This window comes from Nannobrachium achirus (genome assembly GCF_963921795.1).
Source record: "Nannobrachium achirus genome assembly, chromosome: 18".
Taxonomy (NCBI): domain Eukaryota; kingdom Metazoa; phylum Chordata; class Actinopteri; order Myctophiformes; family Myctophidae; genus Nannobrachium; species Nannobrachium achirus.
The window spans coordinates 35,204,143-35,276,231 of record NC_137825.1 but is presented as its reverse complement, the minus strand read 5'-3'; the positions used below and the strand labels follow the sequence as shown (position 1 = coordinate 35,276,231).

The following is a 72,089-nucleotide window of genomic DNA, read 5'->3' as shown; positions in this document are numbered from 1 at the left end:
ATGGAGGTCCCTGGCACAAAATCCATTTCAAGTAGGGGGTCCACAACCAATACGAATCAATATGGGCACTTGGGCACCCTTGACATGAAAATGTTTGAGAACCACCGACTTAAAGTTACCCTCGCTCGCGGTTCTTACCGGGTGCAAGATCGTTCCCAGTATGATTTCGTTTTTTATGATTTCGCCCTCGAAGATGATCTGGACATCTCTCTGCAGAAGATGGGACTCGGTGAAGAACTTGGCTTCTGCTGCGAACGGCTGCTTGAATATTGGACACTGGGAAAAAAGCAAGCCATGGTCAACAACAACCAGTGTAACCTGAACATTGCTACACAAAACATTAGATGCAATGGATCACTTGCTCATAATCAATATTTTTTTTCCCCAATATAACGAAAGGATGTGAAAGCGTTTAATACAGGGGTCTTCAACAGGGGGTCCGGGACCCCTAGGGGGTCCTCAGAGTTACTACAGGGGGTCCTCCAAATCCTTGTGATAGAAACCTTTTTTTCTCCTTTTTTATATTAACCTCTTGAACCCTTGTGTCCATATTCGGAGAAGTTTAGCCAAAAATAGACGCGTTGTGAGCATGTAGATCGGCCATTCCCACTATCAAAGTTATTTTTTAAGTAGTAAGTTGTCAAAAGTTTTCTTATGGAGGTCCCTGGCACAAAATCCATTTCAAGTAGGGGGTCCACAACCAATACGAATCAATATGGGCACTTGGGCACCCTAGACATGAAAATGTTTGAGAACCACCGACTTAAAGTTACCCTCGCTCGCGGTTCTTACCGGGTGCAAGATCGTTCCCAGTATGATTTCGTTTTTTATGATTTCGCCCTCCAAGATGATCTGGACATCTCTCTGCAGAAGATGGGACTCGGTGAAGAACTTGGCTTCTGCTGCGAACGGCTGCTTGAATATTGGACACTGGGAAAAAAGCAAGCCATGGTCAACAACAACCAGTGTAACCTGAACATTGCTACACAAAACATTAGATGCAATGGATCACTTGCTCATAATCAATATTTTTTTCCCCCAATATAACGAAAGGATGTGAAAGCGTTTAATACAGGGGTCTTCAACAGGGGGTCTGGGACCCCTAGGGGGTCCTCAGAGTTACTACAGGGGGTCCTCCAAATCCTTGTGATAGAAACCTTTTTTTCTCCTTTTTTATATTAACCTCTTGAACCCTTGTGTCCATATTCGGAGAGGTTTAGCCAAAAATAGACGCGTTGTGAGCTTGTAGATCGGCCATTCCCACTATCAAAGTTATTTTTTAAGTAGTAAGTTGTCAAAAGTTTTCTAATGGAGGTCCCTGGCACAAAATCCATTTCAAGTAGGGGGTCCACAACCAATACGAATCAATATGGGCACTTGGGCACCCTTGACATGAAAATGTTTGAGAACCACCGACTTAAAGTTACCCTCGCTCGCGGTTCTTACCGGGTGCAAGATCGTTCCCAGTATGATTTCCTTTTTTATGATTTCGCCCTCCAAGATGATATGGACATCTCTCTGCAGAAGATGGGACTCGGTGAAGAACTTGGCTTCTGCTGCGAACGGCTGTTTGAATATTGGACAGTGGGAAAAAAGCAAGCCATGGTCAACAACAACCAGTGTAACCTGAACATTGCTACACAAAACATTAGATGCAATGGATCACTTGTTCATAATCAATATTTTTTTCCCCCAATATAACGAAAGGATGTGAAAGCGTTTAATACAGGGGTCTTCAACAGGGGGTCCGGGACCCCTAGGGGGTCCTCAGAGTTACTACAGGGGGTCCTCCAAATCCTTGTGATAGAAACCTTTTTTTCTCCTTTTTTATATTAACCTCTTGAACCCTTGTGTCCATATTCGGAGAAGTTTAGCCAAAAATAGACCTACAAGATCTACAAGCTCACAACGCCGAGCTTGTAGATCGGCAGTTTTTGGCAAAGAGGTTTGGTGTAGAGGGGAAAACAGTCACTCTCCCTCGGGGAAAAAGAGCAGACTAAGTACCGAGTGAAGTTTATTAAGTATTGACGGTTCAAGTGGTTAAATATCTGAAATCACAAATTGACATAAATCCAAAATACATGAAAAGCTTGTGGGGGTCCCTGCTCACTTGAGCATTATTTCATACCTCTGCGTACGGAAGCAAGAACATTTGCGATCTACAAGCTCACAACGTGTGTCAGCTTTATTTAGTTAAGTTGCCGTCACTACAAGTATATTGCAGGAGAGGAAGGCACACATGGCCCCGTCTGGGTGTGTGTTAGCAGCGTGTCTTGCGGAGGGACATCGTTCGATATCATCCGTGTTCTCCCCGTCGTGCGTCCGTGCTCGCCTGCTAACCAATGTCAGCATTATGAACATATTTTCTTGTAAACAAGCATAACAATGCTCGACAGGAGAGAGAGAGAAAGGTAGAGAGAAAAGTGGAGAGAGAGAGAGAGAGAGAGAGAGAGAGAGAGAGAGAGAGAGAGGGAGGGAGAGAGCAGACCAGATAAGGCTTTAAACAGCCAAAGAAACTATGTTCTAGGCCAGTGGTCTTCAACGTTCTCAGGCCAGGGACCCCCAAACTGATGGGGAGATGGAGCAGGGACCCCCTACCTCGGGGGTCCCTGCTCCATCCAACATGCATGTACAAGTGGCTGTACCACTTCCATTTATAAACATACCTTAATAACTGAGAACCAATGTCAATACTATCAATCTATCACTAACAATTGCACAATACTCATGTATGCAAGCTATTCAAAAGAGACAGAATCATGTTTTTTGTTATATTTAAAGACAAATTATTATTTTTCTCTCTTTTTAAATAAAAAAAAAGAATATATATATATATATATATTTTTTTTTCGGGGACCCCCTGCAGTGTCCCCGCGGACCCCCTGTTGAAGACCCCTGTTCTAGGCCAATCAGAACACCGGCGTTTGTCCTCAAAATGGCAGGTGTAAAAATGCACCACTACAGCACTGCTGTGAACGTGCACGTGCTCGCAGTGGTGTAAAGTAACTGAGTACATGTAATAAAGTAATGTACTTCAGTACGATTTTGAGGTATTTGAACTTACTTGAGTATTTCCAATTTCCAGTAGCCTACTTTTACTTCTACTCCACTACATCTGAGACAAACACTGTAGGCCTACTTTTACGCCACTGCCACAAATGATACACATTTAAAAGAGTACTTTATACTTTTGGTAGTTTTAAGTACTTCTGCTTGTAGATTGGCCATTTTCAAAAAGACTTAAGTTAACATGGAGACATATAAATATAACATAAAACGTACCTATATTCCTTTTTTTCGATCTCCAAGACCCGTAATTGTGTCGGGTGGTCGACCGTGCCGACTGCGGGTTGAATTCATGTGCCCGCGCTCCCCTCGACGTTGTCGGTTGCTGGGGCATGGCGGCGGCGGACGCTGTGGTTCCACCTCTCACAGTCGGAAACCACCGTCTAAGCTCGGTTTCTTCGTCGAGAACTGCTTGGCTAGAATCTTCCACCGAGTGCGCCGACGACAGGCCAGACAATACGGCAGTTAACACTCGTGGGTTCGTTATAATTTGTCTTATTAAAGAAGACGCGGCCTCTGCACCCAGGTCTCCACCTGCCCGTGATTCCGCCATTGCGCTCTGCTGCAGGGTTCTTAGCAGTATATTGCAAACCACGCCCACCAAAGCTTCTGATTGGCTGAACTCTATTGGCTGAACTCTATTGGCTGAACTCTATTGGCACACTCCGCTCAGCAGTTGTAGGCCTGTTGCTTTTCCAAAAGCTTTTTATTTTTATTTTTATATATTTCTATTCGTTTTTTTTTTTTTACATAAAATACATAAAGACAAAGACATTCACATTCACACACATAGCCTACCACCTGCACATGCCTATTTAAAGTAATATTGATATATATATATGTCATAGTATATTAGAGAAACAGCACATTCGAGACGCGGAGCACTCGTGGTGCGGCACGGGGCGGAGCAAGCGGTCGCCACAACAACGTACTCCAGGCGGTGCGCCGCTCTATTGTCCACGACACTGCGAGCGGCTACCGAAGCCCCCCTGTATCCACGAAGCCCAAACGAGTTACGAGGCCCCCCTGGGTCCACGAAGCCCCAAGCGGCGCGAAGGCCAGCGGACCTTGGTCCTGCTCTTCGCCCCCGAGCGCCGCAGGCGCGAGTGGCCGCGAAGAGCGGGCCAGGGCCGCGCGGCGCTCCGCCGGCCGCGCGAGTTACGAAGCCGTGGTGAATGCAATCGTTATATTTATGCCCAGGCCGTAAGGCCTGGGCAAGCGCACGTTAAACGCCCTGTCCAAGTGACTACAATGGAGCTAATGGCTAGGCTAGGCTAGGCTAGGCTAGGCTAGTAAATAAAGAGTAAACACTTCCGGTCTGCGGCGAGTTCAAAGCGTGACGTAACTCTCTTATATACACTCTGGTGAATGGCAGAGCAGTGGCTGACGTCGCCATCTGGTGGTGATTAGTGTGTGGTGAACGTCAAAACGAGTGCTCCTTGACAACTTTTACTGGTTTCTTGAACATACTGTAACATATATATATATATATATATATATATATATATATATAGGGGGTATAGGGGTCAGCAACCTTTTTGAAATGAAGTGCCATGTTTTTATTTTCTAGATAGTCAGTGTGCCATGTTAATGTACATTTTAATTACAAATATTTGTTACATATTTTGATTGGCAGGACATTGTTATCATTAGACCCAGAGAAATAACGTAGAATGTAGATTGTGTGCAAGATGTAAGTTGCTTTAAAATAGCTAACTTACTTTAATTAACGTTTCAAAATAATAATTACAAACATTTTTGACATTTTGATTGGCAAGACATTGTTATAACGATCATAAGACCCAGAGCAATAACCCAGTAAACCCACCTATAACACAGACTCCCTCTCCAGTCAGAGTTCAGAGTTTTAATGAATGTAGAATTTTGTGCAAGATGTCATTTGCTATAAATGTCCTAACTTCATTTAATTTACCAAGTTTAAAAAAATATTTGTTTTTAAAATAAAAATCATCTCTGTCACACTTCTGCCAGTGATCACCCTCCCCTGTGCCAATGTTGGCACCCGTGCCTAAGGTTGCCTACCCCTGAGCTAAAAACCAGAGGCTGTGGCCGCCCTCAGACTATGAAACAGCCTGCCCTTTCACATTTGAGCTGCTGAGGACATACTACTCTCTGGCCTTTGACCCCTAGAATTAGGCCTATATTAGGCCCACTGTGGTTGAAAATGACACAGCAGTTAATTAATATCATAGCACAGGGGTCCTCAATAGGCGGACCGCGGTCCATGTCCGGACCGCGAGGCACCACCGACCGGACCCAGGACGAATTATAGTAAAAAAAATATATAGTATCGCCACGTTTCGTTTCACTTCATTGCATGCGCTGTGCGTGTGTGTGTGTGTGAGAGAGAGAGAGAGAGAGAGAGAGAACGATATACAGTATACATATATATATATATATATAGATATATATATATAGATATATAGATAGATATATAGATACATATATGTGGTGGAGAGAGTCGCAGCCCCAGCCTGTAGCCTCGAAAGTCTAGTATCTGCCCTCATTCCATAGGGATATCCCTTTGGAGTGATGGTTAAGATATTGGATTTTCACGTAGGAGACCCGGGTTCGAAGCCGGGTGGGGAGGTTCGGATCACCTCCGTTACATTGGTGCCGTGACCCGGATCCGGTAGATATTCCCCATGCAGATGGGTCAATCGGGACCCCTACCCACCAACGGGGTGGCAGGCTATCACCTCAGACTAGAACCCGTACGGTGAGGCCGACTCCAGCCCGTTGACAAGAGAGAGGCCTTGATGTCCCTTTAATCTTTGATGGGGTGGCCAGACGATTAAGGGTTTCCATTCGGGCCTTTTCGATATTGTACAGATTTCACGGGAAATCTGGGGGTGGCTGTTTAAAGACCCTCACTCACCTTCACGTCACATGGCTAGTCGTTAAATCTCCATAAATGGAGATAACCGACGCATCTCACTAAGTCTGACCTCACAAGCCCCATATTTGGGCACGGACAACCTATAACTCCATATATAGAGACATGGCTGCTGACATCAGTGTGATGTCAAACTGCTGACATCAGTGTGACGTCACGCTGCTGACATCAGTATGACATCACACAGACGAGCGCTATATAAAGGGTGATTATCTCTTCCCGGTTTTTATGCCAGCAGAGACACCAGCCAACACGACTCATTAGCCAGCCCAGCTCTCATGGAGAGCCCACAGCCTTCCGTACGAGTCGGGATACCTGGCCTTACAACCCAGATATCTCAAGCATGAGGGTTTTAGTGTGGGGCCTTAAGGGGAGCAAAAGCTAATTTCGTGTAAATGTGTCTTAAAGCGCCAAACTTTAGTGCAAATGTGTCTTAAAGCGCCAAATTTTGCACAGATGTAGCCCAGGGCATGCTCTAATGATTCAGCTAGGGCGCCCGAGTTTGCGACCTTCGGGGTCGCCAGAGTGGTCAAATCAAGTTGGGCTCCCATCGACTTTCTATACAGGAGGAAAATACCCAGAAAAACATTTTTTTTCTGGGTATTTAAGTAGGATGTGAGGGGTCTAACTAGGGATTGTCAATTGTCATGATGCTGAATCCATTGCAAGCATTTGTTTAAACATTCCTTGGGCTACAAATAGCCCTAGAATACGCCCACAAAACTGTGATAAACCATAGAGGAGGAAACGTTGAAAGGATCAGGAGGGTGGGGGCTAGCATGGATTTTCAATGCATGTAAGTCAATGAGGAGTCAGCACAGACTTTGTGGGTAGGGGAGGGGTGGGGAGAGGAGAGACGTACACACACACACACACACACACACACACACACACACACACACACACACACACACACACACACACACACACACACACACACACACACACACACACACACACACACACACACACACACACACACACACACACACACACACACACACACACACACAGTTTAAATGTTTTTAGGAAAATATACACAAAACTTACACACACAAACAGTAAGATCCTTACCTCATGTTGTAATTTTCCATAAATGGAAATGAGCAATACATTTCAAAAGCAAAAACAAGCAGACCGTCTGTCATCTGCTGTCTGCTATAAACTTTATTTGACCAAGTTCAAATACTTCTGAGAAATATACACCCCATGTACTTACTGTAAGAGGAACCAAATGCTGCTTTTCGTAAAACAAAAATAACCAGTACAAGAAAAAAATAAAAATGTGTTTTTATAGCAAGTTTTATTTGCTCATGTTCCAATTACATATTAATAGGTGCAGAGGAAACAGTCTAAAACAGTGGTTCCTAAAACCTTTAGCTCAAGACCCAAAAGACAAATTAGACGTTTGCCCGGGATCTAAACCAATAAAAAAACAGCAGATCTACAAGCTCACAACGCATCGCTTTGTGAGCTCAATATTCTACCTATGAGAGTGGATTCTGCCAATGTATTTCAATCGGAATGGAGCATTTTTTTCTCCAGAAATCCCCAAATGGCAACAAACCGCTCCAAGTCCATTCCCATTGAAAAGCATTGGCAGATTCCGCTCACATTAGGCCTGGGTAGAATAATACAAGTGCGGTGTGACTGTGACCTTACTCAAGTAAATTTCAAATTCCGGTCTTTTGCTTGCAACAGAGTTTTTCTACATTGCAGTATTGATACTTTTACTTAAGTGGTGCTCACTTGGTATCAAACATGACACGTGCATACAGTATCTCCTTGTATGGGCAGTTATGTCCACGACATCAGATGCAGTGATGTCAGTCTCTGTGTACTTTCTATGGCATTGGGACCTACACACAAAGCCAGTCGTAGGAACGGTTAGCCGCTCAAAAAATGTGAGTACTTTTTCCACCATTGCATCCTGAGCCGTGCTAACAGCAATACAAAAAATGGGAAAAGAAGTGTATTTGGCAATGACATAATGATACCAGTGCAACAACAACCAACTGGAGTAAGAAAAAATTGTGAGTGTGCATATACTGTATCTGTTTATAAAAATAAATAGAAAACCTAATGAATGACATTTCACTGTGTGATACAACTATTGGTTATTCTAAAGACAAAAGATTTTAAACAAAATGTAAAACAACCGTAAAATGGTGGTTATTCTGTGGCTCTAACAAGTTTAATAGCAGCCATATTGGATAGAAATTGGGCGTCTTCCTTTTCCTTCACAAGTATTAACAGTGATACTAATGTAATGAAGGCTCTGTTCCATTCTGGTCAAACAGAATCGAGGTGCTGATATTGACAAAATCAGTATTGTGCATGTTGGCTCACTGGAAACTCTGCAGTGGCAAAACAGGGCTCATGATTCTTCGAGGGGGTTCAAAATGGCCCCTTACAGGTGTGCAAACGGGAGTGTACAAATGGAACCAAATGGACCAGTACAATCTCAGAGTTATGAGGGTCATTCAAATTAAAATGTTTGAGAACTACCGTGCTACACTAAATGGAATAGACAAGAGAGCCTTCATTAGCATCATTGGTAACACATGTGAAGGAAGTAAGGAAGATGCCTAATTTCTTTCCTATCAGAAATCCCATCGGTCGGTCATCCTGACACAAACAGCCTTTTGAAACTCCTGTGAACAAAACAGAACAGGAGACATGGAAGAAAGAACTGCTCACCAATTAAAGGGGAATTTCAGACTAGCCGTCTTACAAAATCAATCAGATGTTATGATGTCCATGAACAATCTGTAAACTGTTCTCTTTTTTTCGCGTCTACCACTTGTTAATGGATGGAACAACATCGGATTATCACAAGAAAAGCACTCCTACGAAATTCCCCTTCAACAAAGCAAGAGGGAACTAAACATAATAATAATAATAAAAAAAACTGTACAAGAAACAAATAAAAGGTTTATTTATAAAAACGAAATGACTTCATAACATGTCACCTCCCTAAAATAATGGCTTATTTTTCAGAGAACTGAAACCGAACCAAATATATGTGTCTTAACCATTTCAAATAATACGTTTCTAATAATACTTAGGCCATTATACTACCGGGCTGGGAATAGAGTAGATTTTGACAGGAAAATTATTTAGTTTTAGTCATATTCTTTTGAATATACTTTAATTTCATTTTAGTCATATTTTAATCTTCGTTTTTAGTTCTAGTCTAGTTTTAATCGACTAAATCTACAGTTGATTTAGACTAAAATGTATTTTGGCGGTGCCTTGAGGACGTGATAATGGCTGACTTTACATTTGGTTGTGCTCTGAAAATGGCAGATCTACAAGCTCACTCTTTTTGGCCAAAAAAGAAAATATTTCACCAGAAGAAAACAAAATGTTTAAATTACTCCACTGCGCCCTCTACAGATTTTGTCAATAGAAAGATTCCATGGAATTTATTTTTCCTTCCGGTGAAATATTTTCTTTTCTGGCCAAAAAGTGTATTTTAGACATGTGGTGGGGGGCTCAGAGTGCTCCCACTAGGGAAAGTATGCTTTCAACTCCCTAAAACAATCTTTGTTTTGGTGAGTAGTGAAAGTGTATTTTTACTACAGACGAGAGGCTAGGGCTCAAAAGTCCCATAGCGTTCAGTGCGAGGCGTTGTGAGCTTGTAGATCTTTTTTTTTCTTTTTTGGAAACGTCTTTCTTATTATTTGACAATTTGGCCAATGTTTGACCTGTTTTTACAGTATAGTTTGTTGGTTACTTTAGATGCAGTAATGGTCTTTTTTTCGTAGGTATTAGGTATTAAAAGTCCTTAAATTGTCTCTTTGCTGTCATCTGGGGACCCAGATGACAGCCTTAGATGGAGTAAAGTTTGAGCTGCTGATCCATGTCTCCTTCGGACACCTCACCGAACGTCTCCTGGTTGTCCTTCAGCAGCTGGAAGATGGCCGCCAGCTGCTCCCGTTGAACTCTGGGAAGGAATGAAGCAAACGTCAAATCGATCACGTGTACATTTGATTGATGGTGGCTACATCACATAGGGCTGCAACTATCCATTAAGACCTTAGCATTTATGGTATTCCATCGATTACTTTTTCCAATTAACTCAAATAATCGAGCTGCGCATGTTTTCTTTTTTTATATAACAGTGAAGTGAATCGAAATGAAACAAAACCTTTTATTAATTGGCAAAAATGATTTCACAACGGTCACAACGTGTAGCAAGGTGACACGTTGTGACCTTACTGATTGGATATTGGGAACCTTGTAGATCGGCTATATTCTCTATTCATTGTACATTGAAGTACATAGGGCTTTAAAGGGTCCTTCTAATGCATCAGGGACCATGATTTTTCCATTACATTTTCATTTTATTTTTTACAATGTTTTTCAATGTTTATTTTTATTTGAAAGTGAAGTATCCCTTTAAAGTCACTCCAAGACTCCCAAAATATTGTTATTAAAGTTAATTTTTTCCAACTCAGAACTTACCTTATGTGACCCATGTGATTAAATCATATACTGCATGTAGACACTGCATTGGCCAAAGATGGTACATCAACGTTGCCGCCATATTGGTACAAGAAACCTACCATAACCTTTTCCCCCCTGTTCTAAATCATTAGTTACTAGGTAAGATATGATATTTTGATATGAAAACACATTTTTTTTATTTAAACAAGCATCCTGTATAACTGTCTGGCATTTGTAACAAACCAAACTGCAGTTGAAAATACTGTGAGAGATTGTAATTATGGAGACATCCTGCTTCAATAGACAGACATGCATTAGGAGGGCGGCCAACATGTTTATTATAATGCTGCCAAAATGTGCTGCACTGCACATTACTTTCACTATGGTAGCATTCTATTATACAGATTCATCTAAAGAAAATAGAATATTGTGTAAAAAGGCATTGCCGATGCCATAGCATCCCAAATCATAACTGACTACGGAAACTTTACGTTATAAATCCTTGTTTTGAGTGGTCTCGTGTAATATTGTAATATTTTGAAATATGGACATTTGATTTTCATGAGCTGTATGCCATAAAAAGTCAACATTCTAATAGAAAAAGGTTTGGAATAATTCACCGAATGTGCAATGTATCTAGAGAAGTTTCAAGAAATATATGAAAGTTTCAAGAACATTTACTTTTACACAATATTTGATGGATAGATGGATCTGTACAGTGCATGGATTTCCATTTCTTTTCTCTGTGCTCTCTTAGATTAGAATCACCATAGTTTGGTGGGCCCCCTAGTGGTGGAGTAGAGGAGAAGCCTTGGAGGATTAACAGATCACTACTTGTCTGACCTTCAGCCAGAGAGGTTAAGTACACATGCAGTCCTTGTTTTCAATCAACACCTCCACTCAGCAGGAGAAAACACCGCAATACACTTGAGAAATGGAAATCTAACTCAGAATAATGGCATATAGATAATTGGTTGGAAATGGAAAATCTAAACCAGAATAATGGTTTAGATAATTGGGGTGGGTGGGGAGGGGGTGTTAAAAGCTATATGTTTGGGAGGTGAAAAGCTAGCCTCGCGTAGCCAGACAAATATGCCATTGCAAAGAAATAGTGCACTATGCAAGGCTAGTAAAAATCCTCTCAGATTACTGCGATGGGACTGTATAGACCCATTTCTCAGAGCGGCAGTCATAGCTGCGGTGTCAAGCGGCACTGCAGACATCACACTGGAAAAAGGTCTATACAGTATATGCAGGTCGCTTCCTGGCCACTCTGTGGTGAACATTTACATCAGTGGTTCTCAACCTGGGGGTCCCCAAATTATTTTGGTGGGTCCGCAGATGATTTAGCTTAATGTGAGACATTGTTTTCTCACTCAACATAAACAAACCAACATACAGACTAGTATAAGTGTATGGAGGGTATCTGCACATTTCAAAAGTGAGAATTTAAGGACTTTTAAGACGCTTTTAATAACTCTAAATAACTTTGAAAATAGAAAAATAACTATTCTCCATATTGTAAAATATTAGAGGCAGAAATGGTGAAAATAACCACTGACATAATGGAACAGCTAAAATGCTGTCAGAGCTCATAGGATAAAGTTAGTTATTTTGTTACATAGGCTGGTCTTTCTTGACCACAATGTTAAAAATGTCATTTAGATAGCATGTTATTTCAACAAATGCTATAGGTTCCTGGTTTACCTGTGATCCTAGTTTACTGAGGCACTACAGTACACCGTCTCTCTGCATTTGATGTATGTGTTTGCCCTGATAAAGCCTAATAAATTATAAAGTGTAGTATTGAACAGGTACGCAAATTGGACAGATAAGATTGTCCTGGAATACTCTTTGTTCAGAGGCCAGAAAGTGACACACCCTGGGGGATGATGATGGGGGGGGGGGGGGACAATCGTGACTCATACTTTACCACACATGTGCTACGCTCTCTGCTAGCCAATCAAAAGGCTCACAGAGAGGTAAAGTCTTTGGTGAATTCTATTCTGCAAGGATAAGAGCAGGATATGATTACAATATAACATAATAATATATCAATCTACAGTATTATTAACCATTTTGATCCTGGCATCCCTATTTTGGGCATGTCTTTGTACTGAAATTTCACAAAATATCAGAAATAGCAGATCTACAAGCTTCTCACTTAACAAGCTGTAAGCTTGATTATTTTATTTTTTTGCTGCACAATGCCCTTGTACGACATGGTATAAAACAGGGCAATGGTTGTCAAAGTTGGGTCTGGGGCTGGGCACTCCTAGAGGTCCTTGAAGTAATTCATGGGGGTCCCCAGCTAAATTAGGTGTGAACAACACACCTTTAAGGGAGATTTCAATTCATTTTAGCTCAGACTTACCTTCGTTCCTCCTCCAACTCGTCTTTAGACATCATCGATTGCATCTGTTGGGTTCGCACCGCCCCCGGGGTGTACGGGAATTCTGTGTCTTCTGTGAAAAGATAAAAGCTTTTGATTATGAATCACTGGCTTAGGTTTCAGGACCATTACCCATTAAGACCTGAAGCAGATTCCAAATAGCAAGAATAAAGTAGCAATAAAGTCAAAACCACAAAGAGAAGGCCGCTTTGACATAAAAGTATGTTTTCAGAAGTGATTTTAAAGAAGACACTGATTTTGCATGCCTCAGATCCTAAGGCAGGGCATTCCAAATTCTGGGTGCCCGGACTGCAGAAGCCCGTTCACCCCGGTTAACGAGGCGAAAATTTTAGGAACTACCAGGAGTACTCACCTAGGATGCCCAGGCTCTCTGGGGGTCCGTCGGCCTGGGAGTGAGAGAAAGCACATTTTAGGAGCTCCGTATCAGACAGCCCAATGTATGACCTGTGACCCCTCCCTGACGAGGCCTCGGACTCCGGTGAGTCTACGTTTAAACTAGCTGCAGGCTCGTGGCCGGAGAGTGTAGTTGTGGACTGTTCAACGGTTGATGTGGACTGTTCAACTGTTGATGTGGACTGTTCAACTGTTGATGTGGACTGTTCAACGGTTGATGTGGACTGTTCAACTGTTGATGTGGACTGTTCAACTGTTGCTGTGGACTGTTCAACTGTTGCCGTTCCCAATTCTTCAGCGTGAGAGTCGGGATGTGACTCCTCCTGTCAGAGAATTAAGGGTGAGATAGGGAGGTGTAATGCCATAGTTCTAATTTGATGTCCCATAAACCTATAATGTTAAGTTTAGTTTCTTGTTTTTGCTTGTTATTGACTTCTGTTAGTGCCCCTGATGTCAAAAGCAGGGGTCTCGTGTGTAGCCAGACGCATCACATCTCTGCTTAGGCGCCTACCAATACTACGTCTGGTGACATTTAAATTCCATGTAGGGGCTAGAACAGAGCGAAAATGGCTGGGTTAATCTAGTCCCACTGCTTTGTTTGAGAACCAATCCTGATAACACCCCAATATGAAGGACTGTCCTTAAATCTATGCAGGGCTCCTGCAGCATTGTACTTATTTTTTCTAATATCTGAATTGCGTACACCCATTTCAAGTCCCTATACGTTCAATTTGGATGTGACTCACCAGACGTATTGGTAGGCTGGAGATCTCTGAATGCCTGGCAATGTGAGAGCAGTACCAACTAGAGTTGTTCTGAATACCAGTATTGGAGAAGCGATACTGCCCAAAATGCTGGTATCGGTGAGTATGTCAGTCAAAGTCAATGCCATTCTGATGCAATGTCATTTATCACACGATATGTTATTTACATTTATCAATTATTATTTAGATCACTACAGTTTTATACTCTTACGGAACTATTTACATTATTATTATTTGCGAGTGTACTCTTACAGTGTACAAATGGAACCAATTTGGATTGGATTGGAACCCCCTCAAGGAACCCAGATGGTCCCTGGACTCCATTTTGAGAGCCACTGTCCTAGATTATTTTTAGATTACATAGCGGTATTGGATCAGTACTCTGTATCGACCGATACACAAGTTATCTGTATCGGAATTGGTATCGGGAAGGGAAGAAATTATGTTGGTACATCCCTAGTACCAATCTCCCAAGGTTTCCGATTGCCAAGGTTTGAATGGTGTTTCAATTCAGCCCCTGACCACACGGGTTGCATCAATGCAGTGATTTGATGACAGGGAAAAGGTAAATCAATTTGGTAGCTCAGGTTACATTGTATCTCCTGATGCTGATGTGGCACACGGCAGTGTTGTGGACAGACCTAGGTCACCTCTCCCTGCCACCAGTGGTGGAAAGTAACTAAGTACATTTACTCAAGTACTGTACAATTTTTAGGCATTTTTACTTTCTTCAGTATTTACAATTTAATACTTTTACCCCGACGCCACTACATCTTTAGTTACCAGAGTAAATATTGATTATGATTACAAAACACATTAGCTTATTCAGCCCTATATTTCAGACATTTGAAAATAGTAGATTCATTGTGAGCTTGTAGATATTAAATAGGACATTCTGCACAATGAACTTTAATGCCGATACTTTTGAACTTTCACTCAAGTACATTTTGAATAAAGGACTTAACAGAGTATATCTACATTGCCGTATTGATACTATTACTTAAGTAAAACATGTGAGCACTTCTTGCATCACTGATGACTTGACTCCCCCTGCCCTGCACACCTTCATGGCCCATACTCTCTCATTGTCTTCTCTTGGAAATGGTAGCCAATACCATCTGTATGATGTACAACTAATTTGATTACTGAAATGGACATAAATTACATTGATTGAATGAAGACTTTATTAGAAGTTTGCATAGGAAAAGGTACAGTTTCATGACGGTACAGTTCACTGGTACAAGGTCTACTAAAAGGAGATCCATGAAAAGACTAAGCTTATTTCCACAGGAAACCATTTAAGTGTTGTGAGAAAGGGTAGTCATCATGTATGAGTTATTATCGTAGCATTACAACCTGTAATTCAGCAACTAAAGTAGATCAATGTTAGCCTGGTTAATAAACCAGACTGCATTACACTAGATCAATGTAATACATAGGAGCACAATGGAAACAAGTTCCCAGGACTTTCTTTGTGCCATCCTTTTAGCTCAAATGTATGACTGTAGCTCATCCTACCTCGTGCTGTTTACATTTCTGTAGAAAGCAGTGAATCAACCAAAACCTGGCAGTCAAACCTATATTAAGTAACTGAGTACATTTACTTAAGTAGGCTACTGTAGTCAAGTACAATTTTGAGGTATTTGTACTGTTTACTTCAGTATTTCCAATACTTCTACTCTACTCCATTTATATGTATAGGCTACATATTGTTTGATCCCAATACTTTTGTACTTTTTACTCAAGTAGGCTAGATTTTAAAAATTTGACTTTTACTTGTAACAGAGTATTTCTACATTGCAGTATCGATACTTTAACTTAAGTCAAAACAAAAATGTGAGTACGTTTCCCACCACTGCAGAGTACTTACAGACATTTTGGGATCATCTTTGGATCTAGCTGTGCAGTCTTCCACTGCCTGCTTCTTCTTGCCTGCTGCTGGCGAATGGACAGCAGGTCGATCTAATCCTTCTTTAGCTTTAGTTCCTCTCGTGGAAGAACCACCGATATAACTCTTTGCAAACAACGACGTTGCCACAACGATGGCGAGGAAAGTGAAGATGACGGCTGACAATATAAAAGTTAGATCCATTATTATTGTTTGTTTCGAGTCGACGCAGTGCGCTGTTGACTTCGATCACAGACACAGGGCCTGCAATACAATGCAGCCTTCAAATAACATTACATTACATTACAGTGGCGAGGCAATTAAAAGGTTTCTCCGCTATTCTTCCTGTCTGTTTATCATTCATTCAAACACAGTGCGGGCGGCATCATCATGGACTTTGTCCTCCTGCTGCTATAACAACATCAACACACACGGACAGAAGCAGCATAGCAGTATGCTGAGCATACTGCTGGAAGGCGTGTAGGTCCCATATGCCGGACGGACAGTTGCTCGCGCTGTGATTGGATAGTTGGTCGTCAAGACAAACACATCAATTTATTGTTGCTTTTATTTATTATACATTTTGGCCTCAAAGCGGAATAAAGTCCTGTTAAATGGTATTGTTTGGTTAAAATAAAAAAGCAAAGGTTATTCTGTTTGTTAAAAAGTGTTTGTTTGCCTACTCAGTAACTGGTCTCAGCGCGTTATTGGAAATCACACCACAGCTCCAGGCAAACCCCGCCCACGCTGCTACGCAGCCCTGGAAACCCCGCCCGGAGAATCTATGAGTTTCCATGACAACCAACAAACCAATCACAGCCCGATTGTCCCTTCAGGCCATGGCATCTTGGAATCGGATGGAGGGAGTCATATCCTTAAAGTGCAAGAACACTTTGTCTATGGAGGTTTGCATTGCCATGATGTGAACAAGAAATCAAAAATAATTGCTACATTGATTAGAAATATAATTCAGAATATGTTCATTGACATTGTACAGTGAGTGAACAGCTCTCAAGGATTATTATAGCCCATAAACATCTGTACCTTTTTCTTTTACGAAAAGAAAAATGAGGAAAAATCAACTACTTGATATTTGTATTAGGACTGGATCCAATCTTCAAATTTATAAAATCAACAGGAAGTTATCATTTTTAATTTAACAAACACGCTATCTGTATCTGAATCAGTCAATGGGGCAACTCATACCTCTACCAAAGTGTTCTTGCCCTTTAAGTTTAGACACACCCCTGCAGTCCACCTACTGTGATCCATCTTCACTTAAGTCCAGGGTTTACATGATGACCCACTGCTTTGCAAGGCAGATAATCTCATCAGTGGGCAATCTGCTGGATACTGGTGGGCAAGTGTGTGCACTCAAAAACAAAGATTTAAAGGGCCAGTGCTAGCAGCATATGTTCCTGTAATAAATTAAGACAATGCTTTGAGTCGCTGCATACATATTAGGGTTGGGAACTTTGGATCCTTTAGGTCAGGATGTTAACGAGTCCCTCTTGATGGTCTGATTCCTTAACAGTAGGGTGTCCAAATTACCTTTATAGGTCTGTAACTCTGAGTGTACAAATGAAACCAAATTGACACATACACTTCTAAACCCATGTCTACACCAGACAAAACAAATCAAATAACTGGACATGGCTCGGCAATAATCTAACATTTTTTAATTACCATGTATGAATGCACACATTTATAATGGCTTGCCCAAAATAAAGAAACTGGAATGAACTGGACCCAAAGTCAAACTTTATGTAGCAGAATTCCAAAAGTCATTAGTAAATCCACACAGGCCAAACCTTTACCATAAACAATATTTTATTGGCATTCACACAAAGCTATTAGAGGACATCTTAGGGGGCTCACAGGGGAATGCAATAGTAATACACAGCTTCACTCATTCATTAAGCAGCTGGAACTTGCCCTTTTTCCAACCCTTCACCGAACTAGACTCCACTTCCACAGTGGGCAGAAACCAGCTCAGCAGCGGACAAACCATAGGAAAGACAGTAATGCCTAATTTATGCTTGGTTGAGAGCCACATCGCGCACTGCAAATAGCATATCTACATGCTCACAACACGTCGCACTAGGACATGCTGTGAGCTTGTAGATAAGCTATTTTCTGTGCGCAACCAAGTATAAATCACCTGTGAGGAGGGGGGTTGGGGTGGGAGAGCATTTTGTATAGAACAGTGGTTCTCAAGGTGAGTCCAGGGACCCCTAGGGATCCTTAGAGGGGTTCCCCAGCTAAACGTGTTACCGTGGCTATTGAAAAGTAGCAGATTTACAAGCGCATCACGAAATGTCCAAAGTATTTGGAAAATGTTGAATAATTTAAAAAATGTAACATAAATCTTCTCTTCTAGGGGGGTTCCCTCAACTTCCCTGGCACAAAATCTTTACAGATTGTGGTCGGCGGCCAAATACACATCAATTCAGGGGTCCTTGACATGAAAACATTTGAGAACCACTGGTATAGAACATGGAGGGGGAGGGAGAAGTCACAACACATGAAAGGATGAATGATCTGCCACACCTGTGATTTCTCTTTTTTACAAACCGGCAAACGGCAGCGGAGGGTCGAGCCCCGGAACTGCACCGGGTACTCAGCACCACAACACGCCACACCATCTCACCACCGTACTGCACCGCATCTTAACAGCTAACCAGCATTACTCAACAGCTACACAACTGCGCCTAGTGCACAAAAGATAACAAGAAAGAGGGTTAGAGTCAAAGGGAAAGCAAATTTAACCAGACTTAAAAAGAAAATACAATTTTTTAACTTTAGATAGCTACAAAATAGCTACAATGCCAGATTAATACTCTTTAGAACATTTTGCATTTAGATCACTGTACATTATGCAATATTTATGCAAGGCTGTGTGCACTTCCAAACGTGACTATTTTCTACTATGATAACAATTTTATAAATTCTCATATAACCTTGATACATGAGTGTCAAAACAAGGGATTTAAATATACACAGGGAAAAACTAAATTCAACATGAATTTACTGAGCAGTACAAATGCATATGCAATCAACTGAAAGATGAACAAAAAGGTAGGTAAGCCTTACAAATCCCTTTCAACATGCTCACCCAAACTTACAATAATACCACAGATACAAGCAAGCATACAGAATTAGCTTGTGTACGCAAAATCAAGGAAGCATTTACGTTCTTTTGTTTTTACATTTTAGACCAATTCCAATAACCTTTTTGGTCTGTAATCAGTGGATTTTATGCGGTGTCCATTTTCCAAGTTAGACTCTTCATGACGACCTCTGCAAAGGCTCAAGCATCTGCGATCTGGAAGGAAAGACAAGACAACGAGTTAACTTAAAGCTCAACATCTAGCTGGCTAACCACCTCTTTAGCTGACCTGCATGGTTATATAGAATTACCTCGTTTCATTTGAATAACATACTGAGACTAAGGCCTTTATACGCATACAGGTGGCGGCACACACTGACAATAGCATTTCCACAAGCTCAAAACATGTTGTGCGACAACGTTCAGTTAACTTCTGTGAGCTTGTAGAGCTGCCATTTTCAGCATGTGCGACACTGCGCAATCAAGTATAAATCAGGATTATTAAAGGAACTATTTTTCAGATTGTTGGATTGTCCATCAACTGGAATTACCAACTTCCTAGCAGACGTGGTAATGTAGACTTCACAGTATTATACCTCCCAAACCCTAGCGCTAACAAACTGTACTTTTTTTGTTGTTGTTTAAACCCGGGCATTATTTGGAAAAACAAACCTTGGGTCCACTCCAATCCCCTTTGTGAGAGGCTGGGAGAAAAGCACAGACACAGGCGGGTACAGCGCTCTGTGCGTCTGTGGTCCTGTGGACGTACCTCTCCACACCACCTCATACACCAACTGACAGCCCCGCACCACCGCCATCATGACGACCTGCTTCCATTGCAAACACCGTTGCCTTGGTGACCTGCTCCTTAGCAACTGCCATCGCGCCCAGCAACAGGCAGGTCATCACACACTAACTGCTCTCATACTGCCACACCCCAAACTGCTCCTCTCTTTGCAAACAGGACTCCGCAGCTTGGAGGAAAAGATTCCACATTTAGGTGAACGTTTCGAGTCAAGCAGCCCTCCCCCCACCCCCATAAATGCAATCCCCAGTATGAATAAAAAAATATATATAATCCCTCCCCACCACCCATTCCTTATTTGATAAAGAAAGCAAAGCAATTTGAAAAAGATCCCCATCCGTGTGTGCTCTTAAAAAAAGAAAACAGAGGCTCTCAACTCTAGTCCTTGGGGGTCCCTAGCACTGCTGGTCTTCCAACCTACCAGGAGTTAAATGCATTGACGTGAATGGTGATGTTACTGACCGGGTACCAGATGGACCCGGGCAGCATAGTAAATGCAATTAACAACCTGGTAATAGAAAAAAGCAGTACTATGGCTGCTAGGACTTTAGTCAATAGCCAATGCTCACACTGCACGCATAGACCTTGGATTGTAGGCTACATCAAACCCATCCACAGGAACCCCCATTTGGTACATGTATTAACACAAACTAAACCTCCCTTCTTATCCAAAAGTTGCAGAGTCAGAATTCTGCAGCCTATGTTGCCATCAGTTGTTGAATTTAATGTATCAAGACAGCAGAATACGACTCACTAACTACCATAGAGTACCGAAGTCCTGACGTCACTCGTTCATTCATCCCCTGGGTCGCAGACATTTTTTCTTCTATGAAGAAACACTGGGCCATCTTAAAATCGTCTAATATGAGCATTGGGATCCAAAAATAAACAAACAGTCTCTCCGATATTGTCGGGAGGTGGCTCTGTAGAAGTCATTATAGTCAGTCACTCATATTTGATTAAAAAGTCTATGGGAAAATTGGGAATTCAGAATGGGGGTAAAAAACACGACCCAGGTAGGATGTGTAAATTACGGCAGACTGTCTTCGGTGCTCTATAACAAAACCTGTGTATCACCCGTCTTAAGAGCACTCAAGACCCCACGCTCCCCCTTATACCGTCTCAGCGTGTCCAGGTCAAGGCTCTGCTTCGTTGTCCATTGGGGATTTGGGCCGGCTCTTCGATCTGGACCTGGACTTGGACCCTCTGTTGGAAGGCGGCGTTTGACTCCGGGACTTGGACTTTGACCGGGACCTTGATCTGGAGGGGGACTTGGTTTTGCTCCTCCGGGGGCTCCTGGACTTGGACCTGGAATAGGACCGGGACCTGGAACGGCTGTAGCGGGAACGGCTTCGGGACCGGCTCCTGCTCCTGGAACGACTGCGCCTGCGTCGACGGGGACTTGTCGAACGACTAGTGGGAGAGAGGGGGGAGATAAACATGAACTCCACTACTCATATCAGTCATAAGGATGACGTGTACAATACACCAGACTGAAACAACCTTTCAATCGCTGTTCCTTTGCGTCGCATTTTCATGTCAAGACTCAAGAGCCCCCAATTAACAAATATTAGGTGCCCCTTTTGAAAGGAGTGTGCCAGGAACTACCATTAAGATCATACTTTTGTTGTCACATTAGATTTAAAGGACATCTTCTTAATTATAGATTGTATCGCTAATACCATGTACAGAAGGTATACAGGAGTAAACATCTTTTTATTTACACATTTTCTCATTGGGTTAGCTTCTAGCTCAGTGTGGTGTGAAATAAAGCCCCCGACTCTAGGGGGCTTCATTTCACAACACAAGGAACCCTGGGAGTCCCCAGGCCTCTCTCTCATCAAGATCAGACCCTTGACCATCCCCCACCTCCCCACGTGCAGAGGCATCTCGAGTACTGTACATGATGTTTCCAGTTTTGCAACGGGCACGTGATGCATGTCTCACCACGTGCCCGTACCATAAAACTACTGTACATTTTGCACAAGCCTCACACGCATAAAAAAAAACAAGTTTGAAGTGAGCGGTGGTGCCTGCACGTGTGTGGGGGTGGGGGTGTGTGTGCGTGCGTGCGTGCATGTGTGTGTGTGTGTGTGTGTGTGTGTGTGTGTGTGTGTGTGTTGCTCACAGAGGTGTGTGTGTGTGCGTGTGTGCGTTGCTCACCCAGCTGGAGTGTGTGTGTGTGTGTGTGTGGGGGGGGGGGGGGGGGGGGGGGGGGGTGTGCGTGTGCGTGAGAGAGAGAGAGAGTGTGAGCCATACTTGCTCACTCAGGCCCCAACTGGTTGCAGTTGATGCTCAGGGTAAGCTAGACTCAACAGCACCTCTCTGGTCACCCAGAGGTACTGAGGCTACATACACCTCAGGCTACAGACAGACAGACAGACAGACAGACACACACGGATACACACACGGCCACGCTATGGAGACGGTGTGACCACCGCTCAAAAATGCAGATATATTCAATTACATCTATACTATAATTTTGCGAATGTCTGTCTGTCTGTCTGTCTGTCACAGCGTTTCTCCTCAGTGGCTGGAGCAATTGATCTGAAATCGCATCACAATTAGCATATGAACACACCTAACATAACTGTGAAGCCCGTTTGTCACTTTCACAAATCGTATGCTGTATATTAGCATTTTTATGGTGTATCTGCTATCTATTCTGCATCTAGCTTGAGGCTCATCTATTCTGCATCTAGCATGAGGCAACATGTTTAACCAGCTCTCTCTGTCTGTCTGTCTGTGTGTGTGTGTGTGTGTGTGTGTGTGTGTGTGTGTGTGTGTGTGTGTGTGTGTGTGTGTGTGTGTGTGTGTGTGTGCAGGCAGGCGGGTGTGTGCGTGGGCGGGGGGGGGGGGGGTGTGGGGTAGCCATTAAACGAAACGGGTATTTCTTACATTGATGCTCCTACATATTATCATGCAAGCACCAGTTACAGTTACTTTCCATCCCTCATATACTGTATGCACAGTGCACATCCCATAACCCACACACTGCACATCATTTTGGAGCTCATATCTTTGAACGGGTAAGGGCTAGTTTCATTAAAGTGTCAAATCAAAAGATCCACATGCTTATCGCAGCGACCCCAACGTGGGGTCCAGGGACCAACAGGGGTACAAAAGCACCCGTATGGGTTGTGTAACTTAAGAGTGTTAAAATGGAACCATTCCATTTGTTCACTCTCAAGAGTTAAATATTAATCACTGAGGATTGTACACGATTAGGGGAAGATCAAAGACACTGCTTAAAATAAATGCTGGTTCGTGGCCTAAATGCATCGCGACGCATTGTGAGCTTGTAGATCGGCTATTTTCAAATGATTGTATATTGGGCTGAATGCTTAATGTATGTTTTGTAATATTAAAATACAACGTAAGCAGTAAAGTTATCAAATAAATTTAAGGGAGTAAAAGTAGCTCCTTTCGGAACCCCTCACTCCACTGCTACGCAGCTCCGAGCTGCGTAGCAGTAGAGTAAAAGTACAATATTTGGAATGGATCATCCAAGATATAGCGGAGTAGAAGTACTGGAGATTGCAAATACTCAAGTAAAGAGCAAATACCTAAAAACTGTACTTGATTAGGTACCGTACTCGAGTAAATGTACTTAGTTACTTTACACCACTGTTGCGTATACACAATAAAAACAGTTTGTAATTGATTATATCTGCATTTTTTCGTATTAATTCCTATTACTGTACCTTCTGCTCCTCCGTCCGTAGCCTCCGTACCTCCGTGGCGGCGGCCCGCCGCCCCCCCTGCGGCCCCCGCCGTAGTGGGAGTCCGGCGGGCGGCCGTAGCGCGCCATCTGCACGCGGAGCTCCCTGCCGTCCAGCAGCGCGCCGTCCATGGCGTCCATGGCGTCCTCGGCGTCGCGCTTGTCGTGGAAGCGCACGAAGGCGAAGCCGCGGCTCTCCTTGGTGTAGCGGTCCCGCGGGATGTACACGTCGCCCACCCGCCCGTACTTCTCGAAGACGCGGCGCAGGGTCTCCGGCGAGGTGCGGTACGTCAGGTTGTCCACTTTGAGCGAGGTCATCCCCTCCACGTCGGGCGGAGGCCTTCCGTAGCTCATGGTTTCTGTCCGGGTTCTTCTTCTATCCGACTGTAAACCCGAAATAAAAACAGAAATTCTCGCTCCCTGTTGAAAAAACTAAACTAAACTACGTCTGTGTTGACGTAGTTTTGTTGGTATATTTGCGTTTAATCGTAAGAATTCAGGTGGTTTCGGTGAGAACACGTCGCTTCATGTGATTGTGAAATGGCGGAATGCAGCAACTGCAACAACAACTGTTCCTTTTTGTTTTTCTCCTCCTCCTCCTTCCGCTCTGTTCGGTCGTCTGTCTGAGACCCAGCGCTCCAAGCCACACACTGCCCCGTGTGGCTTGGAGGAGCAAAGCGGACACATGCATTTCTCTCAGGAAAGCCTGGTGAGGCGAGGTTAGACACATGCAGACTCTATTCCAGGGGTCTTCATCAGGGGGTCCGGGACCCCTAGGGGGTCCTCAGAGTTACTACAAGGGGTCCTCCAAATCTTTGTGTGGTATGATCATGTTTTTTACATTAAGCATTTGAACCCTATAGCATCCCTATTCTGTGTGGAAAATAGCCGATCTACAAGCTTGTAGATCTGCTATTTTTGGCAAAGAGGTTTGTAGAGGGAAAGGAAAAGTGGTTAAATGTCTGAAAATACACATTACTCCAACATGATGACAGTGCTATCAAACAAATCTAAGCTGTTATGAACATAACACAATTTTATACAATAGGCCTATGTAGTGAGGGTCACACCAGCTCTCTCTCAGCTATTGGGGTCCTGAAAACGTTGAAGACCCCTGCTCTATTCTCAAACTTTTAAATTCCAAGGTCTTCCCTTGACTCTGACAGTGTACAAATGATTATGGAACCAAATGAACCCGTCAGGGTTTTGATTTATGTATTATTTAAGTGTTGCACAGGAAAAAATTCATGGCAGTACATTTCACTGATACTGATACAAGGTCAACTAAAATGAAACTCAGGTATTAAGGCAATTAGGAAAAGGGTTTATTTGGTTCCATTTGTAAAAAGAAATACAAAAATAAAATAGCAACTACTACAATCACAGTAAATTCACTTATCATCGCTGTCCCATTCAGCTCTGTATGCAAACCGACGTGAAGTCATTACAATGAGAAACTTTCTCCAAATAATAACTTTATTATTATGATCTAAAATAAAAGGTTCAAAATAATGTCTTCTTCAATGACTAACTGTTACATTGATTTGAGAGATGTATTTTGCTCTCCACACAGTGTGCATTCTGCTTTGCAGCCAGTGTGTGGCTCTCGCGCTGCACTGCAGTCGGCTCCGTTCAACAGTGTTGCCATGTCCACCTATTATAAGCAACGTTTGGCTTGTCTTTTCTGTAAAGTTGCCAGAAGGCCTAAAGTTGCGGGTTGCAGTTTTTTGGTCTTGTTTAGGTTAGTTGCTTATTTTGGCTTGCTGGCTACTAAAACAGTCGTTCTCAAACATGTCCATGTCAAGGGCTCCCCAAATTAATGTGTGTTTGTTAGCGGCGACCCCCTTATCTGATGGGGACTGAATATGTTACGAGCTTTTAGATCAGCTATTTTCAGGTGTGTTCTACCGTGATACACAATATACTGTGACCTGTAGCCAAGTGTAGCCATTCAAAAGCAGCCTGTGAGAAAGCATATCTCACAGGAAGAGGGGGCTGGGCTGCAAGAATGTAGACATCAGCCTAGTAGTCTGAGGTGAACTGAAGACTATTGTCTTTATTGAGGTGATAATGGCAGCTCCTGAAGGAATTCACACATTAAACAATAGACCTGCCATGTGCATGTCACTTGCCATGTTAGTGGGAGGGAGGGAATATACCATCGCAAAAAATCTAGAACACACACACACACACACACACACACACACACACACACACACACACACACACACACACACACACACACACACACACACACACACACACCACTGGTTTGAGTTCTCTTTGGTCTTCTTTAAGGCCGGGCTTGTCTTCATAAACCAGGTTGCTTATTCATTTCGCAAAATGTGGCAACACTGCGATTCACTTGTAGCAAGGTCACGTTCAGGAGTAGCATCGACCCCTTGGCCTAGAAGGTCATGTACATGGCGCCTACTCTAAATGCTCTTGTGTTGACGATTTATTGTACGTTATTGTCTTCAAATGCCTTGATGCATTGAAGCCCTCGGGGCTTTTTGTGTTATCCTTTCATAGTTGCATTGTATAATGAAATAGAAATACATTCCTGTATCCCGCACGGCGCACGCACACATACGCACACACACGAAAATTAAATCGTTCTGTTTTTGTGTTTATGAATTTAGCTATTACTATGTTTAGCCTACGTAATAGCTACATTCATAAAATAAATAATGAGCGGTTTCCCTGACAACAAGCAAGTATAGACCACCCAATCACAGCGAGGCAACGGTCAGATCATCCTTCTAGGCTATGGCATTGGCAGGTAAATTCCACCATCTCGTGAGAGCGTGATGGTACTACAACAACAACAACACCACAGATCTACACGATGGTAGCGCAGGGACCCAAGCGTCAGCTTGTAGATCTGCGCTTTTTGAGGGGACGAGCGACACCGTCGTACCGCGGAGCGTAAACGCGGCTTTAGAGGACCTTCCAGTGGTGTAAAGTAACTACATTTACTCAAGTACTGTAGCTTTTCTTTTTTTTCCCTTTTTTTTTTTTTTTTTTTACTTTACAGGAGTATTTACAGTGTCCTGTATTTTTACTTCTACTCCACTACATCTCTGAATCGGATCCAAATAGCCTATTGAATCCACTAGGCCTACATTTATTTTAAAACTTTAGCTAGGCCTACTAGTTAATTTGTAGTTTTAGATTATTATTACAAAACATATTCAACCATATAGGCTACATTTCGGCTATTTCGAAAATAGCCGATCTACTATTTCCAGATTATTTTTGATATAGGTCTAAATTTGAAAGTTATGAAATGGGACTGCATAATGAGTAGGCCTACTTTTGGTTAAGCACATTTTGATACCAATAGGCACATTTAGGCTATTCACTCAATTGAACTTGTACTTGTAACAGAGCACTTATAACATTGCAGTATGAGTATCGATACTTTAACTTGAGTATAAAGAAAATGAGAGTATATATATTTATTTATTTATTTATTTCCACCAATGGGAGCTTCGATGGGAGGACTCACTGCAGCAAAACCCTGCTCGGTCCATCAGGGATTTATGCCTGACGTCAGGACCAGGGGGGAGCGATAGAAACCAACTGACAGCAGCAGCATCCCCAAACTGGACGTTAAAGATGCCGCCGATCGGCGTATTATCCTTCTGTGTCACTTTACTAGATAACAGCAAAGCATAATAAATAATACATCATCTGATCTGTTCTATTTGTTGCATCGGCCGGGCTGGGCACCATCATCATCATCATCATCATCGGTCACGGAGAGAGAGGAGATCACTGTGGTTTCTTGCGTGCCAGACATGCAGGCAGTCGACGCATCATCATGAACGCGCGTCTCAGTAAATTAAACCAGAGACTTTTTCTTTTTGTATCTGCATCAGAACAAGGATCTTATCGATCTGACATGTAACACATTTTTTATATTGTTTTAGAGCAAATTAACGACAAGCTAAATCCGATCGCAATCACGTTCAACAAGAAGAAAAGGGCCTTCATGTGCAGCAACACGAATGGACGAAGTAGGATTATAAATGAAGAATGACATGAGCGACAACAACAGTACCGCCGCTGCGGCGATGAATGTACAGTGTTATGTTCTGTAGGGAATATTCTTCTTCTTGTGCTTTTCTATTGTCATCATTATTAGTGTTATTATTTTCTATTGTCGCTGGAGATGGGCGCTCTGACCAGCAGGCAGAATGTAGGCGTGGAAGAGGTGGATATCCCGTCCAATTCTGTGTACCGTTATCCACCAAAATCTGGTAAGTTAAGTGCACGTGCACGCTAGCGCCCGCGCACGCACGTACGCACGCATGCACACACACACACACACACACACACACACACACACACACACACACACACACACACACGCGCGCGGGCACGCACGCACGCACACACACACACACACACACACACACACACACACACACACACACACACACACACACTGTCACTCACTGAGCAGCATGCAGCAGGTCATGTACATGTTAGTCACTATACTAGTCACACCACCACCTCACACACTGGAGCTTTATTGCAATATACGTGTGCGTGTCAGTCTGCATGTCTAATGGGGAAAATGGCTTTTAAATGACTGGTTCTCAATGTCGTGGTCCGGGGAACCACCAGAGGTGGTAATGGTCCCTTTATATAAGGTCTGTGACTCTGACTCTGAGAGTGTACAGTACACAGATATAGCCTTTAGAAACACAAGAACACAGGAGTGTAAATTGGAGTATGATCACCATCATCATAGTCATCTTCTTCTTCTTCATCATCAGCATAGTGACATCATAGTGATGATGACAGGACATTGTCTGGTGGTGTTGAGGTCGGAGTATCCACCTACCTGTGGGCAGAGAGAGAGAGAGAGAGAGAGAGAGAGAGAGAGAGAGGGGAGAGGGGGGGGGGGCTCCACATTGGCACTGACACAAAAAATAAATAAAAAGATCCTCTTTGTTTATTTTAGCTCAGAGTGTACAAATGGGACCAAAATGGACCAATAAGGCTTTGGTTCTCAAAATGTTGGGTCCCCATCCCCAGCAAAACGTGTTAATAGCCTACACCATCACAATTTTAGACACTTCATGGTACATGCTTTATACATTGGCTATTCAAAATAGCAGATATACGATATACAAGCCGCACTGCGAGCTTGTACATCTGCAAATTTTGAACATTAAAAAACAATCTTCTTGAAAGTATTGGAATTTGCAACACGTTTTTTTCCCCCAATTTTGAGGGCCCCAGGCACAGGGGGTCCGTGACCAAATACACATCAATTTAGGGGTCTTTGACAGATATGAAAAGGTTTCAGATCCACTTTGGCATACTATAAGGCTCATTTGTTGTTCACTCAACACTAAGGGCTTTGACTGTACAGTGAAAGGATAGTTCATATTTACAAGTTACCAGTGGTTTTCAAAGTGGGGTCCAGGAACCCCCAGGCCAGGGGTCCTTGAGGGGGTTCCAGGGGTCCCCAGGAAAATGCGGAACAGTTAACCAGCAGAACCTGGTCTTTGACTCTTTACCATGCCGTACCATGCCATGCTATGCTGTGCCTTGCTCAAAAGCTTAGTGGAGTGAAGTCCTATTAAAGTCCTATTTAGTTTTTTTGAAATGTTGCAAAATCTTGACAAATCTTCTGTTATGGGGGTATATTTTCAGATGGGGGTCCACAGCCAAATACATCTCAATATGGGTGTCCTTGACATGAATATGTTAGAGAACCACTGCATCTTTGCTCCATCTCTGACATTATAGGGCAGTCCAGTGCAGTCCAGTCACTAGGACGATATACTGTGATAGACTGGGTAGAGTCTATACCCCATATAGACTGCCACAACAATACCTGATCATATGTTTCAGCTTGCGTATAGCCATATTAGAGGGCTGGAGGTGTGTTGATGATTTAGTAGGCTAGGTGCTAACAGGTTGATGGACTTTAAGGCTGAAAGCCTGAAACCTTCATTTCTTAGCAAATATTCTATTGATTACTTTATTGATTTATCAGATAGACCAGATGGACACAAACGTGTTGAGTGGTATGTTCAGGTAGAATGTCTATGGACGTTTTTAGAACTTTTTACACAACACACCATCAAGTGTCCGGAACATGTCTAGTTTGTCAACATGTGGATATTTCAAAATAACACATAGATTTCTAATATATCAATAGCAATATTATAAGGGTTCTGTTCTCCCAGAAATAAGGTTAATAATGAATCATATTGCAGAAATGTGATGCTGCTCGCCTTACCCAGAGCCTTGTATTAAAGAGTTCTGCCAATGCGGGGTCAGAAACAGCGCCGGTCACATGATTCATGTAACTCATAATGTCACTTTTCCCTCATAGACTCCAATGCATTCTGTAAACATCCGGTTCGCACTTTGTCACTATTCGCCAATAGATGTGTATGTAGAAGACCTGGCCCCATGAAGTGAACGGGAGTGACGCGACTCTCCATTAGAGGGCTCTGGCGTTGCCTAACCGGAAATACATTTTTGGTTGTGGTGATATCATGATGATTTGGTCTAGTTGAGAAGCGTTAAAAAGGAAGGAATCAATTACCCGTTTAGGTGTTATTTTATATTTTGCACGACACCAACAGTGTCGTGCAAAAACAGTGAAGATAGCAGAATTACTGATACGGACTCCCCTGTGTCAATAGCAATTAGGTTTGACTGGTAGCCTGTCATGCCCAGTGTTGCACTGTCGGTTGGCCCTAACTGCTCTGTCAGCACAGCCATCAATCTGTTTTATGTTTCTTCGAAGAGTGTGTCTGAGATGGGATGGGATGCGTCCTTAATGGACCTTTTCACGGATGAGTAAATGCAGCTGTAGGTAATAATAACATCATCTCTGGGTGTGTTTCATTCGGATGTTTTTGTGTGGTGGCATGGGCAGCTCCCGGACAGGTCACTTCATGTTAGTGCACAAAAGCACCTAAAGGAAACACACTCGCCAGTTGCCATCAATGATAATAATACCTTTCAGGTGCCACTCCCATTACCCTGTTGACTTGTGGTGTCAACAGTTGTCATTAGTCTTGGTGTCGTCAAAGAAAGTCAAATATACACAAGTAAGACACCCTAAGGCCGAGAAGCAATTGGTTAAACAGCGTGTTAAAGCCTAGCCTCGCGTAGCCAGGCTTACTCATCTGCGAAGAGAGAAGCCTGGTCAAGACCATAGGCTGAAACGGTGCTACTTCCGCCGGGAGAATTTCACCGGATGTTATTGTTTTTTCATATTCCCCGCTGGCGAAAAAAACTGTTCTACTTTTCCCGACCCATCGGTTGTGCTCGTAATAAACAATATCCAAATAAAAACATGGATTCTGACAAAGGACACCTATTAAAAGCGAGTTAAGAGCTACAATCTTTATGTAAACGGACTGCAATGCATAACTTCCGTTAACCGCAGCACTTCCGCCACTTCCGGTGTCTGTAGGTTCATGCCGTTTTCACCGGCTATTCTGACCAGGGTGGTTAAAGCCTGTGAACAGCCTGTGAAAGCCACAGCCATTCAGCAACGTGCCACAGACCCATTTGAGTGAGCGTTACACCAAATGTGTTACTTACAACTTTTTGTGACCTGCCTTCATGGATGGAATGGGAGGGAGGAACTGAAGTCGATAGGTAACGAAATGTTGTGTATTAGCGTGACACACGGACGGACAGACGAACACGAGCTGGACGTTTTCATAATTATATCATCCTTATTATCAGATTTGATTCCTCTGTGGAGGTTCATAGTCATTTCATCTCTGAAGAAAGTACTGCATCGGGGATACGAGTGTGCGGCTACACAGAGCTCATAGTGAATCCCTCCAAAACCCCCATCTGAAAATATTTTGTGCCAGGGACCTCCGTACCAGATTTGAGTTGTTAGAATGTTTCAAAAAATCTTCCAAATATTCCACATTCTAAAATGTCAAGATTTCTTGAAAAGAGCAGATCTACAAGCTCACAACGCTTCACAGCACGTTGTGACCTTATAGATCCGCTATTTTCAAACAGCCGACATATACAGTATATAGGTTTGTGCTCATGTGGCCTGTAATAGTCGCCTCTTTTGGGTTTGCTTTCCTAGACCTGGTTGCTTATTTCTCTCACAAGATCTGGCAACACACTGGTCTTTAGTACTGTACGGACACAGCAGCTCATACTGTCATCGTAGCAATGTGTTCAGCTCACTGCTCTGTTTGGACGGGTGACATAACACCGTGCTCTAAACACAGGCGTGCCCTTTACGCTCACGTCCTGAAGGAGACATGAAGAGTAATGAAGAAGAGCGCATTGCCTCATGTCTGGCTGACATCTCACAGTAGATGTCAGCCCACCACCTCAGGCTGAATCCAGAGCTAAGTCCTGCCCTACGCAGGATCAAACTATTGCAATACTAGACAACTCCCTGGTGACTTCGGTTCCAACTGCTAAGAACCCTGGTGTTGTCCTGGACAGTCAGCTCTCATTCAAGGCACACATTCCATCAGTCATCCAATCCTGTTCACACAGGTTCACACTCCAGGCATTGACAGACTGGCAAGTGCCTCTGAGACCTTTTCATAGAGTAACCCCTGCACTCTATGGACATCCGAAGGATCAGACCCTTCCTCACCCAGGAGTCACTCAGCCCAGCTCCTCATCCAGACATCAGTCATATCAAAACTCGACTACTGTAACACTCTCCTCACTCGCCTCCCAGCATGTGCACCTAAGCCTCTCCACTCCAAACGATCCAGAGTGCCGCAGCACGATTGGGTCTTCAACCAGCCAACAATTTCACATATCTCCCCCCTTCTCCGCTCCCTCCACTGGCTCCCAGTTGCTGCAGAGTACACACTGATGTTGGCCTTCAAAGCCTGATCGAACCCCACAGATAAATAATGTGAAAATAGCAGATCTACAAGGTGCTGTGAGCTTGTAGATTGGCTATTTTCCCTTTGTTTGCCTCTTTCTTAGGTAATATTTGACAAATTGGCCAATGTTTGAAATTTTTTACAGTATACTTTGAATTTCAAAAGTATTTCATAAATAAAGTCAGTAGAAGAATGGGGGAGTCCCGTACACTCTCTTCACTTACGACACATTTATTGGTACAATGTTTCGATCAGTCAGACCTTCATCAGGCATCATCGACCGAATCGTTGTCATCTGTTATTTTCACTACCCTCTGATCAAATGAACCAAAAAATAAATAAATAAAGACAAGATCAGTTAGAAATGCGTGTTAGTTTGATAACAACCTCTCCTACACATACAAAAATATATATGATGAGGAGGTTGGTGCCTTGCATGGTTGTAAAGCGCCGTAGATAAAGGCGCTATATAAATGCAAAATGTAAAAATTAAAAAAATGGAAAAAAGGAAGGAAGGAAGGAAGGAAGGAAGGAAGGAAGGAAGGAAGGAAGGAAGGAGGGAGGGAGGGAGGGAGGGAGAGAGAGGAGAGGTGGTACGATAGGAAGGATAAGGCTGGCTGGTATTAAAGTGTTGGCCCTCTTAACCGCCGTATTGTTGGCTAATGGTGTGAACCTGATCTGCCAGCCCTGGTTCCTGTCCCCGTGTCCCTGGGATGGGATCTGGTGACACACGGAGCAGAACCAGGGCTCAACTCAACCTGTCACACCAGCTGTAAGTAATAATAAGGTGACGAAAGAAGGGGAGCCCAGTCATTGAGCTAGTGTCTGCGCACGTTTCTATGTATGTGCAACATGTACATGTACATAATATGTATTTACTCTATGTACACACCCATGCACTTATATATATGGTTGTATATATAGTGCACGCCCTATATCATCAAAGAAAACCGGTATGAGCTGAGGGGTAAACTTATGTTTGAAGAAGAAATGTTTTCAAGTGCTGTTCCGCTGAGCTTATATGACCAGCACTTAAAAGTATAATACTTAAAAGATAAATACATAAATAAACATTGTTTTACATTTTATGCATGATTATAAACATTTGTAAACTATAAGCCTATTATAATGCATTATAAATGCGCTTAAAGTGCATTTTAGAGCCGATCTTACTATACAATCTTACTTTTCAAATTTAGATGCTACAAAAGATATACTTTGCGCGAGCTCACAATCTGTCACACTGCAACCTGTCGAGAGCTTGTAGATATGCTATTTTTGAAAGAGTTTGACAACATTTTAAACCTTGAAAACCCTATAGTTTATTGAGTACTTTTGCTTTTGGTATTTTAAGTATATTCTGATTCATTTTGAAATCAGATATATACAGAATCGTCAATCATATTTTGGAGTGAGCGTTCGGAACAAGTGCCAATGAAAGTGACTACTGGCCCATCACAAAGCGTCTTTTCCGGGACTTGGCAAAACACTGCCATAGACGGTATCTGCACACGCATCATGAACGGCGGACAAGCTCATTTCCCAGATTGACACTAGAATGATGACTTTGCCTGTGTAATATATGGTTGAAGTTATTCCGTTGTTCACTGGACCATTATTATAGTCTCAGGATAATGGCCAACACTGTGATTACGCCCAGAACCTCTAGTTTTATATAGTCCTGTTGTCATCAACGCCTTGGTCTCTGGTTGTACAGGCATGCAGTGCTTTACGTCAGTAACTACCCAAGTACTTGGACATAATTAAATGCTTTGTTTCAGCTTATGTGTTGTGGGTGGGGTTTGCGCCTTAGAACAATACAAGTGCCTGTTGTAAAGTTTCAACGATATACAGGTATAGATAAAATGTTTCAAACGGAATAAAAAGACAATGTTGCGGAACAAAATAGGATAACACAAAAGGCCCCCGTGGGGCTTGATTCATTGATTTACAGTACTTGGATCAATCAATCGCCATTGTGGTCCTCAGTCTATTAGTACAGACAGACATAACAACAGACAACAGACGTTTATTGCTAATAAGCCCACTTTAAAAACTATACAACTATCGCAAACTATGAATCTGAGACCTTACTCACAGCATAACTAAATAAATAAATCCAACAGACAACCGTGTTAAACTGCAACACCATCTAGAAGCCATGATTTGACCCGTTTTTTAAAAGAGAGTATGATTACTGATGCTCTTTATGGAAGGTGGTAGCATGTTCCAATTATCCGCTCCACCGTGTCTAAAGGAGCATTTACCCCGTATCCGTTTAGAACTTGGTCAGTTTCCATTATGGTTTGCTCTATAGACAAGGAAATAATCCATAGTTGCAGCAGCAGCACTACTGTATGTCTCAAGATCATTGTACAGCTTTTACAGGGTTTTTTCAGATCTTTTTTTAGCTGAACAACACATCTGTTCGTCCTCTGTTCGCAGGAAGCTATTTCGCCAACCATTTCATCATGGGGGGAGAGAAGTTTGACTCCACCCACCCAGAGGGCTACCTGTTTGGGGAGAACACAGACCTCAACTTCCTGGGCACCAGACCAGTAGCGGTGGGTATATACTGCAGGGGTCTTCAACGGGGGGTCCGGGACCCCCTCAGAGTTACTACAGGGGTCCTCCAAATCATCCAATCCTTTTTATATTAACAACTTGAACCCTAGTGTCCATATTCTGCCAAAAATAGCAAATTCTCGGCAAAGAGGTTTGGTGTAGAGGGGAAAAAGAGCAGACTAAGTGACTAACTGAAAGGTCAAGTTTATTAGGTAATGACGGGTTCGGTGTGGTTAAATATCTGAAAACACAAAATGAATCCAAAATACACAATACATAATTGTGCTGTTTAACGATGACACTATATGGAATCTATGAAAAGGTTGTGGGGGTCCCTGCTTCATATGTCTCTCAACTAAGGGGTCCTTGGCCTGAAAACGTTGAAGCCTGATATACTGTAGTCTGTATATGGTAGTCACCAGGACGGCAGAGTACACCAATGTTGTGTTTCTTTCTGTTGTTGCACAAACAGTGCTTAATTGATTGGATCCGGCACCTATTTTATTGGATCTGGTGGATCCGGCACCTATTTGATTGGATCCAGGACCTTCCCGGCTGTTTGTTTGGTCGTTTGTTTTCATCCTTCTATATAGAGACATTTTGGCTGCAACCTTTTTCTTTATTTTATATTTTCATGTTTTAGTTCAATTTATTGTAATTATTCTGATGTGGTGCTTCATAGGTTAAAGTGACATACAATAGGAAAGCTATATACACACATGAATGTCAAAGAAAACGGTGAATTGTCGCGCTTGACAGTTTACGCGTGCAGCCGAGGATCCGGCACCTATTCACTGACAAATTAACTACTGCACACACTGTACTGTTCACTGGTGGCTCTTATTTTGTGGGAGCTGAGGCCTGTCCCCAGGCCCAGGGCTCCATGAGGGGGTTCCAGGGGGTCCCCAGCTAAATGATCTGATATAGCGTCACAATCAGTTTAGCCACTTTAACCCTATAAACTTCGGCTGTTTGAAAATAGCCGTTCTTCAAGCTCACAGCGTGTCGCGATGCAGCACATTGTGAGAAAAGCTATCTTCAAAGGTAAAGAGTTTGGAACCTTTTTTTTTTATCAAACAAATGGAGTAATAGAAATGGGAGTTGTTAACCACATGGGCCCACTAGTGACCTGTACTTGGACCCCTCCTTTTTGCCCTCTACACCAAAGCTTCTGCCGAATGGAATTTAAACTGATTCCAAAGAGGTTTTGCAGCTGTATCATGAGTGTTACATAATTTCTGTTGGTCTTGTAGTAGCAGATGGCACACTAGAGCCATAACCACAGCTACAGTGGTAGCTTCTCTCCACTGGTGGAATGAGTACTCTTGATTTAGTAGCAATACCGCCCACTATATAAATACTCTTGTTACAAGCAGTGATTGACTTTGACATTACATTTTGATTTCGTTTTAATGTAATCGGAAATGTGTTTGTTTTAGTCTAGTTTTAGTTGACTAAATACCATAAGATTTAGTCGACTAAATCTACAGTTTAGTCGATAAAAATGTGTTTTGGGCGGCCGTGATGGCGTTGAAATGCCTGATTAACTCAGCTGTGCGCCAAAAATAGTAGCTGTACAAGCTCACAGCGTGTCGCAGCGTCACACCTGCACACAACCAAGCATAAAACAAATTGTTTTAATTCTATTGGATTGATATCTTCTAGACTAGTCCCTCCCTAACATTTTAGTATAGTTTTTATTTATAGAGGAAATTGTCTATATATTTAGTCATAGTTTTAGTCTTCATAGCTTAGTTTTTATTTTGTTTTTGTCAGTGAAAAAAAAAGATTCTGCATAGTTTTATTTGTAGTGGGGTAAAACGTTAGGGGTGGTCTATTTGTTGGATTCTTTCTTTTAGAAATCGCTGCAGCCATAGAGCAAAGGGATGCACCAAATTATTATTATTTGCTTATTTATTTACTCAAGGACAGTTTTATAGCTCAATGCGTGTGACTAATTTATTTTTATTTTGTTTGCAGTTATGTATTTTGTATTTATTTATTGCCTTTGAGCGAGCGAGTGTGCGAGCTGTGTCGGGGGATGTGTGTGTGTGTGTGTGTGTGTGTGTGTGTGTGTGTGTGTGTGTGTGTGTGTGTGTGTGTGTGTGTGTGTGTGTGTGTGTGTGTGTGTGTGTGTGCGCGCGTGCTGGTAATAACATGGATTTAAGCCAACAGCTTACCATTCCTGGAACACACAGAGTCACTCTCAACCTAGACCAGAGGGCTCAGGAGGGGGAGGGGAGGAGAGCATACATACACGCACGCATGAACGCACGCACACAGTTGGAAACCGTTATTTCCAACTGTACTCCAACCGTAACCCCTGAACTTAAACTTGCCTAATCTTACCCCTGACCCCAACCTGAATCTTTTAATGTAAGCCCAGCTCCCAAAAGCTATTTTAACCATAAAACATACATTTCTGTTGTGTACTGTAGGGGACCAGGACACTTATTATTGTTCTCACAATGTTGCACCGCAATGCGTTGTGAGCTTGATAGATCTGCTGTTTTTGATATAAACAAATATCCTGGCCTTTCTGCAGATTTTCTTTTCTCACTTCGCAAAAAGAAATTTAAGTATAAGTGAAAGTGGTTAAAGGGCTTTGAGAAAACTGTCAATTTCATTTTTTTTAAAGAATACAAGGATTCTGTATGGTTTTTTTTTCTTTTTTTTTTTGCTGTGCGACAAGTGGCTGCGGCAGTGCGTTTTTTTCCCGAGCGTGTGTCTATTCGCATGCGGTAAAAACTCATTGGCAAACAGAATGTGTGCAAAGCCCTTAAGTGTGTCTGTGGATTTGATAAACATTGAACAGATGAAAATAACTAGATTGGATCAACCTTTATTATTATTTTTGGACAATGAACAGTTTTGGACATTCAGCTGACATGTATGAAACAATTTGCCTGAAGGAGGTCATCAGTGACTGAAATGTTGCCTCTTTAAACCGTGAAGTTCACAGTGTGCGAGCGTATTCATTTAAAAAAAAAAATGTAATTATTGATATGAAACAAAATGTGTGTAGCTAGACTGAAGTGCTCCAGTGTACCTGGCTGGGTGAGGCTTGTTGGACGTATTGGTTCACAGCTTACAAGAGGCACACTGTTTGACCCCAGCACCGATAATGAATGCTGCTTTTCAGCATCTGTGTGTGTGCGTGCGTGCGCGGCTGCGCGCGTGTGTATGTACTCTATGTGAGGTTTACAGACAAGACCCCTGCGACGCCCGCATATTTAATGTTCTGAATACTGTTCCAATCACTACCCCATTCATATGCACGCACGCGCACACACATGCACTCGCACACAGGCACTCGCACACAGGCACACCTACAATGGGGCCAAAATTCCGGAATGCCCGCCCCTTCCTCCCAGCTCAGATGAGGGGAGGGGAGGGTATATTTTAACCACATCCTCCACCCAGGCAGGGAGTAAGTAAAGAAATGTACCTCAACATTGAACCTACGGTACTTTGTAACACTGGGTAGTGGTGTGGAGGTATCCTAACCACATCCTCCCCTCTGGCCGCTCCTCACTGTGTTCAAAACCCAGCGGTGGACTCAAAGGAGAATTCCAGACTACACTTTTTCTTACCTTTAATCTGATGTTATAAATAACAGAACGAGTAGTACAGTTTTTATTTTATTATTTTATTAGGTTTCCACCCGACAGAGGCATTATAAAAAGATTACAAATTTGACCCGAGTAAAAGTACAACAATATATCGGCATCAAGATATATACCTACAGTACCAAAGTAAAATTACTCGGATTGTATCATAAGCTTGTAGATCATCATTATTATTATTATTATTGTATAGCCATTTTCCATCTCATCTTCATAATTGGTCCACACCGATGCTCGTTTTAAGATATGGCACCATTTCTGTCCACTCACTCACGGTGGAAAGCAATATGGAAGAAATGAGGTTTAAGGAGATGGAAGAGGTAGGGGGGAGCAAGATTGTTTAGTGCAGTGTTTCTCAAAGTGGATTTCAAGGACTCTGTGGGTTCCTTTAAGGGGGTCTAAATCGCCCCTTACAAGTCTGTAACTCTGACGCGTTCATTTGGTTCCATTTGTACACTGTCAGAGTTAAGAGGAGACCTTGAAACTTGAAAGTCTGAGAAACACTGGCTTAGTGCATTGTAGGTGTTTAGCAGTATTTTGACGTGGATTCTTTGTTTGACCAGGGAGCCAGTGAAGGTAGTGGAGGCATCATAACCACATCCTTCCCTTCGGGCGGTGTCCTCGCTGCGTTCAAAACCCCCAAACCGACTGGTGCTCTGATTCTTTCTTGTGTTCAGAACCCAAAACCAGCCGGTCTCCCCTTTCACACGGTCAGCATGCAAGCTAGACCTTTTCCAAAACGCAGCACAAAGAGCAGCTGAGAACACCACCAGGGGTTCGAAGGTTGTCGCGAGGTCGCACGCACTCCATTTCACATCACACCGGGTCAACTTAAATTCCGCCTGTTGTGTTTGGTTATTGTTAAAGGGAATTGTTTTGCCGATTTTTAACCTACATGCCTTAGTTCTGATGTGAGATCATATACAGTGTGTGAAAAATATTTATACTGTATGTATGCGGTCGCACCATGACACATGTTGTGTGTGATCCCCTTTTTTCACAAAGGTCCTTGTTTGAAGACCACATATTTTATTAAATTTTTTAAAGATTTGTTTAAGGCTTTTTTACCTTTATTGATAGATGTAAAGATGGACCGGAAAGAGGGAGAGAGAGACGGGGAGAGACACGCCGCAAAAGGTCGTCGGGACCGGGACTCAAATCTGCGACATGCTGTCAGGCTACATTAGAGCCTTTAGCGTGGTATGAGCCTGGACCGCTAGTCCAGTGGGCGCCCCAAAGACCACAGATTTAAGCAATATGACATGACAGAGAGTGCTGCATTGCACTTTAGCGTGGCTGTGAGTTCGTCCTATAAGCACTATCGAGGCCACAGGCCGCACCGCACCAAAGATAATTTGACTGTTTGACCCTGCTATTTTTTTTTTTTCACTGTGTGTACAAGAAGCACCAGACACAGACGGCTGACTGAAGTGTCAGCCCCGCTGGCACCAGAAAGGCCCTGGTCGAGCACTTTTTTAGGTCCAGCTCAGCACCCGTCAGCACTCACAGCTCTGATATGTGTTAATGAACCCCGGCCAAGGCCACTGTGTGCAGAGCTGCACTTTCTCTGTGGCCAGGAGAGTTTTAATGTGCACTGAAGTCTTTGTTTAGCATCAGTTTTCTCATTTGAGGTGTACTGCACGTTGACATTTTACCCTAAAGCATCACTATATGTGATTTTTTTTCCCAATGAATAAATAAAAGATTTGTCCAATTTGTATGTTAGACTGAGAGTATGTTAATACAATAAAACTTACAATTGGGGTGGTTGTATTCTGTCTCCCTGCTCTTCTATTGAGACATTTAGATCATGTCAAATGGTCATCTTGTCTCTGGACAGGAATTTTGACTTTCGTTATCGTGCGTTATCATTCATCCCCTGAGCAAGCAGGCAGGTTCTATTAGCTCAATGGCAAATAATTCAGCTTGTGCGCAACAAACTGGGTTCAAATCCGGGATAGAAGAAGAAAGGGCAACTTTAAGGAAATGTTTGTTTTATTAAAGGCAAAGTATGCAACTTTGCCCTGCGTTTCCCTCCATACCAGCAGTCATCACTATCAGCCACTGCTGCAGTGTGGTGGTGTTAACCTGCACAAACACACTGCCATCTCGCTGTCCCTGTCTACTAAAAAAACTATAACTGAACTATATATATATCGTTTTGTTATGTATACACAGGGAACATGCCTTTAATAAAATACATTATTAGTATTTGTAGCAGTAGAAGTACTAATATCTATTACTAGTACTACTAGGGTACTTGTAATAATCGAGTTATTACTACTTGTGTCTATTGTTGATTAAAATGGCCATCGTTGCCTTCAGACAACCAGTAAAGTACTACATTATGTTGTCTATAATCATATAACATAATCTGACCCTGTATTATTGTTTACCTCTACAGTTCCCGTATGCGGCCCCACCCCCCCACGAACCAGTGAAGACGCTACGAAGCCTTATAAACATCCGCAAGGACACTCTACGGCTCGTACGGTACATACCACTACCTCTCCGTTGGGCTGGGCGATATGTCAATATCACTTGTAGAATGTCTATTTTCTAAGCTTTTTGAAAAATATTGAAAAATTTGGAAAAATTTGGAATAAGTCTTTTATGAGGACCTACATAGGGCACAAATCCTTCTTGACATGAAAGTGTTTGAAAAACACTGCACTAGGCTCAATCGGATCTGGCAAAAACTAGACCTTCATGGGGCCTTAGTTTTTTCAGAAAGAAATGGTAAATGGTGCATTTATATTAGCGCCTTTATCCAAGGCGCTTTACATTCACCCATTCACACACACTCATATGCCGACGGCAGAGGAAACTGCAAGGCACCAACCTGCTCATCGGTAGCAACTAGGGGTTCAGAGTCTTGCTCAAGGACTCTTCGACACCAACACTGGGGGAGCCCGGGATCTAACTGAGAACCCTTCAGGAACCCTCTGTGTTCTAAGACGGCAACTCTACCCCTGAGCCACTGCCGCCCAGCCCGCCCTCATATATCTACACATATCCCATTGCATCTAATGCTTGCTCAGGGAGAATGGGACAATGTCTGGTCTCTGCTATAATATCTTAAGTGTCTTGAGGCAACTGTGATTTGCCAGTATAATGACATCTAATTAAATTGAATTGGATCCAATGCACTCTATATTGGATACTGCACACTTGCTCCCTCCATACCAGATCCGATCTGCATCGTATGCATGTGGTGTACGTTTCCAGCTCCTCGCTATCTGTCTGTCTGTCTCTCTCAATCTTACAAAACCATAAGAATTGTGCGTTTTCTGTCAGAAATAGTTTTACATACATATAGGAAAGCTTGGCTTGGGATAAACTTTTGACACTCACTCTCTCTGTCTCTCTCTGCTGCTCCCTCGCTCCTGCAGGTGCAGTGAGGACCTGAAGTTACCGGGTGACGAGGAGGAGGTGGAAGGGAAGACCAGGGCTTGCTACAACATCGAGTTCACCTTCGACGCGGACACACAGGTGGCCATCACCATTTACTACCAGGCCATCGAAGAGTTCCACAACGGAGTGCCAATGTAAGTGTGTGTGTGTGTGGGGGGGGGGGGGGGGGGGGATGCATATTACACATTATTACTTTAACCATTCTTTTATGCTATAACTATTTAACTAATAGCAGATACAAGCTCACAGCACTCACAGCTGCTATTTTTGAAAAATCTTGAGAGCAAAGCGAACATTTGTAACTCAAATCTTTATTTCTCAGGGTACCTGGAACAACACATTTTGAGATGGGGGTCCACGGTCAAATACATATTATTCTAGGGGTCCTTGAAATGAAAAAGTTTGAGAACCACTGACCCAGAAACATGCGTTTTTCAAAACCCTTTGAAGGATTTAGAAGTATATAATGTATATTAAGTTATAAAATCGGCTCAAAATATTGAAAGACTTGCACACATTTTCACGATTTAAAAAAAATAGCAGATCTACAAGCTCACCGAGTGCCGCAGTGTGAGCTTGTACATCTGTATATATTTGTATATATTTTTTAATAGTTAAAGCACAAAATAATGGTTAAAGTCGTATTTTAGATGACTAAAATATGAGTTAACTAAATCTAAATTTGCTGTCAAACGTAACACTGTTTGATCCCCCCCATGCAGTTACCTCCCCCAGGACAGCTCGCTGCAGTCAGAGACGGTGCACTTCAAGAGAGGAGTGTGCCAGCAGTTCTGTCTGAGCTCACACTCTGTCAACCTGAGCGAGTGGGCGGACGACGAGGTAGGAGGACCACCAGAGCTTTAAAGTCTCTTGCTGTCGGGCCAGAAACCTCGTCTAAATGTTTTATGTACGAATCAATCTAAAAAAAAGTTAATTATTTTCTGTAATGCAATTAAAAAAATCAAACCATCTGTTCAAAGAGGAGCGGTGCGTTTGAGCAGCTATACCCTACTTTATCACAATATTCTCGTTTTATTTTAGAAGGATCTGTATTTTTTTTTATAGACCTATACTTTATTCGTTGGTAAATTTGTAGGAGTGCTTGATTTAAAAAAAAAATACATTGTGCTTGTTCCTTGTAGCTACTGTTCGACATGGACAAGGAGGTGTTCCCCATGGTGGTGCAGGCTGTGGTCGACGAGGGAGAGGGTGAGTTACTGTCCTTCTGTTTGACTCCAGGTCAAAGCAAAATGACAAAGCTTTACCCAATGTCCTTACCTTGCCCTCTCTCTCTCTCCTCAGACCATATGGGCCACTCTCATGTGCTGCTGGCTACCTTTGAGAAGGTATGGAACACACTCATTTAAATAAGCGACTGCAAATGTGCGTATATATTGTATGTAATGCAGGGAATTTGTCTATTGACTGTGTGTGTTTTCTTTGCCAGCATATGGACGGGAGCTACTGTGTGAAACCTCTGAAGCAAAAACAAGTGGTAATTATAATTATACCTGTCACATTCTTCTTCTTTTTTTGCCACAACCCCATCTTATCAGGGAAATAGTTTGGTGACCCCACACTTAATTTATGGAAACAACGTGGACACTAATATCTAAATAAAAGCACAGATGGTTGACCTTGAATATAAATATTTATTAGAAAATCTATTTGCAGCGCTGAAATATTCAATCAACAAAAAGCAACAGAATTGTTTTTTGTACACATATTTGTAAAACAAAGCATATCTAGCTATTTTAGATAGTTATAGTATATAGTTTATAACTTAACCTGTAAAAAAAGTATGCACTGGCCAAGATGACTACCAGATATACCGGTATGATGCTTTGCTGTATATTTGTCTGTCATTTAATGTCTCTATGAATTGAGTACAAAAGGACCCCAATGTAAACAAGCCATTGTGTTTTCTTGGGTTTAAATCCTATTAGTAGACCTTGAATCTAAACTGTACTGTTCTGTGCTTTTCCTATGCAAACTTCTAATAAGGTATTCAATCAATCAATACAAATCAAAAGAGACATACCCATGCTTAAAATCTGAATAATAAAAACATTAACTGTACAAAATGAGTAAATCATACGAATACTATACATCCATGAAAATGCAAATAAAACCAATACATGAACTAAACATAGAAACATGCGCAGCATCTCCTTTACCTTCCTTTTAAAACCTCAGAAAGAAACCAAAGTAGGCATTTTGAGTCTGGATTTTAGGTTGCGCCAAGCCCACGTTCTTGAAAAACAATATTCTTCTCTTGCCAGCCTCAGTGCCCACGGAGGGCAGCAGTGTGGCACAGCCAGGCATCGGATCTGAGGTTGTGTGAATTATTGATCCAGATAAACTTAGAGCAAATATAAGCGGGTAGGTTTTAGAGATGAGACGTTCGTGAATGAATCGAGTCTTTTGAACGCCTCTTTTAAATGAATGATGGGATCCGCTTCGCAGTAGGGAGCCGTTCCTTTCTAATGAACTGTGGTGTAAAAGGTACTAAAATTCTTTACTAAGTAAAAGTATCAATACTGCAATGTAGAAATACTCTGCCACAAGTAGAAGTTTGGAATTAAAATGCACTTGAGTAAAAGTACCAAAGTATTGGTATCAAAATGCACTTAAAGTACCAATAGTAGAAGGTACTCATTATGCAAAATGTCCCATTTCACAAGTTTTCCAATGAATACAATGTAGAAAAAAACATTTGAAAATAGTGATTTGTAATCATAATCAAAATCTACAAAGTGACAAGTAACTAAAATTAGTCTTTTGAACGGCTCTTTGAAAGGAACGGATCCCAGAGATCCGGCTCACTTCAAAGAACCTTTAGAATCTTTAGTAGGTTTATAAATCAAGATGTACCAATGCTGCAGTCAACATGTAGCTAAAGAAGACCAGACCACCCAACTTGGGATACAATTCACCCTTTGTCAAGTCCCGCCCATTGTCCTGCCCCTCTCCACACCCATTGGTTGCTGTGTCTTGGTGGGACATTCAGTGGGACATTCCATCCACTGCCATGTTAATTCAGTTGCTTCATATTGTTATTCTGTGTGCTCAATTCTTATTTCAAACTTTGTTTCAGTCAATTGGAGCTGCTCAGTGGCAGTATAGTGAATCAGCATGTTTTTAAATGTTTTTGTTTCTCCAAAAATTATGTTTTAGCTAATTCAACATAAAAAAGGCGGAACCAGGGTGGGACAAGGCAGATAGAGCCTGCTGGTTGGTCAGTCAGGGACCAACCAGGAGGCTAACAAAGGGTGAATTGCAATGATGGCTCCTCAAAGCAGAATTGAAGATAAATCTCAGAACGATATGAGGGGATCCAATTTGGGCAATACTGTGGGGCAAAGTATATACCGTCGCCATTATCTAGCTGAGATAACTGACCCTGGATCAGATATTGGGGAAGTAATTTTGCTGTTCAAATCTGATTTCCATGTGCTTTTTTGCTGTTAAGAATTGATGAATCCAGTCTGATTCCAATCTGGATAGGCCAACGGTCAGATTTGGGCTGCCAGCGTGAACATTCTATTTCTCTCCATCTCTTGCGTGTGTTTTCCTAGGTGGATGGAGTGAGTTATCTACTGCAGGAGATCTACGGCATTGAAAACAAATACAACAGCCAAGAATCAAAGGTAAAAATTACACACGCACACACACACACACACACACACACACACACACACACACACACACACACACACACACACACACACACACACAAAGTCAGTCAGATAAACCTTCCACTAGCAAAATTTTACAAATTTACAAAAATTCATTATGAAGAATGAATCACTTAAGGCCTATTTCAAATATCAAGGACATCATCTATCTATAAATGCGACAAATCTCTGTCTGTTTGTTTGTAATCCGCGTATCTCGAGAACCGTTCGTCCCACCGGCTTCAGATTCGGCACGCGCGTTCCCCGCCGCTGCGCGGAGTGCAGTGCCGGGCCTCGACCCGACCCGACTCGCGGTTTTCCGAAACCGGCGCGAAACGTTCGGAATCTCCTTATGCGGAGCTGATTGTTGACATCAGGCTGTTCCGGAGGAAATCGGCGCAAGCGCTGAGTCATTGTGACATCACTTCATAAAAGGCTCTGACATCACGTACGCCACATGAGTCAACACAAAATCTCTGTGAATGTGTATGTATGTATGTAATCCGCGTATCTCGAGAACCCTTCTTCCCACCGGCACGCGCGTTCTCCAGATATGGGCATAAAGTCTGACATCAGAGTTTTCTGCAACCGGTACTGTGTGTGCAGAGATCTTCATATATGGGCATATAAGTGGCATATAAGTGGACAAAGACAAACAGATGGTCAAAACGGGTCCTATGACAGGTATATTGGGGTTTGCATTAAAGGGTGGGGCATTCATGGGGTTTGCATTAAAGGGTGGGGCATTCATTCCCTATTTCAAATTCGGCACGTGCGTTCCCCACCGCAGCAGGTAGTGCAGTGCTCGGCCTCGACCCGACCCGATACACGATTTTCTGGAACCAGCACGAAAGGTTCGGATTCTGATGTCTGACATCAGGATTTTCCGGAACTGGCACTGTGTCTGCATAGATCTCCATATATGGGCATAAAATGGATGCAGACAGACAAATACAGATATCTCCATATATGGGCATAAATGGACACAGGCAAACAGATGGTCAAAGATCTCCATATATGGGCATAAAGTGGACGCAGACAGACAGATACAGATATCTCCATATATGGGCATAAATGGACACAGGCAAACAGATGGTCAAAACGGGTCCTATGACAACAGGTATAATGGGGTTTGCATTAAGTTTGTCTCCTCCTCCATCTGTTTGTCTGTGTCCCTTTATTCCCATTATGGAGATCTCTGTATCTGTCTGTGCCTCCGACTGTGTTGCAGACACAGTGCCGGTTCCCCCTTTAATGCAAACCCCATTATACCTGTTGTCATAGGACCCGTTTTGACCATCTGTTTGAAAAAGCGACAGAAATCTCATATATGGGCATAAAATGGACGCAGATAAACAGATATCTCCATATATGGCATATATGGGCATACAATGGATGCAGAATCACAAAGATCTCCATATACGGGCATAAAAGGGACACAGACAGACAGATACAGAGATCTCCATATATGGGCATAAAATGGACGCAGATAGACAGATATCTCCATATATGGGCATATATGGGCATAAAATGGACCCAGAACTATAACTGCAGTGATCTCCATATATGGACATAAAATGGACACCGACAGACAGACAGATACAGATATCTCCATATATGGGCATAAATGGACACAGGCAGACAAATGGTCAAAACGGGTCCTATGAAAACAGGTATAATGGGGTTTGCATTAAAGGGCGGGGCATTCATTCCCTATTTACATTGTTCCGAGTTGGCCAGGTCGCCGACTAGACGCTGGGCCGCCCGAAGGGCGGCCCAGCTTCTAGTTTGAAGTAATGGGGCGACAGAAAAGAACGTGGTTTCTCAATCTATATTATGAAAATGGCCCATTTGCAAGCTAATTGTTTTCTAAATGTTTTTGTTGTAAGAGTCCTTATAGCCTGGCTCCAGTCCCTGAATCGCTAGTCATGCCCATTAAAAAATGTTCAGGCGATTCATGAATAATGGGGTGAATTTCAGGCTGATAGTCAGGCTAGTTCTGAAAATCTTTGGTGGAAAAAAGTAGGAAATGTTAACTGTATAAAAACGGGTCTGTGTCCGAGAATGGGTCGCAAGCGTAACCATTTGGGGAACCACTGCTTTAAGCACTTAACCCCCAGCATCCCTATTTGTGGTTATTTAGGGTTTAAGTGGTTATGTCGTTATGTCCCAGGTGGCGGACGACGAGATCAGCGACAACAGCGCGGAGTGCGTGGTGTGTCTGTCTGACGTACGGGACACCCTCATCCTGCCCTGCAGACACCTGTGTCTGTGCAACGCCTGCGCAGACACGCTACGCTACCAGGCCAACTGCTGCCCCATCTGCAGACTGCGTGAGTACCGTACTTATACTGTAGGGCCGGCTGGTAACCAGAATGCTTGCCCCAAAATACACTCGTCCCCATTTTGTTCTCAGACCGTTCGCCCCCAGGACCATCCATCCATCTTCAACCGCTTATCCGGAATCGGGCCGCAGTGCTAACAGTTCCAACAAAGATTTCCAGACTTCCCTTAGTTTAGATTAGTTGTCTTTATTAGGGAAATTTGTTTTGCTCAGGTCAATGCATACATTCAAGACAATATGTACCGTAAATATACAAATACAATAAAACACCCAGCAAAGTATTCAGTTCTATAAAAAAGGTAATAGTAATAATAATAAAGGTATTTAAAAGAAAGCAAAGTCCTCTCTCCGCACTGTGGACATTGTTTCCAGAGCAACATTAGCCACTTCCTCCTGGGGGATCCCGAGGCGTTCCAAGGCCAGTGTGGAGAAGTAATCCCCCCCATCTGGTCCTCTGCACTGGCCACGGGGACTCCTCTCAGTGGGACCTCCCTAGGGAGAGAGTAGTTCGAGTTATGCGGGTGCCAGTGGGGTCTTAGCTCCCATAGTTAAAGTCTGGGACCCCATAGTCAACAACCCCCTTTGGGGTCTCTTTTTTTCTAAGTGTGTTTTTTTTTTTTTTTTTTTCGTTTTTTTTTTTTTTTTATGTTCCATTGGAAGAATTTATATTATTTATGTTAACTAGATATACTAAATAAACATGTTAGACAGTAAGACTGAACAATGACATCACACCGTTTAATCCTACTATTCATTTTATTATTATAAATCAGGCGCATTTAATGTGGGGTGTGAGTCTTCCTTTACCGTCCGGGTTATAACACACTCGCTGCAATGGTTCCTACCTTTCCCCCAGGGCCGAGGAGGCCCTGGATGCAGACCTACCCAGCTGCGTGGTCTCGCCATGGCCTGGGCATAGGCTAAGCTAGGAACCACTGCATCGAGTCTTTGCACTTCTAGCCACGGCCCGGACGGCAAAGGAAGGCGGACACGCCGGACAGACAATATGTACCGTAAATATACAAATACAATAAAACACCCAGCAAAGTATTCAGTTCTATAAAAAAGGTAATAGTAATAATAATAAAGGTATTTAAAAGAAAGCAAAGTCCTCTCTCCGCACTGTGGACATTGTTTCCAGAGCAACATTAGCCACTTCCTCCTGGGGGATCCCGAGGCGTTCCAAGGCCAGTGTGGAGAAGTAATCCCCCCCATCTGGTCCTCTGCACTGGCCACGGGGACTCCTCTCAGTGGGACCTCCCTAGGGAGAGAGTAGTTCGAGTTATGCGGGTGCCAGTGGGGTCTTAGCTCCCATAGTTAAAGTCTGGGACCCCATAGTCAACAACCCCCTTTGGGGTCTCTTTTTTTCTAAGTGTGTTTTTTTTTTTTTTTTTTTCGTTTTTTTTTATTTTTTATGTTCCATTGGAAGAATTTATATTATTTATGTTAACTAGATATACTAAATAAACATGTTAGACAGTAAGACTGAACAATGACATCACACCGTTTAATCCTACTATTCATTTTATTATTATAAATCAGGCGCATTTAATGTGGGGTGTGAGTCTTCCTTTACCGTCCGGGTTATAACACACTCGCTGCAATGGTTCCTACCTTTCCCCCAGGGCCGAGGAGGCCCTGGATGCAGACCTACCCAGCTGCGTGGTCTCGCCATGGCCTGGGCATAGGCTAAGCTAGGAACCACTGCATCGAGTCTTTGCACTTCTAGCCACGGCCCGGACGGCAAAGGAAGGCGGACACGCCGGACAGCAACAAAGCAACCAAACAAAACAACGCTGTCTTAGCAAGACTGTAGCCTTAGTGTGCCTGTGCCCGTGACAATGTTTTTTTTAGTAAATAAATATGAACCCGACCCGCCTTGTTTTGAGAAAGAAAAATACCCATTTTAGCCGACTTTATGCTACCAGAACGGGAACTTTTGGCTGGATGGCTCAGAGCTCAGATCATCAGATGGAGGAATTGGGAACTGGAGGCTGAGCAATAATGGTGAGTTAATATGAACAGAAAAGACTGCCTGGAGTTGTCAACATAGCCAATGTGAAGCCCGAATTAATATTGTGAAAGGAAAAATATGATTTAATATAGGAAATACCCGTTTTAGCCGACTTTATATCCGCGAAATACCCGATTTAATATGATTTAATATAGGAAAGTACCCGTTTTAGGCGACTTTATATCCGCAATTACCCGATTTTTTTTCGCCGCCGCCAAAGGCGGCGGCGAAAGGCCCCCAGAGCTATGGGAGCCCTATTCTGGCGGCGCCGATAGGGCTCCCATAGCTCTGTGGGTATAACTCGATCACTGGAGAGACACTCGGAAGGCATACGTACTAGAGGCCCGTACCACCTAAGCTGGCTCCTTTCCAAGTCAAGGAGCAGCAGTTCTACTTGCCTTTTAGGCTTCGTAAGCTAAAGTTGCTCAGGGCAGATGTGACAAATAACTGAAATATTCAAAGAAAGGACTACAATATAGCTTTACACATTTAAACGTATAAAACCACAGTTACAAATATGGCTGTAGTCTTCACAGCTGAACAGCTTAGAATTGAACCGTGCTTGCCATCCCCTTCTCTCTCTCTCTCTCTCCTGTCTTTCCTCTCTCTTTCTGTGTATCTGAAACCATAAAATGAGGTAAAAAACAAAACAAAACAAGAATATATAAAACAAAAACAGACAGACTACTCACTGTGCTTAATATGCCAAATGTTCAAACAGATGGTGATTCTTCCACGTGAGTGAGCGGCCACAGCAACAAGCAACTGACACTACTTAAGCCACTGCTCACATGAAAACATATGGGAAATCACATATGGGGGAATCAGGTCGGGACATTGTCCAGCGTTGGCCATTCACACGTGTAGCATGCAACAGGGAAATAAATGTCCGTTTCACATTCGTTCACACCTGAAGGTAAATACTCTAGTCTATTTGATGACGTGTGGGGCGGGGTTTGGGCAGTAGACGCACACGTTAGCTACTCCCACTTAAATAGAACACAGGCACAGCCTGAGGGAGATGCGAGGATCAAATGCAATATTTTTCAGAGAACATTGGGTTCTAGCCTATATACAGCCAAGTGGGCACTGCAGAGGTAAGTGTCAGGTGCAAGTGGTTATCTACAATGAAGTTACTGCAGTAGTAAAGAGATGAAGGTGAATAATTACAACTCAAACCCTAAGAAAATTCAGAATGATTAAACTGGTTTACTGTTCATCTCTTCGAGCACCTCAGGAAGAGGGAAGGCTGCGGCGTCATCAACACGTCCACTCGCTGAATGTAAATTCACCAGACAATCACCGTGTCCATTCACACATAGAGTGGTTTGAGTCAAATCAGACATTACCTAGACATAAGTCAAGGGTCCTTCCTGCATGAAATCTGTTGCATGTCCGATCCAACTGAGCCGCAATGTTACGTTCATACATTTGAACTCTGGAAAACGCCCATAAGTGCATGCCTGAAAGTGGCTTTACAAACTAACATTAGTCGAAGTTCTGATATGCACGTTCATATTCTAATATTGGCAAGCTTTTGCATGACACGCTGTTTACAGTATCAATACGATTAACACATTTAAAGAGTTCAGTGTCTGTGATTGTGACGCGATTTTAGCTGTTGCCGTTGTATCATACGTTTCATTATTTTTGTGGACCTCTCATACCTCAGCTTGTAGACCTACTATTTCCTTCAAAACTCTTCAAAATGTTGAACTTTTGATTTGTACTGGATAGGGGACACATATTTTAACTCTACCTTTCAACATAGCAAAACATGCTAAACATCTATGTAAGCACTCAAAATAAGTAGCTTTATTATTTTCTTAATTGCGGTGAAAACTGTGACATTTTAGGGTTGTCATGTATTTTTTTTTAGGTATTGTCAGGACTAGGGACACCTGGTCACTGTAGAGATCCATGATATACTACTGGGTATCAAGCTGCCTGATTTGAAAGTCAAATCCCTGATGGCTTTGAATAGAAAAGTGTCACATGAAAGCCCATTGTCTCCACTGTCTAGTTTTGATTGCTAGACTATTTTCATGCAAAACACCTCTCCTACTCCCTCAGTGACTGTACAAACCATTATCAAGTGAATAGACAGGTTTCTGAGAGGAAGAAACCAATGTATGCAAAGCGTAGTGCTGCTGCCATTCACTATGCGTGTCTTTCACACATGCACTGAAACCTGGAAATTAAATCAGACAATAAGCGGTGTGTCTGTATGTGTGAATTAATGCTGGTGTTCGATTCAGCAGGACCTGAAATGCAATGCAACAGACTTCATGCTGCCAGCTTATTAGAGTTAAGTCTGTCTAATGTTCGATTGAAAAATAATTAATTTACTGGCTGATTGTCTTGTTCATTATTTTTTAGCTAAATGACAATAGCAAACTGCAGAGGAAGTCAAACAAATAACTAGGTTACCGCAAAGTAGATAGCCAAGCCTGCATGCAAGCATTTTTTGTAATTTAATTTCATAGTCAATTTGAGTCTTGTGAAGTCTTATATATGTATAAAAACATCTGGTGAGTTACATTAGATTATTAGCTATATAGATAACGATATTTTCTTTGTCGATAAACCAAGAGTCAACCATTAGTTGCTCATTTACCGTGGAGAAACTGTCTAGAGTAGATCCAAAATAGGCCTTGTATATCTGTCCATCTAGGTTTACGATACAACCGTAACACAATAATGTCTGTTTATGTTTTGGAATGAAACTCCTCAAATTCACTACTCACAATTATCATTACCTCCAGTCCACAACATACAGATTTTGTATATATATATTATATATATATATATATATATATATATATATATATATATATATATATATATATTTTAAGTGAGCTTGTTGCATATGTGTTGCATTATGTGCCATCCACTCTGTTTATTATCAGTTTTGCTATTATGTTTTGCTGACTTGTAAAGTGGGTCTGTTTAGTTTTTTTTTCTTTTTTCGTTTGATCTCCTTTCCCCTCCACCTTATCCCCTTTCTTATCTTTCTATGAAAATAACGATACGATGAGAACTATGCACGAAAACTAATTTCACCCCCTTTTTTTTTTTACTTCTGTAAACCTGTGAAAAAAAGCTGATTCATATTCAGATGCTGAGGGATGTCTGTGAGTATTACCAGTTGGGGAACATTTGCGCCATCTAGTGGTGTAGTGGCTGGGAGATGAGCCAGTTGGAATAGCACTGAAACAGCAGTATGCAGACAGGGTTGGGCTGAAAATCTATTCCCTTGTCATTCATTTCATTTTCATGGCTGGTGGGGATATAATTTATCCCTGCTTCTGGTCAGACTGAATTAGATACACACATAAATACTAGACATTATACACATATATAATAATAATACTCTTATGTGATGTGAGTGCGGTCAGCAAACACCAACTGTGGACTCCTGAATCACTGCCCTCCACACCCTCCTATCTAGCATCAGGGTCTTGAGCTCTGCAGTGTTGCTCACTGTTGCACTGCAGTGTGCCCACATGGGTGGAACCACATTAACCCCAGCATCTCTATTTTGGTCTTTTTATTTATTTATTCAACAATAGCTCAAATGGCTAATCTGCAAGCTCACAATGCATCATAATGCTGCACGTTTTGAACTTGTAGATGTTTTTGTTAGTTGTCGTATAAAGAAATATATATTAAAGCGGTTAAGAGAATGATTTCTTCCTATTTTCTTTTTTCTTTTCCTAAAATCTACCCCTACAAAATAATAGTTTGAACACTTTAATGAGTGAAATTTTGAAATTCTTTCTATGTGGCCATGTCAAGAACCAAAAATATGTAGGAAAAGTAATTAGAGTAAAGAGAGTAAAAAGATTATTGCTTTAACTTGCTGGTAACAATGTATAAATCATTTCCTTTTAGGGCAAGGTCACACCGGAGTAATATTCTAACCTATGAAAGTGGATTCTGCCAATGCATTTCAATGAGGCTGACTTTTTGAGAAATCCGCAAGTGGCAGATTTCTGAAAAAAGAAAAAAAAAGAAAGAAAAAAAACCTGCTCCATTCCCATTAAAATGCATTGGAGGAATCCACTCTCAAAGGTAGAATATTATTCCGGTGTGACCGTGCCCTTCAGATATTTTTGGGTCTCTTCTGCCTTTTTTTAATTTAGCACAAGTGAAGAGTGATAGGAAACAGGGAGAGAGAGAAAGGGAGTGACGCGCAGAAAAGGTCATCAGGCTCTGAGATCGAACACGCGACTTACCGTCACGTCAGGCTGCTTTAGAGCCCTTATGTCGTATGCGCCTTGACCACTAGGATGTAAATCATTTCTATGTGCCACTGTGTCTGCGTACATGTCAAAATGAACGATCTTAGTCTCAAATCTCGGGTTGTTGATGTAATAACGTATCATATATTTAGTAGGGCTGGGATGCGATTAACATTTTTAATCTAATTAATTACAGGCTCTGTGATTAATTAATCGCAATTAATCGCATTTTAATCGCACATCGATATTTGACCTGAGAAGCATTTTTTTTTTCAAGTAAAACACATTTTGTTGTAGGAGTGAATCAACGAGTGAGTTTTTTAAATCTAAATTTCGCATCCACTGGGCCAAGCAAAGCGCTCTGATCAGCTACTTCTCCCTTTGCGTTTGTTGTCTCTTCTTGGTTGGTGCATCGCTATGATCGGTTTGCCCTAAACTGAAGGTTCTGTGGTGCAAAAACTAAGTGCGATTAAAATGAGTTAATTTTTTTAATTGCGTTAATTTTCTGTAATTAATTAATCGCAATTAATCAGTTAAAGTCCCTGCCTTAATATTTAGTTTTTTACCTCTCTCCCTTTCTCCTTGTCCTGCGTTCCAACAGCGTTCCGGGCTCTGCTGCAGATCCGAGCCATGAGGAAGAAACTGAGCCCTCTGTCCCCTTCCACCTTCAACCCTGTCATCACCTCACAGACCTCCGACTCTGAGGAACACTCGGTACGAACCGCACTGACACACACCACACACAACACACAAAAACCATAACATTCAGGAATGTTCCAATGCACTGTAACTAGACTTTCACTCCAGTGTTGATTTTGAAAGCAAATGTATATATTTAGTTTCAGTCTTTTGAATAAAATAAATTTATTTAAGTTAGTTTTAGTCATGTTTTAGTCATCTGACATGTTTTAGTTTTAGTCTAGTTTTAGTTGACTAAATCTACAGTTGATTTTGTCGAGAAAAAATGTCTTGCCAGGCCTTGATGCCTGATTTTACATTTGGTTGCATGCTGAAAATAGCCGATCTACAAGCTTGTAGATTGCCTATTTTCAGAGCGCAGCACCAAAGTGCAACCAGACATAAAATTACTTGTCTTTTAGTTCTACTCGATCTCTTCTCCACTAGTCCCTCTCTAACATTTGAGTCTTAGTTTTAGTCATCATAGCTTAGTTTTTATCTAATTTTCGTCAGTGAAAAAGGTAGTCGACCAACATTTTTCGTCATAGTTTTAGTCAACAAAATCAACACTGTTCCGCTCATGTCTTGGTGTGAAAGGCGTCGGAGCACATCCCCCCGGGCTACGAGGCGGTGTCTCTGCTGGAGGCGCTGAATGGGCCCCTGAGCGCGTCGCTGGTGAACCCCCAGCCGCTCAACTCGGGCCCCAGCCACATCTCCGGAGCCCTGCCCCCCTACAGCGGCGAGACGCACCCGGCCCCGGCGCGCTCCCTCTCCCCGCTGGACCACTCCAACAACTCCAGCCAGGGACTCAAACTCAAGAAGAGTGGATCCAAGTAAGTTAAAAAAAAGTTAAAATACGTAAAATAGAATTTTGCCTTTGGAATTTTGCCTTTCAATCAATGATAGTGACAGTGGAATTGTCTTTATTGCAATATCACAGGTTTATAGATGTTTTTTTGTTATGTTTTGTTTTCGTGATAAGAGAAAGGATTGTAGGGTAGAGCATGAATAGCACCGCTCACTTCAACCTGGGTGTGATTTATGTTCTCATCCTTGTACATTTTTCTAATTTCAGGTCCCTTTCCCAGAATTCCTCTGTGCTCCCTGAAGAGGAGGATGAGAAGACGTGTAGCGAGTCAGAGGTTCAAGTCTGCCGCCGCAAGCCAGCTGTGGACCAGCAGGAGGTACCATTTATACTTTAGGCATCTATTAGCTCTACAGTATATAGCTCTTATCCAGAGTGACTTTAAGCAAGCAAGGTAAACACATACAGTACAGAGAGACTGTGTAGTGCCTCAGTAAACTAGCATCCCAGCCAGGTGAACCAAGAACCTATAGCATCAGTCTAAAACTATAGGCTATATCAAAATAATAATCTGTACATTGAAACTAGGAGGATACCAGGTAAACAAGGAACCTAAACAAGCCTAACTAAGTAACAAAAACAAGTGAACGAACGACCAAGGTATATCTGCTTGGTGGTCACATCTTGGTCATCGGCTCACAGCCTGTAGATCTGCTATTTTCAACAACCAAAAAAAGTGGAATATTTGGACGATTTCTGAAACATTCTAACACCATAAATCTGTTTGGAGTTCCCCTGGCACAAAACATTTTCAGATGGGGGTGAACAAATACATAGCAATTTAGGAGTCCATGAATATTTGAGAACCACTGGTTTAAATAAGAATTAAAATAAACATTTTGGAAACAAGCCCAAATAATAGTCAAAAAGAGGCGGCGGCCCAAAGTCGCTTATAGTGTGTCGTACTATTTGTTTGGAGTGCACTTTTAGACTGTGGGTCTGGTCTTTGGTTTCTACAGTGCGGCGTGACCCCAGAGAGTGAGAACCTGACCCTGTCGTCGTCTGGAGCCATAGAGCAGTCCTCCGGCACGGGAACCCCGCTGTCCTCCACCATCACCTCCCCCGAAGGTAACGTCCACAATATTTCAGCAAACGGGACAGAAGAACCTGTTATCAAATGAATCCAATGCAGTTTAGTCACAAGCTCTTGTTAATACTTTTCATGGGTTCAGAATTTATAAAACACACAGAAAATAGCAGATCTACAAGCTCACAACGTGTTACATCGCCATACGTTGGGAGCTTGAAGATCGGCCATTTTTGCTACTTTTGTGAGGGTGTTAATTTATTGTAAAGTACAAGCAATCAGCTTGCCCGGGGGGTTCGCCGCTGTTATTCGTGGGTTCGCGGAGGGCGCTCCCTCTGTGCATCTCGCGTCTAATGTCAGCAACTGGAGGCGGGATTTTGAGGACACCCGGTTTGAGAATCGTTATTGCTGTTTACACAAAACAGAAACCCAGGAGTATTTCCCTAAGTTTTGACAGCGGGCAACAGCCGGCGACTCTGGGCAATGTCGCCGAGGTCGATGTTTTTGGGCGACGTTTGTCCCATTGACAAATAACGCACCGGTACAGTATATTTCAAGAGTGATCACAGTAAACATCCTAAAGCCTTCTTCCTCCACATTGGGAGGAAAACTGCGCCTGAAAGTTTGATGGAAATGCATTCTTTACACGTAAGTGCTGTGACCGCTTGTCCATTGCAACTTATGAGCGGTTGAGTTCTTTTGAATCCAGCCTGCGCGCCCAACGCCCATACTGTCTCTTATCAGTGTGACGTTGTCTGGTACAAGGGGTCTATACCCAGCACTGGCCAGGTCAGTCAGTCCCTCCCTCCCTCCCTCCCTCCCGCTCTGCCTGTTCCCTATCCCTCTGTCTCTCTATCTTTCCATATTGGAAAGAAATCGGGCCTCAGTGTACAAATATGGTTCCATTTGTACTCTCTCAGAGTTATGGGGGTCCTTGAAATTTAAAAAAGTTTGAAAACCACTGTGCTACACTAAATGAAACAGTGTCTTAATTAATACCATGGTAAAAAGGAAGAGGCCCAATTTCTTTACAATATGGCTGCGGTGCTCTGTCTGTCTTTCTCGCTCTAAAACATACTCACATTGTTTACAGAGAACGGCTTTTGAGCTGAGGAGCGTTTTGAATACCAGCGATCCACACAGCGTGGAGCACGCACTGTTACAACCTATTTGAACCTATTAAGATGCTCACGAAAGAGCGATGGTCAGTGTTGGGTTGAGGAGCTCATCAAAGTGTCTTTACCATAGAAATACATACTGGCGCTGGCAACTCAAAAGACGTTCTCAGTTTGCTTTGTAGCTTCATATCCGAGGTTGAAGCCAGCTCAACCTATTTGTAGCTTTGTGGCTGTTGTAGCTTTAGTAACAGCTACAGACGTCGGATGGAGCTTTGTGTCTTCATGCCGCTGGCTTCCATTGAAAATTAACGGTATAGCCTGGCTGTAGCTTACAACCATTTAAGAGACAAAACAAAACAAAAACGAATGAAACATAGATTATGGTACCATAAAATACAAACAACACAAAATACAAAACCCATTTACATACCGGAACTCCTTAAAGATAGTCGTCTCTTAAGGATGAGGTGGCAGGCTTTGGCACATCCCTTGATACGATTCACCTGCTAAAATCACACATGAGGTTGAAGCCAGCTCAACTTATTTGTAGCTTTGTGGCTGCTGTAGCTTTAGTAACAGCTACAAACGTCGGATGTAGCTTTGTGTCTTCACGCCTGCTGGCTTCCATTGAAAATTAACAGTAGCCTGGCTGTATAGCTTACAGTGTGAACGCTGCAGTACGCGAGCAGCAGCAGCCGTGGTGGCCAGTCAGTGAATGTCACTGTCTCCGTGTAGAGCCGGTAAGCAGCAGCCTGGCCCAGTCAGTGATGTCCATGGCGTCCTCACACTCCCAGCACTCCCACATCAGCGCTGACACCATGTCGTCCATGTCAGGGTCCTACCTGGCCGCCGCGGAGGAGGGCGAGGAGCCAGAGGAGGACGAGGACGAGGAAGAGGAGGACGAGGAGGAGGAAGAGGAAGAGGAGGACGACAGGGGAGACGCCGAGGAAGAGGAGGAGGAGGAGGGAGAGGAGGAGGAGGAGGAGAAAGACGGGGAGGAGAAGCGCAAGGACGCCCGCACGCAGAGCCGGGGGCCCTCGCAGCAGGACGGGGTGAGGATGATGGGAAAGATAAATAGAGATACTGTACACATATTCATGTCATTAAAATCATTAGAACTAGACCTTACCCGTTCGAATATATAGAAGTCTGAGGATGTATTTGCTCCACATAAGTTTTCTATACCCGTTGGAAGATGAGACACATCACCCGTTGAGAGAGAGAGAGAGAGAGAGAGAGAGAGAGAGAGAGAGAGAGAGAGAGAGAGAGAGAGGCCAAATTATGCGTGGGGCTACAGATCCCATGGCCTGGAGGAACGGGCCGTAACCCTGACAACAGGCTGTAGAGCTCAGAGTGAAGAAACGCTAAAAAATCGCTAGAATTTGGGAAAAATGAAATTCGGGCTCCGTCATCGTGTGTATAATGCTAATGACCAATGCCATGTTAAATTTGAGATCAGTCGCTGAAGCGAGTGAATAGATAATGCATTTTGTGAGTGACTGACCTCATCTCTAAAATTATATGTAGGATGTGCATTGTGCAACATACTTTGATAGATTAAGAAATAATTCTGAGCGACATGCCTAAACATGTCAGAGGTGGACGGTAACATTTATTTGAGTACTACTGTACCGGTACTTTACTTGAGTGTTTTCTTTTGGATGCTTACATTTTTCGCATGTTTTTCTTTCTCTCTCGGACAGGAATTGGCCAAGGAGCCAAAGGACCATAAATATGAAGGACAGGATTCTGAGGTGATTACAACAGACTGGTGGAGTGCTTAAAAAAAATAAAAAAATAAATAAATATATATATATATATATATATATATATATATATATATATATATATATATATATATATATATATATACACATACATACATACATACATACACACAGACACACACACACACACACACACACACACACACACACACACACACACACACACACACACACACACAAATGGGGGTCTGTAGCCCAGTAATGCATATCAAACTGGGGGTCCCTCAAATGAATAAGGTTCAGATTACCACTAATAATAAGGTGAGTATTTCACCTCTATGTTACCCTGATGCCCCCTGGTGGAGTGTGCTGTTAATGTCACTAAGACTGGTAGAATCTGTTAAGATCGTATGAAAAAAAAAGACAATCTACAAGCTCACAGGAGTCTGTCTGTCTGTCTGTCTGTCCCTTGTCGTGCCACCAGGGAAATGACGTCACGGAAGACGATCGCCGCTCCCCGCATCACGATAAGGGTAACTATGGAAACCAACACACACCTTCCACCCCTGAACTGTCACCTTTTCATGTCCCTCTTTGTCACTTGTCGTGGGGCCATGTGAGGGGTAAAAAAAGTATGATTTGAACATTGCTGAGCGAAGGCTGCATTCCACTTGTTTAATTTTGATTTGTTTTACAAAGGCTCGGTTCGGAGTTGTAATGAGTTACTTTCCACCACTGTGTGCCAGTATTGCGTTCCACACTGAGCAACCGCGTAGGGCTGTCACGATATGACATTTTACATGACGATTAATTGTCACTCAGATAATTGGTGATTAACGATTTAATTGTGTTTTTGTCATTGACAATTACATTTCTGTTTGGCTTTTAGGCTTTGAAGTTGCACATGGCAGATATGACACAAAACCTAAATACACGAAGAAATTACTGACATATTTGACAACTTACTACTTAAAAAATAACATTGATAGTGGAAATAGCCGATCTACAAGCTCACAGATCTGCTATTTCCACTATTTCTGACATTTTTCAACATTCACGATTATGACGATTATGACAAAATAATTGCGATATTGTCAAATAATCACGATTAGACGATTATGTAATAATTGTGACAGCCCTACAACCGCGTATAAGTCAGGCACAAACAGGGTACAGCTCATGCAATCAGTTGTGCTCAATTATTCCTACAGCACTCAGTATTTTTTCCCCCCCAACATGGCCTTATAACAGTAACCTATACATTGGACGATGGACTGCTGCCCTTCACAATGCTTCAGCTTGGCCTGAAAATCAGCGCAATAGCAATTTGCACAGACACATCGTCGCTGTAGGGTGGAAAGTGAAACATTGTATGTCCAAAACGGTTACTTTTCAGGAAAGGAACCTATATTTCAATGGGTCCAGTGTAGAATTATTTAGACATAAGCTTTTGTTAATTCATTGGTTGATTATTTAGAAAATCCACAGACACTTGGCCACTTAATTTCAAAACCATTTGTTCCATGGAGTTCCACAAGTTTTCTGCTAGCCCGGTAGCCATGATATGAAACTGAAATGAAGGCTTTCTCATATGCCTGCACTAGAACCTTGTTTATCAGAACGCCACGCAGTCGAGCTACAGTAAACTGAAGAAGAAGTGCTTTTATTCGGTCGACTACTTCAGTGGTTCTCAAAGTGGGGTCCGGGAACCACCAAGGGAGTCCCCAGCAGAGTTTATTTATACCAATTTAACCTTTCAAATGTTACTTGGCTTTTTGAAAATCTCCGATTGCTTTCAAGAAATCTTTGGCATAGCCTATTTTTGAAACATTTTAACAACACAAATCTTGTAGGCTATGGGTGTCCCAGGCACAAAATATTTTCAGATGACATTCCGCTACCAAATCCATATTTATTTGGTGGTTCTTGACATGAAAATATTTGAGAACCAGTGGACTAAGCCTACTTGTTTTAGAATGTTGGAGATGTGCTTGGAACAAACAAGGTTCTCTTGCATGCAGCATCATGCTAAAAATTTGCATTTGCATGCTTTGCACCGCTTTATAAATTACTTGTGTGCACATGTGTATTTGTTTGTGTGAGGTTTTAGCGTTCTTATTTGCACTCGTGGCGTCCCGCGGCACGCATGTGCTTTTTGAACTGTCGCATTCTGAAAAGAATGTGTTTACAAGCACCATCCGCATTGCTGCGCTTCTCTGTATGTTAGCCTGTACGTGTATGTGTGTGTGTGTCTGTGTGAGAGTGTGTGTGCGTGCTCGCGTTGAGGGGCTGAGAAAACTGCTGTGTATTTGATTGTGTTTTCTGTGTTGTGGTACGTGTGAATGAAAGAGAGAGAGAACCATAATTAGTGCTGGTTGCTGGTTGAAATCCCTTCCTCTGTGTCACGTCCCAAAGAGAACGTGAAGCTGCCATCTCCATGGGCGTAATTAGGGGTCCCAGAGGGGATGCCGGGATGGCATGGTTTTATGCACATTTCCACCACTTATTTTTTTGCAGATTAAGCTGCATCTCAATCCACCGCCCATTCCGTCTATATGTGACACACATAGACACACGTCACACACCACCTCTATGGGTAACTGGAACAGTGGGCCTACCTGAGAGGCGAGGAGGGGGTCGGGTGTTGAATACAATGATTTTTAAATGACATTTAAGACCTAATATTTCTACAATTACTACAAAACCTGTTGAATAGAGAGTCATTTTGGGCATATGTGGAAGAAGTGGAAGGGTAAATCTAGGTCTCATAATAATGTACCGTGAATGTTGAAATTATCTATTCATTTTGCATTATTTCCAACCAGCATACATTTAGTCTTTTTTACATTAAAAAGAGAAAAAAAGTGAAGTTGCCCACTGCGCCCCTGTCTGTGCCGAGCTGCCGGGCCTTTCACCCATCTTTTCCAGTCATGAGCATACACATGGAAGCAAGCGCGCACGTGGAAGCACGCATGTGCAGAACACACGAGCACGCTAGTGCACGCACGCCAGCGTAACACCTACATCATGCTAGAAAAGGCAGCAATGATGGTTAGCCTGCTAACATTGCGATGACTGACTCCGTATGCACACCTTTGTCGTGCTCGGAAAATAGACGATCTACAAACTCGCTTGTAGATATATATATAAGTAGCAATATCTATATATATATTTAAAACTTTTTGAATAGAAATGTTATAAGCCGTGGTTGTTCTTATCCGTACTTTGGGGTACTCCTATCTATACTAATTTAAAACTTTTCTTTTGCTTTTGTCTGATACTGTTGATGAAAGATTCATCCCACGACACGTCCATATGTTCAGTTAAACCTGGAAACTAACATACGACACACGTTGCCAGCTAGCTTCCTGCCTCAGTGCTTATATATATATATATATATATATATATCGTCGTTGTCGAGCGGAAACCTCGTATCTCCAAGTTTAACATTTCTACGTTCTTTCGTAAAGTAAAGCCCTGCTTCATCATACAAGGCGGTCGCACAAAAGTAGTGAAAACAGCAGATCTACAAGCACACAACGCCTCCCGGTGCGAGGCGTTGTGTGCTTGTAGATCGGCTGTTTTCACTAGTTTAATCATTTTTAAAATGATGAAAGCAAAACGAACGGTTTTGGACATACAGGGTTCTCACCCGACAACGACGATATATATATATATATATATATATATATATATATTCTAGTCAATCAAAAGAAATTAGAAGCTTTCTGGTGAAATAAGTGGATAGTGAGTGGAACAAATATTCCATCAGGGATCCATCACTAGAACATTAAGTGTGAGAAGCACTGCATTAGCGGAGCATTGTTCTAACGCAATAATGTGCTGTTATTGCCCTTCCAGCATGGCTGCCCCCGGTTACCACCAACCTCACCCCTCCCATCCCCCCTCTCATCCAACCCCTATCCCCCGGTGGTTCTCAAACCCTCTCATATCAACCACCTCCAAATTAACCCCCATCTGAAAATATTTTGCGCTGTATAAATATTCCCGATTTCTTCGAAAATAGCCAATCTACAAGCTCACTGCACGTTTGACGCCAATCCATGGGTTTCAGTTGTAGTCCTACACGGCCATGTTGAGGACCAACCCAGGTGTTTCAATTTGTCTCATTGGCACAGAACTAATGTTCTACGCCAATCAGAACACCTGTGTTGGTCCTCAAAATGGCCGCTGTAGGACTACAAATTAAACCCATGAACACTTTTATGTGTGTGAGCTTGTAGATCAGCTATTTTCGAATGATCATCAAAAGTGGTTAAACTGATCTTCATGCTATATTAATTAATTGTCCCGGACCCAACTTTGATAACCACTGCCCCTGCCCCCACACCGCCCCCCCCCCCCCTCCCCCTGCTGTGCCTGGCTGCTCTTGTTTGACCTTTGCCCTCGCTTGCAGGTGGGCGGAGCAGGTGTCCAGAGTTGGCCAATAACAATCAGGGCGTCGCCCTCTGTGACACGCCCTCTTTGGGGCTGGATAATGAGCAGGCTCCCGACAGCCGATTCGCCGGTGAGTGGCAAACCTTACCGAACATGGACCAATGAAGGCTGGGGAGGGGAGGAGGGGAGGAGGAGAGGAGAGGAGGGAGATTGGGGAGAGTAGGATAATTACTGCATGAGTAGCGCTTGCCTATCTTCCGCACGTAGATCGACCCCTTTCCCCCGCCTCCCCGTTCGGAAATCATCCAAACTAGAGAGAAGGAAATGAATGAAATGGAAATAAGATAACAACACACTCTCACAGAGGTGCAATGATAGCTTCAGCACACACAAAAAGCACACAAAAAGCACACAAAACACGCACAAAAAGCACACACAAAGCACACACAGAACACGCACAAAGCACACACAAACCACGGGCGAGAGAGAAGAAAATGAATGAAATGGAAAGAATATAACACCACGCTCACAGAGGCGCTGCCTTGCCTCTGTGAAAACAATGATAAATACATCAGATATTGATCAGGTTCCTCGTAACATACATCTCAAGACACCACGTTTCTTAACCGATGTGTCAACATCGGTTAACGGGGAGGTGGGGGGAAAGGGTCGATCTACTTGAAGCGACGTGTGAAAGACAGGCAAGCCATGAGTACCACTGTCAGTATGCCAGGCATAGATAAGAGAGGTTTTAGTTAGGTGTTCCAGAAAGTTGGATGTAAGCAGATGTGTCAGGGAACAGAATAAGTTCCTTCCAAATCAATAATCTGACAAATTGGGACTCAGAGGTGCCAATGAATGTTGTGCATGAAAAGTCCAGGGCCGGAGACTCCAACCTAAATTAGACTTTCCTTTGTTCGTCATTCCTTTACCCTTTGGTGTTGTTGTGCTTCGGTGTTGTTTTTGTTGTTAGTGTGCTTTCACATGTGGGGAGTGAGTGAGTACAGTAGTGTGTGAGTGAGTACAGTAGTGTTATTTCTGTGTAATGTGCTTTTGTTTGCTTTATGTTTTGAGTGATTGTGTGTGCGCGTGCGGACCTGAGAGAGAGACCGGCCATATCCCGAGGTTTCCAGTTCATGTTCAGTGTCTTGTCAGCTCCAAGCAGCTTTGCCAAACATCTGCAACCCTTTCTTCCCTCCATATATATATCCATCCCTCCATACATCCATACCACCCCCCCAGCTTTGTAGTTGTACACTGCTGGATGGGCTACATCCAGCATTTAACTAGAGCAACGAAACAATGATTGGAACTTCTTTGAAGGTGCTGCAGGTGATATTGATGGGGGTTATGTTAAAAAGTCAAAGCTCAACTATTAAAGTACTATATTCTGATAGTAATCCTTGCTATAGAGTGTATGTTCAGTAACAGGAGGTTTCCCTGTCTCTCCTGCTCTTTGGTAAACAGAAAATATAAATTTCAGGTGGGTTACACATTTCGTCCAATCAGGAGAGAGAACCCCACAAAGAGGATTTATCAGCTTGTGTTCCAGTCCCTATTTTGTCTGCTAACTTCTTTGTGTCATCATAATATAATTTCCAGTTTCACTCATTTATCCTGTATGAGTTTGTTAGCTGTAACAGTGATTCTCAATCTTTTCTTTTCCATGTTAACGACCGCCAGATGTCCGACAGCAACGACATCGGGGGAAGAAACCTATTTTCTACACATTTATTTGTTATTTTTAATTTATTTTACGTAAATTAACACCCTAATACACAAAAGTATCAAAAATAGCTGATCCATATGCTCGAGCTTTTTGATCTGCGATTTCTGAATTTGAATCTGGAAAAGTAAATCGTTTCGGGTTAGGGTTTTGGAACATATGAAGTTTCCACCCGACAGAAAATACTTTGTACCCCCATAAGAGAACTTTTTTCAAGATCTTTCTAAACTTTTCGAAAATAGCAGATATCAACGAGCTCCCAACGGACAACGGCGAGTTTTAACGTTGAGTTTTAACTTAAATTTTTTCTTCGAAAAGCCAAAACGTAAATTAGTGTTTAAAGCTTGTTGCTGATTTTCCTGGGGAGCGGTGACCCCCAGGAACCAGCATCCAAGGAGGACACCTGGGGAGTGGGGGTCCCCAGCCCCCCAGACCCCACTTTGAGAAGCGCTGTTGTAAAAAGTGTTGTGTTATTATCTCTCCCTCCCTCCTCCCCATCACTTCATACTGTTTGTCTTCTCCCTGGATGTTGTCCTGTGTGCGTTCTCTCCCTCCTCCTCCTCCTCCCCCTGCCCCTGGGGTTGTGCTCTCACGGACAGATGAGGACTCGTGTCCGGTCAACATTGAGGAATAGGTATGACGGAGACAGAGTTAGATGATAGATCTATACAGGGTTCCCACGGTCATGAAATTCCTGGAAATATATTTTGAAATTAGACAAATATTTTTCCAGTACTGGAAAAGTTTTGGAATTGATCAAGGGTCCTGGAAGGTCCTGGAAAGAATAGCTATGCATTGTCTTTGGTTATTGATTTTGTTAATACCTCTGAAATTACAAATTAAACATTGGACAAATTGTCAAATATTAGGCAGAAATATTAGGCAGAAATTATGAAAATAGCTGATCTACATGCTCACAACGCCTCGCAACTGCTATTTTCACAATAGAAACATGTTATACAAAATTCCTCAACTCTTAGTGCTCGTCAGGGTGCCGGGTCCCCAGTTAGAATATGATTATTTCAGGGGTCACAGCCTGAAAAGGTTGAGAACCACTGGCATACTCTTTGGGCATTGCGCAATGCGCATAGGAGTAAGCGACTTGTTATTGAGCTGAATTATTGTTATATAGTCCTGGAAATTTGGTTAAATATTCTGGAAAAGTTTTGGAAAATGTGTGGGAACCCTGTTTATAGATTAGATCAGGGGTAGGCAACCTTAGGCAAGGGTGCCAACATTGGCACATGGGGAGGGTGATCACTGGCACACTGGCAGAGGTGTGAGAGAGATTTTTATTTTAAAATAAACTATTGTTTTAAATGTGGTCAATTAAATTAAGTCAGCGAATTACACTCTGAACTTTGACAGGGTAGGGAGTCAGGGATAGTCTTAATGATTGTTATAACAATGTCCTGACAATCAAAATATGTCAGAATTTTGATGGGGTGTCATTAGAATGTATGTTGACACTATCTAGATAAGAAAAAAATGGCACGTCATTTCAAAAAGGTTGCTGACCCCTGGATGCCTAAAAGTGGGGACTAATGACTAATGATTCACTTTCTAACTGCCTTTATATTACTTTTTTAATAATCCGCTTTAACCCACCATAATATGGTATACAGGTATGTATGGTATATATGCTATTATATCGAAACCTTGGATGTCCAAAACTGTCCTTTTTTATTACTGTTTAAAAAAAAATTGTGAAAGTAGCTGATTTATAAGACACAACACATTGTAAGCTTGTAGATCTGCTACTTTCACATGTGAAGTAGGGAAACGAATTGCCGAAAATAAATCATAATACGTTGAATTATGGCGATTCAAGGTTTACCTGGCTAGTAATATGGTGAAATGTATTTATTTATTTTTCCCCTTTTTTTGCGAAGATTTAACTCATCCAGTGCCTATCCCGAACAAGTTCGGCTTTTCTTCGGCAAAAAACTTTTATTTTATTTATTTTTTTTACTCACCCTGAGCTGCTTGGACCAACGTGGGTGGTCCTGGCTCGTCCAGCGATTTCCAACAAGCCATTTTAGATGGTCCGACGATTTATTCCATTGAAAATGGTTTAAAGTTATACCATGTAACTTTTTTTATAAAACAAATCTTAAAATGGTCCTAACTGTTAAATCGCTAAAGTTTTAGAACCCCCACTCCGTTATTTTCAGCTTCAAAAGCCTTCTCTTTATATGTTTTCTATGAGCCGTGAGGGGGGGAGAATTTCGCGGCAATATGACGTCATCATACTACCGGCCAATCACAGCGAGGGTTATACACTGCCGGCCAATCACAGCGCATCTTGGAGTGGGGTCGCTAGGGCGGCCATATTTGTAGTCTTCCGTGTGTGTCTATACTCGGGTGCACCGTGAAGCATGGGTGAAGGAGTGTATCTCCGGAATGGCTGAACGCACAGGAACCAGGGACCCCTCAAAAGATAGATCTCGGAGAGGTGGAGGCAGACGCGGGGGTGTGAGAACCGAAAAACGTCCGAAAGACGTGGACGCAACCGAGGTTTGCTATAGAGCTACTGACCACAAGTTGAGCAACTTACACAGTATAGCTTTAAAATAAAGTTTAGACCCCCCCAATGTTCACTGAATGTTCACTGTCGGCGGCGCGACGTATTCCAGTGTGCCTATCCCGAACTAGTTCGGCTTTTTTAATAAAATGAATAAAATAATCCGAGGCCGCACCAAGCCTGGCTCTAAATTTTCAATCTAGGCCGCCGACCGAAAGCCCTTTCCACCGGCCCGTAATCGGGTAATACTGCCGCATCGCGCCGTCGAATCCAATACAAACTCACATCTTTGAAGCCCTTTTTCTCTGAACTGTGTTCTCTGTGGAAGCGGGAAGGTTTTATTTACGGCTAAATCGCCGAAAATCTGGCTTCTAAATTGTGATAGTTTATAGCAATCCTGTTGCTATTTTCATCCGGGTCTTTTGTGTCTCATGCACAAACATGTACACGCGCGTCACTGCCACGTGGGTCCCTGTATGTTACTACGCTCGTCTATGAGAGAGACCCTGGCCACTCAACAGACCTTGGGCGCCCCCAAGTGGCCCGGCACTGGAAGCGTTAATTGGATTAATTTCTTATTGATCGGTTATTGGATCTCTAATTTCACCCCTACTTACAAGCAAAATTGAAAATCATTAAGCATTAGGAGAAGAATTGTAGTTGCTTTCTCCCTGCAGTTTAACACCTTGCTTAATAGACATTACACATTAGCATGGGCTAAGGCTAAGCTATGAATCAGGTTACAGGTACAGTATCAGACCTTTTTATTTGGCTAGAACAGCTGCAGTTCCCAACCTTTTTCTGGATCAGGGCCCACTTTGAAATCTCAAAAGCTTTCATGGCCCACCCATCTGACCACTTAACATCTTTCAGAGCATGTTCATTTTAATGATCAATCAATCGATTGTGTCTCGGCTTGGATCAATGGATCTAATATAGTATACTTAAGTTCCCAGGTTTATCGCTATCACTATATGAAAACGAATTGTTTGTCCAGGTGTTAAAGAAGAAATAGCATTACATGTTTTTTCTTCAAAATGAAATATTATTAATTATTATTATTACTATTGTTATATTATCATTCAAATCTTAAAGGAGTAGTTCACCCCCAAAATGACTTTTTTTCTATTGATTAGTCACGCCATGGAGAGTAGAGTTCAATAATATTTTTTGGTTTTTGTCGCATTCCTAAGACAAATATTTGATTTGAGTAAATTTACCCCCATTGATTCCGGATGGTGACCCGTTTCGAAACGGGTCACCATCCGGAATCAATGGGGGTACATTTATTGTTATCACATTTTTGTCTTATGAATGTGACAAAAACCAAAAAATATTATTGAACTCTACTCTCCATGGCGTGACTAATCAATAGAAAAAAAGTCATTTTGGGGGTGAACTACTCCTTTAATGTTTTGGCAAATTCTTTGTTTGGGGGCCACTTATCCTCACTGTCACCGGGTTGGGAATTGCTGGGCTAGATAAATAACCCTTTGCATAATGTCAGAATGGAGCTTCCTCATAGCTTCTAAATGACAGCACAGACCTTAGAAGCTCTATTAACAGCATCATATTATTACAATGTGGGAGCTGCCCTTTAGCTGCATGCTTTTCCCTCCTATTTAAAAAAAAGAAAGAAAAAATACATTCTATTTTTTTGATAATGTTTTTAATATTTTATAAATGTTTTGAATATTTTACAAAATTGTAGAATATTTTGCAAAATGGTAGAAAACTATATGCCTACTAACCTGCTGGTCATACTGTCTTGACAGCTGACTTCAAGTGGACCTCAATGAATATCTCCTTAAAGGGATATTTCACTTTCAAATAAAATAAACATAAAAAAATATATAAAAATACATGAAAATAAATAATGAAAAAAATCACAGCCCCTCACAGTTTAGAAGAACATTCTAATGCCTGGCTTCCTGCCTTTACGGTGGAATGGATTGCAAACCTTTTTCATATATTTGCTGCGGACGCCGGACGCCCCATAACTCTAAGAGTGTACAAATGTACAAATGGAACCAAATGTTCGGTTAAATATTTGTACACTCACAGAGCAGAGTAGTACAGACCTTTGTGTCCATTTATAACCCCCTCAAGGAACACCACTTTGGATTTGTGAACTGAAATTCAACCATGTCCAAGAGGGGTGTGCTTACACTGCTGTCCTCTAGAGGGCGACAGTACTACACAGTGAAATGGTCCATTAGCAAGCAGAGGGATATACTGTATTCCAGTGTTTCTCAAAGTGGATTCCAGGGACTCTGTGGGTTCCTTTGTGGGGGTCTAAATTGACCCTTACAAGTCTGTAACTCTGACAGTGTACAAATGGAACCAAATGAACCCTAACGCAGGGGTTGACACTAAGGTCTCAGAGGCACTTGCCCATCGGGCAAGTACAGGTCATGTTCTACTTGCCCGAAGGTAATGCCCACTTGCCCGAAAAGTAAATCGTCCATTATAAAATGATAGGTACGATTTTAATTACCACTCAATTTAACACTTATTTCTTTACTTTCTGGGGCTGTGCGATAAAATGTCATACCTCAATACCTCCAAATCCAAATACCAAATATGTCTATGGTTTACATTTTTAAATGTAGCAACAGTAAAAACAGCACATTATTGGTAAATAGTGCTCTTATTTTACATTCCACAGACCAGAAGACACAGCGCTCTGGCCACGTTCAGGTGTTTAGACAGATATCTCGTGTTGTGTTTATAGACATTTGTGTCCCCTCTCAAATGAGCACTTGCCCTGTCGGGCAACCTGAAAGCCAACTTCACCTGCCCTGACATTTTATTTACCTGCCGGGGGCAGGTGGGCAAGCCTTAGTGTCAATGCCTGCCTAACGGGTCCATTTGGTTCCATTTGTACACTGTCAGCGTCAAGGGGAAGACCTTGAAATTTGAAAGTTTGAGAAACACTGCTGTATTCTGTACAGACTATCTCTCTTTGCATTCGCTCTATCTTTATTCATCTTGTTCTCCCTCTCTTGCTTGCTCTCTCCCTCTCCTCCTTTTTCGTGTCTCCTTTCTCTCTCTCTGTCTGTCTGCTTCTCTCTCTCTCCCCCCCAGGTCTGATGTATGTCGGGGGTTACAGGCCAGTTTTGGAGCCCCGCCCCCACCACGTCTCCACCAGTAACATCAACCTGGAGGAGCAGGGGGCGGAGTCCAGGGACGGCCAGAGTCCCAAACATCCCCGCCGCGGACCACTCATCGTGTAACCCGCACACGCAAACGCGCCTGTACACACACACACACACAAACACACACGCACACACACACACACACGCACACATGCACTCTCAACCCGCACAGGGCCAGGTCCGTAACCTGCCATATTGCTGCATCGCTGATGACCTGGGAATAAAAGGCTCGTTTTGGCTTTGTACTTCCCTCTCCCTAAACAAAAAACAAAGCATCTCCCGCCACAAGACATGAACACCATGGCTGCCGCCCCAAAACCTACTCTCACCCACAGAAAGCAGGAGCGCGCAACGAAAGGGTGTCTCTCAAATACCCAAACCGATCGTCTCTTCTGTGCGTTCGTGACGCGGGTATAGGACTCTCCGCTTTCGCTTCCGTTTTGTGTCGTGACTGACGGCTGCCGTACGACAAGAAGCGTACGTGACTCTTTGTAAATCTGTGCGTTTACTTATCCCGCTCAAACACCTACGTGGTTTGACCAACGACAGCTGTGTTTTTTGCGGGCAGTACCTTTTCGATGAGACATGC

The 72,089-nt window shown here is 42.5% G+C and overlaps 3 protein-coding genes across 5 annotated transcripts; 1 reads left to right on the top strand and 2 right to left on the bottom strand.

Annotated features, from left to right (window-relative positions):
- Positions 1-9,747: 9,747 nt before the first annotated feature.
- On the bottom strand, positions 9,748-16,099 carry mxra7 (matrix-remodelling associated 7). The gene is made up of 4 exons (XM_080748092.1): positions 15,876-16,099; positions 13,201-13,234; positions 12,810-12,900; positions 9,748-9,932 (listed from the first exon to the last, which is right to left on the bottom strand). Exons 1-4 carry the CDS (start codon positions 16,095-16,097, stop codon positions 9,818-9,820), a joined length of 462 nt encoding a protein of 153 aa, XP_080604218.1. The 5' UTR covers positions 16,098-16,099; the 3' UTR covers positions 9,748-9,817.
- A 1,635-nt stretch (positions 16,100-17,734) lies between these two features.
- Positions 17,735-24,063, bottom strand: srsf2a (serine and arginine rich splicing factor 2a). Of its 3 annotated transcripts, none has more exons than XR_013962964.1 (4): positions 23,512-24,063; positions 20,926-21,220; positions 19,103-19,218; positions 17,735-18,604 (listed from the first exon to the last, which is right to left on the bottom strand). XR_013962964.1 is itself a non-coding variant. In XM_080747070.1 (3 exons), the coding sequence occupies exons 1-2, from the start codon at positions 23,880-23,882 to the stop codon at positions 20,944-20,946; spliced, it is 648 nt and encodes a 215-aa protein (XP_080603196.1). In that variant the 5' UTR covers positions 23,883-24,063; the 3' UTR covers positions 17,735-19,218; positions 20,926-20,943. The 3 variants fall into 3 exon arrangements, 1 of the variants encoding a protein (XP_080603196.1); XR_013962965.1 differs by having other exon boundaries at positions 19,125-19,218; XM_080747070.1 differs by having other exon boundaries at positions 17,735-19,218.
- Positions 24,064-27,705: 3,642 nt separating this feature from the next.
- rnf157 (ring finger protein 157) lies at positions 27,706-71,578 on the top strand (the record flags this gene model as incomplete). The annotated part of the gene is made up of 19 exons (XM_080747370.1): positions 27,706-27,793; positions 34,841-34,959; positions 40,991-41,079; positions 41,979-42,134; positions 42,723-42,840; positions 43,143-43,209; positions 43,303-43,346; positions 43,448-43,495; positions 45,579-45,650; positions 47,851-48,010; positions 54,881-54,993; positions 55,555-55,790; positions 56,033-56,141; positions 56,782-56,890; positions 58,703-58,860; positions 59,671-59,721; positions 60,179-60,227; positions 64,112-64,222; positions 71,430-71,578. The coding sequence occupies 19 exons, from the start codon at positions 27,706-27,708 to the stop codon at positions 71,576-71,578; spliced, it is 2,046 nt and encodes a 681-aa protein (XP_080603496.1).
- Positions 71,579-72,089: the final 511 nt, after the last annotated feature.

Bases quoted from the DNA above. Each gene is read 5' to 3' on its own strand.
- mxra7 (XM_080748092.1), bottom strand. From the start codon at position 16,097: ATGGATCTAACTTTTATATTGTCAGCCGTCATCTTCACTTTCCTCGCC. The intron at 13,235-15,875 runs GTAAGTACTCTG...TCTCACTCCCAG, and splicing joins AAGATGATCCCAAAATGTCT to GCCGACGGACCCCCAGAGAG. The intron at 9,933-12,809 runs GTAAGTCTGAGC...ATTCCTTCCCAG, and splicing joins GAGTTGGAGGAGGAACGAAG to AGTTCAACGGGAGCAGCTGG.
- srsf2a (XM_080747070.1), bottom strand. From the start codon at position 23,882: ATGAGCTACGGAAGGCCTCCGCCCGACGTGGAGGGGATGACCTCGCTC. The intron at 21,221-23,511 runs GTACAGTAATAG...CTCTCCCACTAG, and splicing joins TACGGACGGAGGAGCAGAAG to TCGTTCGACAAGTCCCCGTC.